This window comes from Myxocyprinus asiaticus, chromosome 48 (genome assembly GCF_019703515.2).
Source record: "Myxocyprinus asiaticus isolate MX2 ecotype Aquarium Trade chromosome 48, UBuf_Myxa_2, whole genome shotgun sequence".
NCBI classification, from domain to species: domain Eukaryota; kingdom Metazoa; phylum Chordata; class Actinopteri; order Cypriniformes; family Catostomidae; genus Myxocyprinus; species Myxocyprinus asiaticus.
In genome coordinates, this window is record NC_059391.1 from 19967617 (window position 1) to 20039705 (window position 72089).

Here is a 72089-nt window from a genome sequence, read left to right on the forward strand (position 1 = left end):
ATAAATCATAGAAAAATAAGGTTTATTTTTATACATGATACATATACATGCATGGCTTTATGTGTCACATGTCCTACAACCTCGGCATATGTGAACTCATGCAGACATGAATTATAGATGTACAGATTTCTATCCGGCTCCAGTCCTGCAGAATGTGTTTGACTATGGCTCTTATTTCCAACAGTTACCGGTATGTATTATCCAAGCTCTGAGCGTTCAGAATATGTTGTCTTGCAATTACTGGCTGGCAATAAATGGAAAGCACAACTTAATTAATGGTTAAATTCAAATTAATTGGAATATTTTAAAAATGAATTGAAATACATTCATATCAAAATGCTATCAATGTTTTAATATTATCAGTTTGTTTTATAGGAGTGGTTTTATTGATGATTTAAACTACTTTACAGCTCAAATAATACATGAGTTTTAGCAGAAGAATGAATGTAAGTGCTTTTATAAAATTATAAGCTGCACATTTCTGCCATTAAACCCTCCCAAGATTGGCCTCATTCACTTCTATTGTAATTGCCTCACTGTAACATTCTTTTTGTTTTATCTAAAGACAAGGAGGGATGCGTTGAAATATTTTTTTGAGAAAATCAACATTATGCCACAAATGCTGTCGGTTGAGCTTAACTTGAACCCGGAATACTCCTTTAAGAGTCTGCCTTTTGTTCTTTTTATAGAGCAGATACAATAAAATAAAATAAAATAAATTCTCACAAAATTCATTTTACACTTAAAATTATTTGTGCAACAATATGGAAGAATCTTTCAGAGGCATTCAAAAAGAATACATGTCACCAAATGCTAAAGTGCCACTGTAAGTGTGCAGGCCTGAACACAGTTTGATTGTTACATAATTGCTAAAAATAAAATAAATAAAAAATGATTATTTATGTTTTTAATCAAAATCAAAATAAAATGGATTAAATTTTAAAACTGACTACAGAACAATTAAAAATTATAGTCCCCTCTTTGAACAGAACACACATTTCAACATAAGTTTTCGCCTCTTGATTATGTCACTCATTGAGTCCATGCTGCTTATTCACTCCTCAGGGCACTGCAAAATCCTTAATCCAGTTTTGGCATGATTATATCCATCAGATCCATCAGTCATAAAAAATAACTCATCTTCTTAAAGCCAGCACAACACTGTGACAAGAAAAAAAAAAAATTCTGCTTTAACATATTCAGACTGGTTGCACATCAGTGTTCATCATGATCACTATGCATTGAGACACATGCACCCTTGTGACAGAAAGCAAATATTTTCTGACCTCCATACCAGGACTCTCCAGTTTGCAGACCCCAGCATTTGGAAGATTGCAAAAGGGCAACCAGATTTTGACCCAAGTTTCTCGATCTCAGATTGAAAATTCATGTTTTTTTCCCCCAGTTTTCCCTGAACCATCCACGTGCATTGGTATCCAATGTGAGCAAGTCCATAATCCAGGCATCTTTCTGTGCACCTTCCATGAACTCTGACAGGGATATTTGACCTGTGGAAGAGGAGGAAAGACAAACTTTAATTCATTCTTTCAGCCTCTCTTCCCACTGTCCCTGTCTCAGATGCTAATTACAGCAACAGTCTAAGCCAATGCATATTTAGGCTGCTTGCTCACAGTATTGTGATATTATATAATAAAAAACATTAAAAAGTTAAAGATCACTTGTTTGATAAACAGCAATTTGATTGGTTAGCTCATGTTCTGCTTTGTGTTGTCTAATACCTTTAGCTGTTTTATCATTAGATATTGTTTATTTTGGTCTTTGTATCATATATATTTATTTATTTAACCACACACACACACACACACACACACACACACTCTCTCTCTCTCTCTCTCTCTCTCTCTCTCTCTCACACACACACACACACGCGCACACACACATACAGTGCATCGGAAAGTATTTACAGCGCTTCACTTTTTCCACATTTTGTTATGTTACAGCCTTATTCCAAAATTGATTAAATTCATTCGAGACAGGATTGTATCGAGGCACAGATCTGGGGAAGGGTACAGAAAAATTTCTGCAGCATTGAAGGTCCCAATGAGCACAGTGACCTCCATCATCCGTAAATGGAGGAAGTTTGGAACCACCAGGACTCTTCCTAGAGCTGACCACCTGGCCAAACTGAGCGATCTGGGGAGAAGGGCCTTAGTCAGGGAGGTGACCAAGAACCTGATGGTCACTCTGACAGAGCTCCAGCATTTCTCTGTGGAGAGAGGAGAAACTTCCAGAAGAACAACCATCTCTGCAGCACTCCACCAATCAGGCCTGTATGGTAGAGTGGCCAGACGGAAGCCACTCCTCAGTAAGAGGCACATGACAGCCCGCCTGGAGTTTGCCAAAAGGCACCTGAAGGACTCTCAGACCATGAGAAACAAAGATTGAACTCTTTGGCCTGAATGGCAAGCATCATGTCTGAAGGAAACCAGGCACCGCTCATCACCTGGCCAATACCATCCCTACAGTGAAGCATGGTGGTGGCAGCATCATGCTGTGGGGATGTTTTTCAGCGGCAGGAACTGGGAGACTAGTCAGGATCGAGGGAAAGATGAATGCAGCAATGTACAGAGACATCCTTGATGAAAACCTGCTCCAGAGCACTCTGGACCTCAGACTGGGGCGACGGTTCATCTTCCAACAGGACAACGAACCTAAGCACACAGCCAAGATAACAAAGGAGTGGCTACGGGACAACTCCGTGAATGTCCTTGAGTGACCCAGCCAGAGCCCAGACTTGAACCCAATTGAACATCTCTGGAGAGATCTGAAAATGGCTGTGCACCGATGCTCCCCATCCAACCTGATGGAGCTTGAGAGTTCCTGCAAAGAAGAATGGGAGAAACTGCCCAAAAATAGGTGTGCCAAGCTTGTAGCATCATACTCAAAAAGAGGCTGTAATTGGTGCCAGTGGTGCTTCAACAAAGTATTGAGCAAAGGCTGTGAATACGTGTGTGTGTGTGTGTGTGTGTGTGTGTGTGTGTGTGTGTGTGTGTGTGTGTGTGTGTGTGTGTGTGTTTTTTTTTTTTTTTAATAAATTTGCAAAGATTTCAAACAGACTACTTTCACGTTGTCATTATGGGGTATTGTTTGTAGAATTGAGGAAAATAATGAATTTAATCCATTTTGGAATAAGGCTGTAACATAACAAAATGTGGAAAAAGTGAAGCGCTGTGAATATTTTCCGGATGTACTGTATACAGTATATATAAATGCCCAAATAAATTTCTCTGCTTAACTAATTTTAAGCACAAGCCTCTATATTAAAAGGTCTCATCTTGAGAAACATAGGCCACGTTCACACAGCAGCAGAATACGGTTGTCAGACTTGTTTTGAGTGCTTAATACGGTTACATTGACACAAAAGACGGTTATTTACGGGTGTGACAACCGCATTCTACAACTGAACTGACACCCGCAAATTTTCAGGTCTCACAACCGCATTGTTGGCAAACCTGTGTTGTGTGACCGGAACCGTACTGGACAACTAGTTGTTAGTTATGTACAGTGAGAGACACGCTGCACTGTGCACGTGTGTGTCTCGTGCAAGGGCGTAGCAGCCGGAGCCACGGGGGAACAAATATCACCCTTCAAAAAGGTGTCCCCCGCACTTTTCCAAGCTAAACCCATACCAAGTCCAAATGGTGGATTTGTATACAGTATTCTTTGTGTTTTGTTACTTTGGGATGATTGAGCGACCGTCTAGCCAATGAGTTTCATGAGCCAAAACAACTCTTAGGTAATAGGCCGTCAGTCAGACAGTCTAATCGACAGGGCTCCATTTCTACAAAGTTGCTTTCAACAATGCTCATTTATCCATGTTTTTTAATCGGTATCGATGTTGATCTAAATGAATAATCTAGAGATGAGGAACACACAAATGAGAGTTATTTATCAGCATATCATTCTTATTGGCAGCATTACGTGAAATACACTGCAGAAAAAACAAAGGACAATCCTTCTTTTAAGCACACACTATAAGTGGAGTTTATATCAGCGCATGAGTCTTCATTAAGTTATGCTTTTTACATTATATGTGTGAGGTAATTGTTTAATCAGATGTTTTTGCCAATTTAAGCAGGTTACTAGATCTGTGTTAAATATGTAAAGCTATTTTTAATATCAGCTCCTGTTTTTTACCTCTGTGTTGGTGTGCAGTCGACAAACTGTAGGAAAAAAGATAGATCTGCTGTGTTCTTTGAACACTTAGGCATTTTACTGAAGTGAATAGATATGTAGACACACTTTTTATAAATGAAATCCTATGGACGTTACCGAAACTCATAATTATTGTAAGATTACTATTGTTGTCCTTTGATAAAATCATGCTCAGCAGCTACAAACTGTAAGGAAATGATAGATTTTCTTTGTTCTTATAATGTTTAAAACCTTCACTAAAGTCTGTTTTAAAGGATTAAAATTTTCTTTTGATCATTGATTTAGTGACTAATTAATTTCACACAAGACACTCATTTGTCACCACCTTCTGGTATCACCAGAAATGGTCACTGAATCATTAATGGGTCTGAACTCCGAGGTCAAATTCAAAGCTGCTGTAGGTTAATTATTTATTTAATAATGTGGCGGCAAATGTGGAAGACACGGCGGTGTTATGGATGTCGCCATCTTTTAGTCACTGTCACTATGGTTACAGCTGTTAGAATACAGTTGTGACTTTGGTTGTTCGTTCATACAGACAGTATTCAAACTGTTACTGTAAGCTGTTGTATGAACATGATATTTCAAGACTCACACCTGTTAGTAAATACGGTTGTCAATCCCAAACACTGACTGTGTGAACCTAGCCATACATGTAAATTGATTCAAGGGTGTCAGAACTTTTGATTGGTAGTGTACATACACTGGGGGCCAAAAGTTTGGAATAATGTACAGATTTTGCTCTTATGGAAAGAAATTGGTACTTTTATTCACCAAAGTGGCATTCAGCTGAACACAGTGTACGGTCTGGACATTAATAACATGAAAAATGACTTTTACAATTTGAAAAAAAAAAAATATTTCAGAACTTCTTAAACTACTTCAAAGTGTTCTCATCAAAAAATCCTCCACGTGCAGCAATGACAGCTTTGCAGATCCTTGGCATTCTAGCTGTCAGTTTGTCCAGATACTCAGGTGACATTTCACCCCATGCTTCTTGTAGCACTTGCCATAGATGTGGCTGTCGCGTTGGGTACTTCTCACACATCTTACAGTCTAGCTGATTTCACAAAGAGAGACTCTGATGTACTTAATCTTCAGTTTTTTGCAGTGTATTGTCTTCATTCCTCAAAACAATGATTGACTGACGAGTTTCTAGAGAAAGCTGTTTCTTTTTTGCCATTTTTGACCAAATATTGACCTTAAGACATGTCAGTCTATTGCATACTGTGGCAAATCAAAAACAAAGACAATGTTAAGCTTCATTTAATGAGCCAAATAGCTTTCAACTGTGTTTGATATAATGGCAAGTGATTTTCTAGTACCAAATTAGCAATTTAGCATGATTACTCATGGATAAGGTGATGGAGTGATGGCTGCTGGAAATGGGGCCTGTCTAGATTTGATCAAAAAGTGACTTTTTTCAAATGGTGATGATGCTGTTTTTTTACATCAGTAATGTCCTGACTATACTTTGTGATCAGTTGAATGCCACTTTGGTGAATTAAAGTACCAATTTCCTTCCGAAACAGCAAAATCTGTACATTATTCCAAACTTTTGGCTCACGGTGTTCATTTTTTCTCTCCAGAAAATTAGACACATAAAACAGCATAATAAGCCACTTACCATCTTTATTTTCATCCACAAGTTCAAATATTCTGTCACAGATTTCATTGGGTGCCATGCCTATGTCTTTTTTCTTGAGTTTGCAAATTACCTGGAACCAAGAAGAAATATGTGAGGAGAGGCAATGCATAAATTAAAGAAGAACATGAGAGGTGAAATATTGTGAGAACTGGATATAAATCTTACCCTTATAATACGCTTGACCTCTTGCCGGTCCAACTTTCCATTTTCATCTCTGTCATAGACTTTAAAAGACCACTTCAATCTGTCCTCCAGTTTTCCTCTCAGAACCAGGTGGACGGCTGCTACAAATTCCATAAAGTCTATTACATTATCCTGCAAATGGACACGAATTATGCAGCTGATGAGCTGATAACATATGCAGATTATCACAGCTTATGCATATCAATTGCTGCTTCGCAATCAGTTTTCAATATTCTCTTGAGTAAATGAGAAATCCTTGCATGAAGAATAAAGGATCTTAAATAGCAGACCTTCAGTACACTAAAAAAAAGCATTTTCTAACCCAGTATTTTTGTCCATGTTTTTTTTTTACATTAAAAATATCTAAACACATTTAAAACAAGATACACAAAGCAAAAAGACATATATCAGGAGGTTTGCTTAAAATCAAACACTTTAAAAAAACACTTTATGCTAGAAGGTAATTACACAAGGTAAAAGGTATTACACAAAATTAAAAAGGAAAACAAGCTTATTTTTTCACCCTTTTGGCAAATATTTTCTTGTTTTAATCATAAAAAAAAAAATAAAAAAAACAATCTTCTGAACACAAGACTTTCTTATTGTGTCTTGTTTGAAGGATGTTTAGATATTTTTACTAGACAAAAATGATTAAGAAAATAATTTTTGGCACTGTATACTTGAACTTTTTTAGTTGCACTTACCCTGTTTGTATCAAAGGATTTGAATAATGTTTCCATGTACAACGCCTCATCTTCTGACGTGCTCTGAACTCCAAAGATCTTGCGGAATTCATGAAGATGTAGGGCTCCACTTGGGCACACATTCATAAACACTGTGTAAAGAGGCTGGATATCAGCAAGTGCCACTTCCTCTTCTTCTTCACTTTGATTTTGACCCATACTTTGTCCAATGTTTAACAATTCACATAATTTGTCATCTGAAAATGGTCACAACATCCGAGCCAAATATGCCGTGCTGCGTCCTCCTGGCATTCTTCTCACAAGCAAACTGACCTAATCCTCTTCACTTACAACTTGGAGTATTACCTTAGAACGAACGGACTGGTATTTTAAGAAGATCTAAATCTCATTTACTCTTTGATCCTTAGTGCAGAATCTTCTTCATTATAGTTCACGACCTAATATAACCCAGATTTACCTGTGAGAACCGAAAGCTGAGCCAGATAAAATAAGGCCTCAAACTTTTGACTAATTATGCCTCATTATAGTAAAGTGGTAAAAAAAAAAAGAAAACATATATATATATATATATATATATTTCTGAGTTGTTTTTGAAACCAGAGGTCCTGTCACAGCAGACTTTTGTTAAAAGTCAGTCAGATTTGAAATAAAAAAAGAATGATGATCTTTGCTATCAATACTTTATCTATACACAGAAAATATAGAAATTTGATCTTAAAGGAATAGTTTGTCATTATTTACTCACTCTTAAGTTGTTCCAAACCCAAATGCTGTTGTTTTCTCCATGGTAGAGAATTTTTAAAGAATCTTCACACAGCTTTTTTTTCCAGACAACAACCGTTCATAGCAACAGCAGTCTGTTCCTCACACAAAGCTATCGTATGGCTTTAGAAGACTTGAAAATAGTGCAAGTATTATATGGACTACTTTTATTGTGCATTCATGGTCTTCTTGTCCTTATTGGAGCTTGACAGGCATTGTTGTACCAGAAAGGAACTGTGTTGAGATTCTTCAAAAACACTCTAAATGATTTCAAAATAAATAGATAAATAAACAGTATATGGGTTTGGAATTGCATGAGAGTGAGTAAAAATTGACAGAATGTTCACTGTTTGTTGAACTAAACTTTTAAAATTATATTCTTTGAAACTTTTATGTACTGTAATTTTTTTAAGTTTATGTAGACGTAAAAAAAAGTCTGCTCTGAAGTCTCTAAATGATTTATTTATTCTCTTAAATGATTAATGAATCATGAAGTCATAGCTAATTAATGGGAGTGCCAATATACTGAATTACACAAGGGTCACTGTAAACGTCTTGCATTAGTCAAGTTAAACTCTGACCTCCTATCACTTTACTCTTACAAATTGCCTTATTGTATAACATATGGCTTCACTGGGCCATTTAAAGAGCCAAACCATTCATATCAGACTTACCTTTCTAACCCCCCTAGCAGATGTCCTGACAAGACCTTTCAGCTAGGGCGGTCTATAAATGCACCCTTTAACAGGTTAATCTCAGTATCCTGGTTTACAGCTGCGGTCAAATAGGATGAAAGATATGTTTGGATTTTTATATATCGGCAACAAAATGTCACTAAAAGTGTAAATCCGTTAAAGGGCATTTGATGTACTGGTGACCTTGTGAACAAATCATAAAGGAATACTTTAAAAGGACAGTTCACCCAAAAATAAAAACTCACCTTTCACTCACCCTCATATTGTTACAAACCTGTGACTTTATTCCTTCAGTGGAACACATAAAAGATGCTACATGAGGACGAATGTTAGCCTCAGTCATCATTTACTTTCATTGCATGCTTTTCCCTTCCAATGAAAGTGAATGGTGACTGAGGCTGTCAATTCTTTACATTCTGGCTAACATTTCCTTTTCTGCTCCAAGGAAGGAAGAAAGTCATGCAGGTTTGGAACAACATGGGGGTTGTATATGAAGACAAAATTTTAATTTGGGAGTGAACTATGCCTTTAATCCTTTAAATATTTAAGTATAAAGAAAAAAACAAAAAATCTGGTCTGCTAGATTTAGATTCATTTAACCAATGAAAAAAGTATTATATTGTCATGTCTCTACTCTAAATCAAACCAAGTATATGATATAAGCTCCATTATAGTTTAATATTCGTTAAGCGCGCCATGCCCATTCATGTCCGCTTTCCACAACATTGCTAAACATTGTTTTAATAGCCCATGAACTCCGACGTAGAGGCAGAATCACATCAATTTAACAGAACCACCCCAGTTTAACCTCTAGTCTTCTTTTGATGAGGTTATTCATTATTCAGCAGCATGTAAGAGATAGTTTGTCAGGACTGTCACTGGAGACATTAAAGATCCCTCACTCTTTCTCAGCTGTCCTCACTGGCACCGTATTGCAGATCAACACAGTCCCATAGATTCACAAAATGTATATATATATATATATATATATATATATATATATATATATATATATATATATATATATATATATGTGTATGTATGTATGTATTCAATGGTAATTAGAATACAGTTACATTCAAAAAGTATTTTGATTACTGAAGAGATTACTTTGCATTTTATTGTTATTTGTTTCATTTAATATTTAGTCCTTTCAGATGGAAAACATTTAAATGCATATACATACATATAAATGATGTGATCCAAAGTGCATTTGAACAGCGGTGAAACACTTTCTTATGATGTGTTACATTCATACGAGCAGACAGAGAAGTAAGTTTGGAGCAGAAGAAATATAAATAAACCTTGTGTAAATTGTCAGCTTTACGCTAAGCTAAAATGCTATTTCTAGCCATTTTACATGCACACGTTACCAGACACAATCAATTTTTTTTTTTATCAAAAAAACTCATGTTGGATCATAATTTCTTTTTTCTATTAAGACCTTTGATATTATGGCAAAAATTTTATTCTTGATCATTTTTGTATTGTTTTCCTGTAAAAATATCTAAAAATCCTTAAAACAAGATCAATCTAATTGATCTTGTTTTAGAAACAACACTGCATAAGATATTTAGGTTTTTCAGAGAATGTATTTTTAACATGTGTATTTTGTCTTACTGGAGTTTTTTTTATAGTCAAAACAAATGAAAAAATCTACCAGTGCTGAAGAAGTAATTCAAAGTATTTAGAATACGTTACTGACCTTGAGTAATCTAATGAAGTATGTTACAAATGACATTTTACAGCATGTATTCTGTAATCTGTAGTGGAATACATTTCAAAAGTAACCCTCCCAACCCTGTATATATATATATATATATATATATATATATATATATATATATATATATATATATATATATATATATATACTGTATATATACTGTATATATTTCAATTTTACTCAAATTTACATTGGTAACCATAGTGTCTGACAAAATAGTTACAGTTGTTGCTAAGGTGTGGTAATAGTTTACTGTTGTAAACTCTGGTAGTGTGCTATCAGCCACTGCTGTCATAAAACATAAATAAGAAATTAAAACAGGAGACAGATTTTTACATTGTTTAAAGAAGATGCCATATTAATTTATTATGATTATTTTTATTGCAGGAAAAAAAAACATTTTAAATGTCTTTTAAGTCTTAAAGGTATAGTTCACCCAAATAAGACATTTCTCTCATCATTTACGCACCATCATGCCATCCCAGTTGTGTATGACTTTTTTTCTTCTGCTGAACACAAACAAAGATTTTTAGAATATTTTTTTCAGCTCTGTAGGTCCATACAATGCTAGTGAATGGGTCCCAAAATTTTGAAGCTCCAAAGGCACATAAAGGCAGCATAAAACTAATCCATGCGACTCCAGTGGTTAAATCTATATATTCTGAAACTATATAAGTGTGGGTGAGAAATAGATCAACATTTTTATTTTATTTTATTTTTACTATCAATCTCCACTTTCACTTTCGCATTCTTTTTCTTTTGTTTTTTGCCGATTCACATTCTTCATACATATCGCCACCTAATGGGCAGGGAGGAGAATTTACAGTAAAAAAAGGACTTAAGTATTGATCTGTTTCTCACCCACAGCTTTCACATAGTTTCTGAAGATATGGATTTAACCACTGGGAGTCTGATGGACTACTTTTATGCTGCCTTTATGTGCATTTTGGAGCTTACAATTTTTGGTCACCATTCACTTGCACATGGCGAGTAATTGATGAAAGAATTGTTCATTTTTGGATTTAACTATCCCTTTAAGGTTGTTAACTGGTCACCCAGCTTAGGTCTGTTCTGATATATTTAGAGGGGTTTGGGGCACTTGTCAGCTGGTCCGGATGGGAAACCAGCAGGCCAACCATCTAAACCAGCTACACACCAGCTTAGCCAGTATGGGAGACCAGCTAAACCAGCTGATAACCAGCTTGGCAACCAACTAAACCATCTTAAACCAGCTAACACCAGTAAACTACCTATGCAGCAGGGTTTGAAATAACAACTATAGTGGCAATAATTATTAATGGTATTTTGAAACTGTGGGTTCCCATAGTACAACTTGTAAGGCTAGCTAGCCTAAAACAAATGTAGCTAAATGCAGCTAATCTGTGGCACTGTGTTGTTTTGTCTAGTTTATGGAGTTATAGGTTACTAAATATTGTGGGTCTCTTAAATTAAATTATGTAAAATATCACTGTGTAACATATTTGGCTATGTAGTATTCTTCATAAAAAGGCTCTGAAAATGTTGATTAGATAGATAATTGACACGCTGCTGCCTCCTGTCGGCCATCTTAATAACGTCTCTTCAGAATTCCGTAAACATCCCGACGTCACTTCCGCTTACATTCGCCTAAAAATCAGCAAACGCTGATTTTTATTATTTCGTAGAAAGCGCTTTTTCAATTTAACAGTACTGTCCGTGTTCTCCATCAATATTAAAGTGCAGAGACGCCCTGTGTAAAGCACGGCTGTATTAATAGCCTCAGTTATGAAGGTGAGTGGAGGATTTGTTGTTGTTTTGCGTGTCGGGACGGTGCAGTATTAAAACGAGCACAAACAGTTGAATATTTCAGTTCAACAGCAGTTTTGATTTGCATACGAGTCGCGTTTGATACTAGACACAATAATCGATTCATTCGGAAGATTGTTGTCATATCGTGCACTGATATTAATAGGCTATAATAATACATTCCGAAGCAGGGCAGCTGCTGTCATTGACTTGGGTCTTAAATATAATATTCCACCACCACCATCATCATCGTCATCATCATGATGCAAAATGCTTTATTGCACAGAAAATAGCATTATGCTTTTATGCATTATGCAGCCATAAGGTTTATTATTTTACCTAGGCTTTATCATAAGCTTGAAGAGTTGTATTTAGTTTTTCATTGATTGTTGTTGTACTTATTTTATGCATTGTAGCCTGTGTATTTATTTGGCTATTAATTGCATGTATAATAATGTCTTATTCAAGGGCCCCAGTGAGACGGAGGTGATAGAAGAGAATTCAACACCTGCTGACCCAAACAATGAAGAAGACCTTCCTCCTTACCTGCAAGAAGAACCACCTGAGGGTATGTTTAGTTAACATTCTCACAGCCTTTTTTAAGATTGATGTTGTGTACTTAAATATTTACTTGCTATATTCAAAAAATATTTGAGTACATGCTTGATTAAATGAGTCTAAAAACATGTTTAGAGAAAATTCTAGAATCATTACAAAGTTTGTTTCTACAATCTGAATCATTCATAATGAACATAATGATAATGTACTTAAGTTGCTATAAAAGCACAAACATGATGGTAATTTTATTCATTTTGCAATGGAATTCCTATCTAGAAATAGACTAATTTAGAAGTTTCTGTGGCAATTTATATGCATTTGTAATAAGGATATACTGTATATAAGTGAGTATCATGAATATGTATTTGCTTTTGTAGAACCATCATACACTCAAAAGTATTTTAGCACATTTTTAAGATTTATGCATCTTTAATTTTATAACAAAATTCCATCAAATCTGATTGTGGAATATTTAAAAACATTACATGAATAAAACTGAAAATATGTAGATTTTTTATTTTATTGCAGGTTAATCAATTCAGTCTAAAGGAATATTCCGGGTTCAATACAAGTGTAAGCTCACTCAACAGCATTTGTGGCATAATATGGATTACTACAAAAATAAATTTTCTAGATTTCTAGGTTTTTATTTATTTCAAAATGTGCTGCATTAATGAGATGTTAAGCATTAAAGAAGGTAATCATATTTGTTAGTTGTTAAACAAGTTGTTAAAGTTATTAATGGGAGTTAATTATCATAAAGTGTCATGTTGAAAAAGTCTTTGAGAAATATAGCCCTTGTTGTTTTGGTGGGCCCCAATGGGGGATCCTTGGGTCTGTTGATGTTGAAAACCCCTGGATCATAGATATAGATCATGAATCAATAGCTAGAATTGTCATAAATACACACTTCAATTTATTAACATAAGGAAAAAAAAAACTGCATACAAATGTTAAGGGAGTTATCTGAGTTTATTCATAATAAGAATACAAGGCAGTCTTGTTTTTTAATGCTGTAGTAAACCGAAGTGATCTGCAGAGGGCCACGCTGACTAACGGAAGACAAAGGAAGAGTTCGGTAGTTAAAAATCTGTATAATAATGAGATCGCCTCTGGAGTGCCAGATTATACACAGGTCTATGTTAATTCACAGATCGAAAAATCACAAATCCATTCATTTTACAAAGAACCCAGAGAACCTCACAAGTTCCCTCAAGTTTTCCCTCAGTTTGCTAATGTATATTTCGCATTACTTGTCTGTAGCCCATTTTAATGCCTTTCATTAAGAATTAAAGATTTTTCAGTAACTGAACATCTTTAGGTTAAACAGGGCTTTTGTAACCACACTATGATCAATGTCCTCCCTTTGTTCCCTCTGCTATGTAATCTTTATGTCCAGGGACCCTACAAAGACACAAAGCTCTCTTGTCTTGTCTCTTTATAAACAGTCTATTCGAAGTGAAGGCTCTGATGCATCTGCTTTGCCAGAAACAATCTCTTTAGTCTAAACGGCTGCATTAAATTGCTTTGGGATCCTCTGTGGCTGCTGCCCACCAGTGTATCACAGGTGGTTGCGTAATAGCTAATGCCTGCCCTCTGGCTTTTTTGGCTGCTGCGTCAATGCAGATCCTGAAATAGTTTATTGTGTCGCTTAGATTTTCTCATTTATTTTGCTGCTGGAAATGCACATACCTATAAAAGGATTGCAGGATCCATGCTGTGCGCATTAAATTGCATTGTTCTGATTTAGGGATTGTTTTTTCTGTGGACATAAAAAGCTATTTCAGTTGATTTTGATTGAAAATGGCATTCACGATGACTGGCGTGTTATTTGAAATTAGCTTTTGAGCTTAGGTACACAAGTGCATTGAGTCTGTCCACAGGGAGGAGAATTGTTTGGATCAAGCAAGAGGGATGGACAGATAAGCACAATGATTTTAGATCAGTATCTCAGCAACCTCACCTCTACTTTGGATTTCAAATTCTGAATGGCATGTTATCTCAAATTAATTTTTCAAAGACTAATCACAATGCGATAGTACGTTTTTGCCACACCTGCCAATGGTGGGCGAACTGAGTAAATTTACCAGTGGTAAATATTTGTATTGGCCAGGTAAAGGTATTTGTATGATTTTTATTGTACATTTAATACATTTTATTGAAGTACATTTTGTCTAGCCTGATCCCATGAAAAAAAAAAAACCTGGCTGTGGCGACATTTTTGCTAAATGATATTACGGCGCTGCAATTCTAAGCTGAAATGTCCACTGAGTGACGTTAAAAGAAGTTACATTTCCCCCCAAACAGATGAGGTTCATAAATCAACAACCTACCTCCCTACCCTAAACCTAAACTTAAACCGAACTGATAGTGTCATAAAAAAGCGCAACTGCTGATGGAACCAGGGATTAAAAACTAAATGTTTTTCATTTTGGTTCGTTCTGAGCAAAAACAGTATTTTTTTCATTCCGGTTCTGAAGTTCTGCAGCCTCTTTTCCAAATGGTAACCGGTTAGACCAAAATAAAAGAATGGTTAACAACGCTCTTTTTAAAATGTCAGTAGTCTGAGCTAAGGGGTGGATAAAATACCAAGTGCAGCGTTGCCAGATCTCGCAAGAGAAACAAGCAACCTGGTCTGGAAAAACAAGCCCAAAATAAGACACTTGCCTCATTAACATAAGTGAAAATAAGCAATTAAATTTTTTGGTGTGGTGGATTTATCAGAATATAAATCATAACAGTTATGCAGTTAATTAACAGTTAAGTCTAATTTTATTTACAGATGTGCTTCTCAGTCAAAACCCGGCAGCATCAAATCTGTATGAATACATAATATCTAAAAATAATTGAGTGAAGAATTGGAAACAACTGAGAAATATATATATATATATATATATATATATATTTTTTTTTTTTACCTCTATGTTTTCCTTGTATCTGGATTAGTTGTTGCATGTGCAGTATATGAAGTAAATATACTTAGGGTGGGTTGCACCAATAAGTATTAAATTAAGCAGAGATTAGAGCTAATCTAGGGTTTGCTGATCCAAGTTTTATTTTAATTTGAATTGCGTTGCACCACTTAATTGTAAATACTGTTTAACAAATCAGAGATAACATTTTTTACCTGTGATTACAACCTTCACCTGCAAATAATTTTGTCCAACATGATGAATTCTGAACCTAGCAGTAGATCGTTAGTGCACAGAGCTGATCAGGTAGGTTGAGAAAATGTATTGGCAGTGTGTACAGTGCCACAAGCTTTAAAATATGGCAGCAAGTAGCATAATTGTAGCACTGTTGTGGCCAGAAATGAAGAGCCCAGGCTGCCAACTGTATAGAGTGCATGAGAGAGAGAGAGAGAGAGAGAGGAGCAATAACGATCACCTGACGCTTATAACCGCTCGTGTTAAATGCCAAATTAATGCGCTCCTCTCACTTCTCTTTGAGAGACTGTCTGTCCTGTGTCCCCGCATGTACACGATGGAGAAGCGTTTAATCGCGCCACCACCGAGATGTGAGCCATTGTACTAGCACACCGGATTTGATTGGAGCAACAGAATTAAAAATATATCTAGATTTACTGTGAAATTTAAATCAGGATTAAAACGATGATTTAAATGTAACCCTGATTATTTTTAAACAAAGTTTAAAGGGTGGTGCAACAGAATTATCAGATAAACCTTGATTTAATCTAAATTTAAGAATAATCTCTTCATTTACAGAATGCCACATCACAATGGAAAATTAGGCAAAGAAATGTGTGATGCAGCAGTTTCCTTCAGGATCAAAGCACATGTTTTATTTTTTTCGGGTGTAGTTCCAAAAATTACTGTGATAAACCCTTTGGCCTTTAGTTTCATGAAAATAATCTTCTGAACGAAATTAACTTTTTATAACCGGTTACCAGCATTTAAAAATAAAGTTTTCACTCCAGATCATTTAAAAATCACATTGTTCCCATTTTCGGTTCCATTGTGCAAAAAATGTCATTCATTTTCGGTTTTCATTTTCATTCCTTGAACCGTTTTTAGTCCCTGAATGGAACCATGACACTTGTCAACTTGCGTGCTCCTCAGGATGCATATCCTGGTACTTTGCATCGCAAGTGCAATGCTCTGTCAGTTGAGCTATACCACGTAATATGATTGCATTTGAACAAGCTTGTAGATGTAGTTGATAATATAATGCAAGTACAAGTCATACGCTATAGGAAAAGTGTTTACATTTATGCATTTGGCAGACACTTTTATCCAAAGTGACTTACAGTGCACTTATTACAGGGACAATCCCCCCGGAACAACCTGGAGTTAAGTGCCTTGCTCAAGGACACAATGGTGGTGGCTGTGTGTATCGAACCGGCAACCTTCTGATTACCAGTTATGTGCTTTAGTCCACTCACCACCACCACACTTAGATGTCATAGATAATCTGCTGTTTTACTTTTGATTTATGTGAAAGGAAATAAAAGTCATAGTTGTTGCGCCTCTTGTGTTCATTGCACCAGGAAACTGTTGCGATACGAACGAGCCACGTCAAAATCATTTAGCAAAAATGTTGGTATAGTCACGAGACCAGGTAGGTTTTGCCCTTATTTAAAACAGTTTTTTTTTATGTAACAAGTTCAGACCAATTGTGATATGTCTAGTCAAGCTAGTGAGGTTTATTTCCTGTCCATTTCCCTATGTGTCCCTAATGTTTAGAGTATATGGCCATCTGAGGTCAGACATGCTCACAGAGAATTTTAAGCGGAACCAGACAGACTAGCCCACATGCTAACATTAATGTGGAGAAATACAGCCGAAATGGAGCTGTTCACCCCGAGGCGAGTACGCTACAGCAGACAGCACGTGGTTTAGACCGTTTCTTCTGTTGATGCAATATTTGCACCTGATTTTCTTTGCAAGCTCGCTTTGTTACCTCATCTCTAAATGTAAAATGTGAGGACACTTAGAACAGAATGAAAGGCAGGGTTGTAATTTCAGGCAAATTACGTGTGCTGCATGTAGATGTTTCACAGTTATGTTCTTTGTGTGTTTTAGTGCGAGAGAGTGATAGCAAAATTCAATCAGGGTTAGATTGTCAAGCCCTGTCAGAATGATTGCGCTTTATTTTCCAAGCAAGCAAAGAGGCTGGAACTGCCGTTAACCTGAGAAACACAAGGGTGTAGATTCTGTCTGTGCGCTAAGTTGTGCTTTTGTTATATAACTGAAGTTTTCACAGATATTTGATCGCTTGTGGTGTCTGTCCAAGCATTTTGAATTGTAGATTTTGTTGGGCCAAATACATAGCATGTCTGAAATAACTGACACTTTTGACTGGTGTAATGACAGTACTACCTGGAAGTATTCACTTTAAAAAAAAAAAAAAAGTAATTGGTTAAAATAGATTTCCATAGAATGTTTCTAGCGTATTGGTTGCGTTCATGTATTCACTGTTTGGGATTGACAGCCATATTTATAAAAGGAATAGTTCAACCAAAGTGAAAATGATGTCATCATTTACTTAATAGAGGTCGATCGATGTTGGATTTTGCTGGTACAGATAACTAAGGTGATGGAAAAAGCCGATAATCGATTAATCGGGAGATAGTTTTTAAAATCGATTAATTGAATGTGTTTTCTTTCTAAGAAAATGTTATTCGTCTTTCCTTACTGGAAAAAAAAAAACTATAGGTGAACTATTGGCTTTAATTTCTGCCGATAACCGATTCTAAGAGCAGCTATTGGCATGATTAATCGTCAAAGCCGATATATCGGTCAACCCCTTTTACTCACCCTCACGTTATTCAAAACCATTTGACTTTATTTCCTCTGTGGAGATTGTTAGGCAGTATGTTGGTCTTAGTCACCATCCACTGTCCTTGAATGGAGAAAAAGATGCATTAAAAGTGAATGATGACTGAGACAAACATACCAAAGATCTCCCTTGTGTTCCACCGAAGAAAGCAAGTCTTACAGGTTTGGAGCAACATGAGGGTGAGAAAATGATGACAGAATTTTCATTTTTGTTTTCCTTATAGAATGTGGTTGTCACTCTCTTTCATAACCAAACGGTCTGTACAGAACTATATTTAGACTGACAGCTGTATTCTGCTGCTATGTAAAAGTAATGTCTAACTTTTCAAATAAACTGTATCTTCACCTAAGAGCAAACCCGGCATCTTAGAAAACTGCCCTGTTCAATTACAACTCAAGGTAGGTAGCACTTGCCCATCAGAGCAGCCGAAGTTAAATCAATCTCACTATTAGGTTGAAAAGAAGGAATCAGGTTAATAACAGGTAAAAATGATGTTTTATTGAGTTTATGCGCTTCTGTCCTGTTTGCTCGGTGCCGCATGGGCAGTTCCATCATCTTGACAGATCCAGTGCACATGAGGGGCTCAATCTGATGTGCTATGAAAGCATGATGGATGGACCATCAGGTAGACATGACTCGTGGTGCAGTGTCCACCTGCGGTTCTGCCTCGCCGTTTTCATTAGGTCCCCGCAGCCAAAGACACAGATCAACATATGCGCTGATCAAAGAACCTGAGCAACATGATGGATAGGTGCAAGTGTGGGGAGAAGCTTGTAGTTTCGAGTTGGTTGCGTTTTTCGGCTTACAATTGTTTTGTTTTTTATCTTAAGTGATGTGTTTAATTAATGGTAGTCCTATGTAGATGGAAGACCTAAAAATTATCTGATGTTTGGTGCATGAGAAATTGTTTGTGTTGGACTGCAAAGGTATAGAGAAGCAACGGCAAATTGAATTCTGTATAATTTAGCTAAGGTTTTAGAATTTGTCTGGTTAAAAGTTGTGTGTAAGATATGAATTATAAGATAAGTGTGTAAAATTTCAATGTTAAAAATAATTAAACCCCCTTGGTTAACATGGGAAAACATGTTTGAAAACAGTCATTATTTTTGCAAGAGCGCAACAGTGCTAGCCCTCTTTTTTAGTCATCTTGGATACGGAAGTGTTTTTCCCGTTCATTTTTTTTTTCTCATAGAGATGTTTTCATAAAATTATTCTAAGCCATAAACCAAACCAACCAGCTTCGAGGTGAATTGCAAGATTGCAAGCTTTGATTTGAAGCAAAAAAACAAAAAAAACAAAAAATTTAAAATAGTACAAAGGTGCAAGGCTGTGTACTTAACGTCTTTAAAGAGGGAATGAAGTATAATGCCATGAAACGTGAATTACGTTATCAAATTAAAAATTATGGAAAAATAAAAGACTATTGAATTAAAGTTGTTTGTAATACAGTAAGTGTAGAGACAATAGATTTTAAGTGTACTGCAAATATTCAGACATATACAAACATATAAGTAGTATGGAGACTTGATTATGTACTTCACAGTGCATCCCAAGTAGGTATAGCTGCAGGCCGGAGACCTCCAAATGGGGGCTGGATCTCCAAAAGAAGGCGGGGTTACTCCAAAAGGGGGTTGCACCAAGTCACTTCCACTCATGGTTAGGGAAGAGTTAGGTAAGGGGTTCCCTATATCTTCAGTGGCGGTTTGGAGCGACTGCCCCTTTTTGGAGCAATGCCTGAAGCTATATCCTTCTCATGCATCATGGAAGTGGGTGGTTGCTGCTGGGCTTGTTTGCTGCGATTCTCTGATTGAGGGATCCTGTTCTGCTTGATCATGGGTAGTGTACTTCTTCACTAGGAATTCCGCTATTAAACACACTTATATATATATATATATATATATATATATATATATATATACACTTGTGGCCAAAAGTTTGGAATAATGTAAAGATTTTGCTCTTATGGAAAGAAATTGGTACTTTTATTCACCAAAGTGGCATTCAACTGATCACAATGTATAGTCAGGACATTAATAATGTGAAAAATTACTATTACAATTTGAATAAAATGTTCAGAACTTCTTAAACTAGTTCAAAGTATTCTCATCAAAAAATCCTCCACGTACAGCAATGACAGCTTTACAGATCCTTGGCATTCTAGCTGTCAGTTTGTCCAGATACTCGGGTGACATTTCACCCCACACTTCCTGTAGCACTTGCCATAGATGTGGCTGTCTTGTCGGGCACTTCTCACGCACCTTATAGTCTAGCTGATCCCACAAATGCTCAATGGGGTTAAGATCCATAACACTCTTTTCCAGTTATCTGTTGTCCAATGTCTGTGTTTCTTTGCCCACTCTAATGTTTTCTTTTTTGTTTTTTTGTTTCAAAAGTGGCTTTTTCTCTGCAATTCTTCCCATAAGGCCTGCACCCCTGAGTCTTCTCTTTACTGTTGTACATGAAACTGGTGTTGAGCGGGTAGAATTCAATGAAGCTGTCAGCTGAGGACATGCGAGGTGTCTATTTCTCAAACTAGAGTCTCTGATGTACTTCTCCTCTTGTTTAGTTGTACATCTGGCCTTCCACATCTCTTTCTGTCCTTGTTAGAGCAAGTTGTCCTTTGTCTTTGAAGACTGTAGTGTACACCTTTGTATGAAATCTTCAGTCTTTTTGGCAATTTCAAGCATCGTATAGTCTTCATTCCTCAAAACAATGACTGACTGATGAGTTTCTAGAGAAAGCTGTTTCTTTTTTGCCATTTTTGACCTAATATTGACCTTAAGACATGTCAGTTTATTGCATACTGTGGCAACTCAGAAACAAACACAAAGACAATGTTAAGCTTCATTTAACAAACCAAATAGCTTTCAACTGTGTTTGATATAATGGCAAGTGATTTTCTAGTACCAAATTAGCAATTTAGCATGATTACTCAAAGATAAGGTGTTGGAGTGATGGCTGCTGGAAATAGGGCCTGTCTAGATTTGATCAAAAATGACTTTTTTCAAATAGTGATGGTGCTGTTTTTTACATCAGTAATGTCCTGACTATACTTTGTATATAAATAATATATATATAAATGAATGAATGAATGAATGAATGAAGTTAAAATAACGTGGACTGATGGCTTCAGCAAAAGCATATATCATTGATTTAAAAACCTGGAGCTCATGGTAGGTCTGCTTTTCAAAGTTGATAAGTTATCATTAAAAACCAATTTTCCCTTTGGAAAAAATGAATTATATTTTTACTTCCCGCTTTTCTCCCCAATTTGGAATGCCCAATTCCCAATGCACTCTAAGTCCTCGTGGTGGCATAGTGACTCGCCTCAGTCCGGGTGGTGGAGGACAAATCTCAGTTGCCTCCGCATCTGAGACCGTCAATCCGTGCATCTTATCACGTGGCTTGTTGAGCGCATTACTGCGGAGACATAGCGCATGTGGAGGCTTCACGCATCCACGCACAACTCACCACACGCCCCACCGAGAGCGAGAACCACATTATAGCAACCACGAGGAGGTTAGCCCATTAGACTCTACCCTTCTTAGCAACTGGGCCAATTTGGTTGCTTAGGAGACCTGGCTGGAGTCACTCAGCACACCCTGGATTCGAACTCGCGACTCCAAGGGTGGTAGTCAGTGTCAATACTCACTGAGCTACCCAGGCACTTCACCTTTAATGTTGGATGGACCTGCATGATGGCACATTTATTCCATCGCCCACAAATGTAAGTGCACCTGCTAACCATATTCTTCATAGACGTGCATTAAGGAAATGCAGCCTTTTGTTGTTTTATTTAGCTGTTTTTTGTTGGCCAGGGTCACTCTTTAAGCTGATGCCCCCAAGCCTCTGACTTTAATGGTTATAGATGAATGGAACCTGTCCAGTGTAATGATCCACAAATGCATAACAACTAGGCACCCAGGTATGCACATGCAGACACACACAGATATTGTCAATTTACTTTGGACAGTAGCTGTAGGCACCATCTGTGGATGTCGGCTCTCCATGCTTGTCTGATTGCATGGAGACATTTGTCACTTGAATGCTTTGTCACAAATCAGAGGAAATGTGATGCTTTTGGGCCATTATATGCACAGTCATGCTGGGCCATCTCACACACTCAATATAGAGACTCGGAAACCATTAGGACTGATGCGCATCAGCTGTCACAACACAGCCAAAACTGGAACTTTCCTCAACTTTTTGATCAGTGTTTTCTGTCGCTTTTTGTTTATTTTTCAATGTGTGTGGCTGTGAAGTCTGGCTTTAAAACGGATACATGATGGATTTTCTTGCTCTTTTTAAAAACAGAGCATTTGATGTACTTTAGACATACAACTTTCATAACGCAAAGCTTCCTTCCCTGTCCATGCAGACCATTTATGGCAGCTAAGCCATGAAAATGAGTCATATAGAAATCATCATATTGATGTCACAGCCACCAGTACATTAACATCCACTACCAACATTTAAAAATCGGTGCCTACTGATTAAATATTTAGCAACTTCGCCCTGATGAACTAAAGTGTGATTACACTGATAAATTTAGATTAGCGGTAACACTTTACAATAAGGTTCTATTTGTTAACATGAGTTAACAACATTAGTTAACATGAACATCATTTATTAATCTTAGTTAATGTTGATTTCACCATGTAGGTGAGAGCAGGGCACAAACTAACACAGGGCTAGTTGTAACACGTGTGGTTTAAATGTTCCACACACGCCGGTAAGACAAAACTTTTCTTGTTAACTTATTGCCATATCAACACTGTGTAGAGAAAAAATTGTGGCAAAATAAAAAAAAAAAAACCTTGGAAGATATCACCAAAAGTTAATTCTTAAGTTTAATTTTGAAGTAGCAAAAGTAAAAATTTCACCAGAAAGCTAATATTCATCTCTGTTTTTAGTGTTTATTTAAAACAAGGCAAAATTGGTGTAATTTTGTGTCATCAATCCATGCATTATTTCGGCCAATGCTTTGGCTTTGTTGTGTAGTCATTGTCAAGTGTCAAACTTATTGCTATATTATATGTGTTAATAAATGGCTTTTATTGACATAATATTTTAGTTTATCTTCTTTTTATTTTAATTAGATCAGATACAGTTGTTAGTGGGGGATTTTAAGCTGTCATAACGGTCATGTTACAACGTGCCCCTCATGTATGTCACGTTGTAACATTTCACTTTCCTTTTTTCCAGGGAGATGGCGAAAAAAGTATATGCTGTCAGTGTTTCCCATTAATTACATACGCTGTGGCAGTGATGTCGCCTCTATATAATTTTTTCAGGAAATGTATTCACATTAGACCAGGTAAAGATTATAAAGTATTTTACTATCGTATTCTCTTAAAAATTTAGGATTCTTATCTTGCAGTAGTCCTTTTGAGCCTCAAATTGTGGGATGAAGGAATGGACCTTTTGTGAAAATGGTGCAAACAACATTTAGAGAATTAATATTTAGTGACAGAGAAAGAATGAGAAAAGGGAAAAGCGGATACAGTATGTATTACATTCAAACAATTTAGATTAAGAAAGGCAAAGGCTGTCTGTGACTGAATGTTGACCGTTCTTTTCACATCCAATTATTTCCTCTGCCACGACGAGCAGAAATATTTTTTTTAGAATGGGGAATGATACATAATGGTGGGTGCAATGATGGGTTGAGTGTATGCATCTCTCTCCACGGCTGTTTTCAAAGGCTTGACAGTTGTTCTTCACCGGCTCCTTGGCATAGAACAATGAAACGCAGCAAGGAGCCGACTTGCCATCTGTTGTACAACTGGTAAATTATGACACTTCATTACAGTTTCCTCTTCCTCTCTCTCTTTATCTCTCACTCTAGGTTTCTCGCCCCCTCTCTGTTCTTTTCCTCACTAACTACCTCTCAGTCTCTTAGGTTTTTACTAGGGGTGTAACGGTTCTCTGTAAAAAACAGAACCGTATGGTTCGCCACCCACGGTTTGGTAAGCATTTGCACCGTGGTTCATCTCAAGTTTAATGACGCATCTGGATGATACAGTTTGGCGAGGAAAATAAAGCGGCAAATAGACATGCGCAGTTATAACCTCCGCTAATGCACATGTATCGCTCTGTAGAAATGCTCAGCCTGTTTCACGTGGTCAACTTTCTACAGAGAGAAGCTGTCCTATTAACTGTAATTGTTAAATCAGTTGATGACATCACAGTTCTGCACGCGTTAGTGTGAAGTTGAAAATGGCAAGCTGAGAAAACTAGCCGCAAGATAGAGAAGCCCCTGCGTCATTCATGTCTCCTGTCTGGGAACTTTTTCTTTTTGCAGTCAATCACAACAGGTCATAAATCCTTTACAAAACAGGCACTGTTTGCAGACATTGCTCGACTTGAGTGCCGTTTTTGCCGTATACTGGTAATACATCAGTGTTTGATTATTTATTTATGCCGACATCCCCCGGGGATAGATAGTGCACGGTGCACACTGAGCTGCAGGTGAACCTGAAACTGCACACAGACACACTCCTTTCCATATTTAAGGAGCTCAGTGCTTGTTAGGATAGACATATAACAATAACTAAAGCGCTTGGAGTGTTCATCGCCAAAGTTATGTTGCCCTACTACTCCGCTGATGAAGATGTGGGATTTCCGCATATGATTAAAACACTTGTGCTGCGTTACGACATCCCTTCTAGTATCCATTTTAACAGCAAGGTTTTTCCTTGTACAGTGATGTACAGCTTCTGAATGTTCAATATATGTTGAGTTGAGTATGAAATGCTCTTTATGTTGACGCATGTAGCATAAATGCAGGTATTAAGTTAAATGTTGAGTTAGTAATTAGAGAATTATTATAATTTTTTTTTTTTTTTTTTTTTAAGGACACAAACATAAATTAACCATGGTTTTATTCAGTAATACTGTAGTAGCCATATAGTAACCATGGTTTTACTATAGTAATATTGTAGTAGCCATGCCTGAGCAATGACTGCTGTCACCATTGATTTTAGGGCTGCGCCCTGATAGTCAACCAAACGTTAGTTGATGAGAAGAGTCTTGGTATTCAGCAAATACCAATACACACTGGTATTACCGCTGGTTGGACGCTAGGTGGTACTATGGGGTAATTTTCGTTAAGCAGGGTTAGGGTTAAGCTTACACAATAAAGCAAGACACCTTGATTTCAAACTTAGAACTTGATTTTTTATTTATTTTAACTAAAAATTCAAATGAAACTGGAACAAAAATTAAGTGCAATTAAAGTGTTTTCGTTTATTTCACTTTTTGAAATATGGTTTTACAACAGTTGTGAAGGACAACATCTCTCTGGCAAAGAATCTATTTCATCTGTGCATTCTCTACCGGACGGGTTTTTCATTGTCCGGGAAAATGCATCTTGTGTGTGAATAAATTCGTTTTGTTCCCTCCTTCACGATATATATATATAATATATACACACTACCTTTCAAAAGTTTGGGGTCACTTGCCTGAAATGTTTCGCATGATCTTAAAAATCTTTTGATCTGAAGGCATATGCTTAAATGTTTGAAATTAGTTTTGTAGACAAAAATATAATTGTGCCAATATATTAATTTATTTAATTACAAAACTAAAATTTTATAAAAAAATAAAAAAAGTTTTTTGACTTAATAAGTGCCCAACATATAGATGGGAACTCCTTCAGTACTGTTTAAAAAGCATCCCATGGTGATACCTCAAAAAGATCTACAAAATCTAGGCAAAGTTTGGCCACTTTGAAGATGTTAAAATATAACATAGTTTTGATTTATTTTGGATTTTGTTAGTCACAACATAATTCCCATATTTTCTTTTCTATTATTCCATAGTTGTGATGACTTTACTATTATTCTAAAATGTGAAAATAAATAAATAAATAAATAATGAGTAAGTGACCCTAAACTTTTGAACGGGGTGTGTGTGTGTGTGTGTGTGTGTGTGTGTGTGTGTGTGTGTGTGTATATATATATCGCGCAATATCCAAGGGATTGGTGGGTTGAGGGATCGGTGAATATTCTTGCTTTAGTGATTTTGCATTGAAAATTAAATTAATTTATTTTAAAAATGAAAAATTTAATCAAATACATTTCTAAATTCAAATTGCACTCCAAAGGAAATGAAAAAGCAAATAAAATAATGAAGGGATAAAATATATATATATAAGTAACCACCTTTCCTTTTACTGTCAGGCAATTATCTGTCTAAACATGCAGGCGGAAAATTACTTACACAAATGAAGACCTAAAAACAATTATAAATGTAAAAATAATAATTATAATGATGATAATAATCACTGAAATATATATCATGGTTCGAGGTGAACGTGTTTTTGTATTTTATAATTTAATCACAGATGTAGGCTATAGGCTGTAGAGTTGTGTTCACAATGAACTGCTCTGTAGAAATAAAGTGAACTGAACTCAAAGCACCTCTTGAGCTGAGATGTCTGAGGTAATTTGCAGCACTCATAGATGATACTGTTCTTGCAAAACAATAACTAAATTCAGAAGACAGAAACAAAGAAAGGGTGAGAACTTTTTACATGTGCGTGTTCCACGAGACTGCACGCCTCCGAACAAACAGCGTGTCATACATGCGCATAGATGGCTTTTCTGTCATCTGTTCTGAATAATATAATAAAGTGTTTTTCTTCAAGTGCGTGTCTGTGTGCTGCGGGGCAAATTATTTGTAATATTAATTTGATAATAATAACAGCCTAATAATAATAATAATAATAATACTTTTTACATTCATGGGGAAACGAGCCAAATATCGTCTTGACATCGTCAAAGGCATCAGCTATTGGCGATCACTCTGACCATCGTCGATCCCCGAGATCACCATCTGTCTGCAAAACCCTAATGTGCATTTCTCTCTATAAATTAACAAAATGTTCAGACAGTCTCCTTGCTGGTTTTCCTGACACATTCAGAATCATTACTGCTTTTGCCGGTGTCGCTGCGGCTCGCTTCGTGCGTGTGCATGTAAAAATTTTATTTTAAAGGCTCATTATTATGGTTTAGTATTTCTCTGTAATGTAGAACAGTGTTAGCAATGTTACTTATAACATTCTTTCTCAGCCCTGGAACTCAAACCATTTTCTGATGCCCCCCAGTGTGTGTGTGTGTGTGTGTGTGTGTGTGTGTTTGTGTGTGTGTGTGTGTGTGTAATATATATATATATTTTTATGTAATTAAATTAATATCATAAACGTGCGACTAGTCGACTAATGGCTTAAATTAACGCCTACTAGTCGACTAGGAAAATCTTTGGTCGGGGGAAGCCCTAATTGATTTTTTTGGCAGAAATCGTAGTTTTGATACAATTAACCATTGTTTTACAACAGTAATACTGTAGTTTCCATAACCATGACAGTAACCATGTTAATTTTGTGGTTACTATGTTTTCCTAAAAATACCATGGTTAAACTATGGTTACTGTAGTAAAACCATGGTGATTTTGTAGTGAGGGCAAATCTCTTGAAGTGTTTGTTACCAAATAGAATATTTTTACTTTGGATTTGGCTATAATATTTGTTTTTTCTGAACATAACAAATACCGAACCGTACCGAAACCATGACCCTAAAACCATGATACAAACCAAACCGTGAGATACTTGAACCGTTACACCCCTAGTTTTTATTCATTCTCACTGTTGCTCTCTTGTGCGTTCTCTATCTCCCCCGACATCTATACTCAGCCATGTGCTGCTTGCTGTAAAAGAGTAAATCAGGACACCGCAGGGCTCGTGGGCTGATTCGATGGCAAGTAGTAAGGTCTTATTTTGGTTTCCTGCACAACTCAATTTTCTGTCCTGTACAGTATCATTGATGCATATTTCATACAGTTCAATGCCATTTTGTACAGCACAAAAAAGAGGAGCATAAAACAGCAGATTTTGGCTGGATAAACTTGTATAACCCAGAGTTGATAAATAAAATGGAGTTTAAAGAGTTTAAAGAAAGAGTGTTGCTATGCAGTTTCTAGGCATTCTGGGTGGTTGCTTACTTGCCTATTTTTTCATTTTGTTGTCCACTAGTAAAAACCGTGAGCCAAAATATTTAGAATAATAAGTGCACATCTCATGCATGATTTGAGGGATAATTAATTTCCATAGCACAAATGGTTTAGGAAGAGTTATGAAGTTCAATACATAAGGTTACGAGTTGAAATCCTCACATATGCACAGTAGTAATTTTCATGGCAAGAAACTTTGCAAGAAAAACAAAACTTGGAAAAACACTGGAACATAATTAGAATACTGTTCAGTTCGATTTCAAAGTATGCAGTGTTTTTTCACTGAATTATTACTTAGGTTGGTGTTGTGACGTAGATGCTTTTTCCTGCATTTCCATGCAGTCATTTTTGGTGAGTCAGTCATATCTGGTTTTGAGAGTCCTAACATAAGCCTGAGAGAAAACCACAGAGGAACATCTGTCCTCAAAAAATGAAAGAATAATAAAGTTATTTCTTGCACGTCTCGCCCCTGGTCAGCAACGTTGGCACGTTGTTGCACATTTGCTGTCATTGCAAATCCCTGCTCGGCAAAACCGACAGTAAACAAACAAACAAACAAAAAAACAAAAAAATGGAGAGGGGAGTGTTTGCTCGCACTGAATTATTTAAGATCTTACCTTGACGATTCTGCACACCATCTGCTTTGATGTATTATTCAAAGGACATGCTTAAGGTGGGAGGCCTTAAACGAAGCGCTCTACACTGAATAGCCATGGTGTGTTGTGGGTCCAAACATTATGTAGCCTAAGTCCTTTGATGTGTGTGAGATGAGAAATCTCCTCATAAGAGATCTCCACTTTTAAAAGCTTTTGATATATTTTTCAGAGCCTGTACCACAAATTCCAGTTACACTCGGGGTCTGTTCCAAAACCTAGTGAGCTGCCTTCTAAGGGGCCTTTCACAATGAAAACATTTTTGCATACATCTGTGCTGCTTTTCAATTGTTTTTTGTTTTGTTTTTTTGGTTAACGTGCACTAGATGGAAATCTTTAATTGTTGCACCGTTTTGTCAGCGTCTCGCACAGGAGTGCTATGTTTTTAAGACACCCTCTCAAGTAAGAATTTTTTTTTTTTTTTGTGCAAGAATGCTTTCAGTCTGAATGGCCTGTTTCCTAACAGTGATGAAACCTCATAAATGGCTGATTTGGAATGCTCTACACAGGCAGCAACTCTGTGCCACACGAAGACTTAAATCATGATTGATTCCGATAGAGTTCGGTGTTAGCATGTTGCTAAGCTACAAGTCTCTTTCTGGAAATGACATGATGCCCTAATAAGCAGAAAAATACGTAGCACGCACAAATATTGGGTAAAATAGTCTATTTTGTATTGTTTTTAACTATATTTTGTAAATAATTTTTGGTATTGAATGAATATGTTTATTTTTTATCAACATTTCTCTCGCTTCGTCCACCATCTTGGATTTATTTTTTCATAAAATATTCAAAAATACTATTTTTGTTTTTAATTTAAAGTATGATTTTAAAATACTCTTATTTTTGTAAAATAGTAAAAAATGTTAACTATTTTATCGCAAACTTTTGGTATTTAATTATTCGTATATTTGTAATCAATATTCCTCTCACTTCATTCACCAACTTGGATTTATTTTTTCATAAATCTATTTTATTTTTTTTAATAGTCTATGTTTAAAAGACAATTGTTTTATAATATAATCTATTTTTATTATATTTAACTGTTTTATTAATAATTTAAAAATAAAACAATGTGTCTTAAGGGCAGCATAATGAAGTTGCCTACTTTATAAAACAGCCTTTGTGTCGGCAGCGAGATGATGACGCCTTAAAATATTTACCTCACTTGGAACAGAGCCTTGGCATTTCATCTGTGAAAAGTAAGGTCCTCTACACTGTGGATTGACGTGTTTTTCTGAATTCCCACTGCACTGGGTCTGACATGAAAAGCAGGACAGGACAGGATCTGCAAACCCAGTTCTCCTCCAATAAGCCCAGCAGGAACAGGGAAGCTTTTTTACTCCCTTCATCTGTAGCTACTGAAGTGCAAGTGTGTGCCATGCACCTGCCAATCATACACTGTATAACAGAGAAATTTGTCAGGGGGAAAAAAAAAGAGACCCCTTGAATTATTAGTGTTGGAATGCCGAAGCCAAATCATTGTTCTTGCACAGTGACTTTAGTTCCTTATGACAAAGAGAATTTGGATTCATGATCAGTGTCGTTGCTTTAACCAAAAAATGCAGACCCTGGGTTTGGAATCAGACTCACTGTCTTGGGCTTTCGGTGACTGAAAGTTGAGCTTAAGAACTAGTTTTTGACATAACCGACACTGAACGGAAATCTCTGTGAAGGAGTAAGCTCCAGTTTTCTTTCAGCTTGCTGTTTTGGGATGCTGTGAACTGCTCTTTGAACCTAAAGTTAAGGCTGTTGTAAGACAGCAAGTTTTCAAAGCTTTCTTAGGGAATAAATTGACTATTTCAAGGCATTTGTCCCTTAAATAGGAAAGAATAAAATTTTCCTCCTTAATGTTAACTGGATTGGTGTATTAGCAAATAGATTACAACATTTTCTGAAGGAAATGTAAGTGGTGTGTTTCCATGCTCTAACAAACAGCTATGCTGATAGCGGCACAGAGCCACAGTGTGTTTACTTTTCAGGGAATGAAAAGTACCTATGAATTTATAGTTGACTCTGCAAATTAAGCTGGAATTGGAGAAGGTATTGTAATATTAAAAAAAGAATCCTTGCATTGGTGCTTACGTTTTATTTTTTTTAACATTTGCTTGTCTCGTTGATGTATTCCTACTTGCTTAATTCAATTGGTATCAGTTGTGGTTGATTTGATGTCTCCCTATGTTGAAGTTTTATGGTAACTGTAAAAAACTAAAAATCAAAAAGTCTATTTCCCTGAACTCCCCATAGAAATGCTTAAAGCTCTCACTCCATTAGGAAATCTTTTCTCCCAAAAGTCGTAGTCATGATTGACTTTGATGGAGAGTGTTTACATGACAGTCTGTCTTCCTTCGCTGAGTTGATGACTCACATCCACAGAGATACAGACTTTTTTGGACCACATCCACCGCATCAAAATAGACGTCTTACGGAGCAGCTTTACCGAGTATCGATTCCTCTCGGTTAGGGCTGCAACTAACGATTATTTTGATAATCGATTAATCTAACGATTATTTGACTATTCAGCGATTATTGCAATGATTAATCATTAGCTCTTAACCGATTATTCAGCTTGTGCCCTGACTTAAAAGGTTGTATTAAACGTGCTTACAATAGAGGACAAAATCATCTTTTAAAAATACCTCTAAATGATATTTTCTGAATTAAAGGGGAAAAAATACTTTTTATTAAAGATGCAATATGTAATATATTTACTGTACTGAAGCATAAAATTATCACAATATGTTATCAGAGATTTAGGGAACATGTTAAGTTGAAATACTGGCTTCTCCGAAAACAATGCTACAGCCAGTATATTCTACTTTGAAATGTCCGTTCCAGGCCAGAATTTCTGTTTGTGTTTGGCCTGTGTGATCCCGCCCACTGCCCATTTCCCAGTAGTATTTCCACACCCCGGTTTGCCAGATTTGAAACATGTTAATGGGCAAACACAGTGCGCTGCAGCCATGGAAGGCAGCAAATCATCTAGCTAACTTTGACAGAGTTATAAAAAATCCACATGAGCTGGTTTATAATTTGCAAACAGTAAAAACATTGCAAACGTATACATTTAGCTGATCAACTTACAGTGTGAGGCTCGTTGCTTGCCATTGTCAGTTTGCTCATTCCTGTTGCGTGTCCTCAACCTGGCAACCCGCGTGAGCTTCGAGCCTGAGGAGGAGGGGGCAGGGGAGACAACTCTCTCCAATATTTTTAAATGGGTACTGCAGTCCAAATTAAAAATATTGGAGAGACAAAAACACTTGATAACAATAGGATTTTTTGCAGTGAATTTCTTTACTGAATTAAACTTAAAGGAGCAATATGTAACATTGACATATTGCTCCTTTTAAGTTTAATTCAGTAAAGAAATTCACTGCAAAAAATCCTATTGTTATCAAGTGTTTTTGTCTAGTTTTCCATTTAAAATTTTCTAAAAATCCTTAACTTAATTGAGAAGCAACATATAAGATATTTAGACTTGCTTGAAAAATGTGTATATAAGTGTATTTTTTCACTTGGTTATACTTCTGCGAGTGCAGTAAAGACAAAATATACTTATATTCAAGATCTATTCTCTAAAAGTCTAAATATCTTATAGGCTGCTTCTCAGGTGAATGTATCTTTTTTTTTAAAGGATTTTTAGATATTTTAAAATATTTGTATTTTTAATATTATATTCAACATTCTCGGATAAAAATGTTTCTTCTGCAGTATAGCTGCTAAAGAAAATGTATGTTGTTTTTAAGAAGTTTTAGATATTTATATTGGAAAGCAAGCCAAAACAAAAACAAATCAAAAACGTATTTTGTTGCAGTGTATAACGGGGGGAAGACTACCCCTCTCACCATTCTGTTTACTTCAATCCATCTTTACTCACCAAAAAAACAAACTCTCTCTTATTAATAAAGCTGCGTATTGACAATTTTCTTCACGATAAGAAATGCAAAGTGACACATATTATGATTCAATAAGTCACGAGCCATCACATTATAATCTAGCTGCATTAAGTGTGCGCGCTCGAGGGATGAGTGTCCCCGCGACTGTGCCTCAGCTGGGTGCAGTTTCAATCTCTCCCCCTTTGATCGGGACATTCGCACATCTCATAGAAGAGGCGCTGACCGCACAGAGAGATGCCAGTTTCAGAGTTTGTAGTTATTTACATGACCTGCTTCCTTATTATTTGAACTTGAATGAAGCTATAATGCATTAAAGATGTAATGCCGGGGTGATTTCTTTAAAGACGCTCGACACGCAAGTTTTGCTTCAGCGGAGCGGCAGCTCCAGCTTTACTTATTCAACAATGATGGTGCTTCTGTATTTACTTATTTTCTATTTTTGAATTATAATTCCCTCATACTTTGCGATCTACATCACCTAAGCTGTGAAAGTTTAGAATGCATCTGGACTGTGAGCTGTGTAATTCTTCCTCTCCTCAGTCAGGCATGAACTGCAGTGCTGCTCTCGCACGTCATCATTAGAGTTTAATATGATCTCATGTTACACTAAATGAGATCAAATGACTATTCGACAATGACATTTTTTGTCAACGATTTTTTATTTTAAAAATTTTTTATAATCGTTTCAGCCCTACTCTCAATGGAATAATTTCTGATGACGATATTAGGTCTGTTCTAAACCCTACTGGGCTTCCTCGCTGCCTACATGGGCTGCTGCCTTCTAAGGCAATATCATAACAGTAATAGAACCTCATGTGACTGATTTGGAACTTTCTAGATAGGAAGCAGCTCTGTGTGGCACACAAATGGTGCTCGGAACGAGAGACACGATTCACAATTGATTCCAACAGTTTGTTGTTAGCATGTTTCTAAGCGAACTGGCAGCGTAATATGCACAAAGCAGCACAACTTTCTGGAATCGGTGCAGTGCCCTGATAAGAATAAAAATACATAGCATACAAACAGAGCTAATGTGTCCAGTGAGCTATAACCCATGAACTTTGTAGGGTGTATCGAAGACACAAATTCATTAAACTCCTAGTTTTTTTTTTCCGAAAAGGGCATGCTTGTGAATTTTAAAAGCATTGTTGGGATTTTCAAGATGACACCCATGGATTTCTGTCGCAGGCTTGTGAAGCGAATTTGTTGGCATTTAAAATCACAATAGATCTTGCAATCAATATAAACATCGAAGGGGAACGGCACTAGTGACTCATTTGCACACATTATCAGATCCTGGCTCCGCGGTTTGGTGGGAAAAGGTCCTTTTCTTGTTACTGAAGTCAGCGAACCTACATTGGGAGGACTGGGATGAGTAAGCACAAAGGTTTGAGTGTCATGTGTGTCTCTACCGATAGGTCAGATGCAAGCAAGCTTGCGCACCCGGTGGAAACATTGACCTTTTTTATAAGTGGTTCACCGGTAGTTATTTATTTATTAATGCAGCTGGATCAGGCCAACGGGGAAAAGGCCATATTCAAACTCCATTTCAGCCTCTTGTCAGTCCCATAATTGCCAAAGCACAACATTGAACAGAGCTTCTAATCATAGCAGTGTTGACATCCCCACAAGTGTGGGCTCTGTAAAGCCAGCTGCCATTCAGTTTTCGAAGACTCCTCCAGGCTTTTTCTTGTCATTTTTCAATGCGTACTAGCATATTAAACACACATCATGCACATGTGTCCATTGATCTACTGGGATGCTGGAAATGCACTGATATGGAATTTTTGCATCCATAATGATTTTGAATAATCAACAGCTTCTTTTGGCTGTTACTAATAATTCAGAATTTTGAACATTTTGATAATCATTTATGTCTAGACCATTTTTCTCTCTAGAAATGTCATTTTGAACAATGAAAGTTTAGATGAAAATGAATAAGGAAAAAAAAATTGCCAAAATCGCAATAAAAATAACAATCGCAATATCTATCAAAAAATCGCAATATGCCCTACTGGTGCACTGGACTTTACAATGCATTTTGATGATCTAACCAACTCAACAACTGCTTCTTAATTTGCTGATTTCGATTTTGAAGAGTTTCGTTTCAAAGTTTATTATGTATGATCATAATAATCATGCAAGTAATCGATAAAAACAAATTACAGATTGGATAGTTAACAGTGTTATAAATTGCAGGACAAAACTAGTAGACTACAACAAGCAATTTTTATTAACTACCAAAACAAACTATAAAGAGGATTTGTATGTGAAAACCCTCAGCCGTGGATAGTTGTCGCATTTTCGTTATTGCGTCATGAAACAGATCACTGAGAAAATGGAACACAGAATATGGAAAATGGCAGATTGTTAATAACAGCAGATGATTCCATTTGAAAATGAGCACAAGCACAATGCAACACAGTACGCGGATCATAAAATAATCCTAACAGAGCGACATGACATGCTAATTTGCTGAAACTCGGGTCACTAGTGGCTTTACACGGTTTACGTGCACATTACAGAAAATAAAACAATGGCACAAATGTCATGAAACACATTATTGGTTAAAATTCATGGCTGTAATTCAGCTATTTGTATTGATTAAGCATAATTACATATTCCCAGTTATCATCAAATAATATATCGGGCATGAAATATTGTGCTTCTGTAATTTTAGTTTATTGAAACCATGTCAAATTTTTGTATCTTTTCCTGTTTGTTAGCAAATTTTTTGCATCTTATTCTGACTCCTTAACACCTTTTGAACTAACAGCATGTTTGACAAGGTCCAACAGTAATTTGGTACATTCCCTTCCAGTCCGTTCTCATTTTAACTTGACCCTTCATTGTGTTTTGCCCAAGGCAACTCGGGCACAGGGATTAAAAATAGAGACCTCAACAGGGACGGGGCTGACACGGCTCTTGTTGTTTAGAGCAGTGGAGCGGCGGAGAACTGAATCCCGCTGGGGGTTTTTATCACTGGGGAAGGTCCGATTACCTCCTCCCTTCTCTTACTCTTTCTTATTTCCCCCTTTCTCTCTCTTGCTCTCTCGCTCGCTGTAAATCTTGGGGCCAATTGAGGGGAACAATATTTTCACCATTATTTTTCTGCACTACAGAGAGATGATGTGAGTATTGATATGGACTCATAAATTTACAGAGGCGACAAATTTACGCCGGAGGCTGGCATCCCACCTCTCGTTCGAGAGCATGTTCGGCTTTGACTGGTTGGGAATGGATTCGTGGCTATCCAATTCAGCTTAGGTCAGGCAGGTCTAAATCAAGATGACTATATCACTGGTTTTTATAGAGACGGCAGTTTGGTACATACAGTAAGCTCAATACTACAGTAATTTGTCTCCCCATCAGGGACATGTGACCTGCTGCATAACACTTGCTAAAATAAATTACAGATTCTCTTTTTAAACCAGCACTTTATTATTGCTCAGGGTTAGGGGTTGTTCTAAACCCCTACCCAAAGTATCAACCCATAGTGGCGACAAGTTTTGCACGGGTAAGCACTGTGCACTTTTTCTTCATTTGTAAAAATCTAGTTTTAATAAAAAATATAATATATAATTTGTATAATTCTATATAAATTATTATTTATATTTGTTACAAAACTTTTCTGTGACTGTGTTGAAATTCTTTGAATTAAAATTAAAATGGGGCATAGCCAATTCTGTTCAAATTTCAGCTTATGAATTGGAAGGAAGTCTATTCTGAATTTTACCCAACCCTGATGGATGGTAGAATTTCTTGTAGTGGCAAACTAGAAGAGACATGTTTGGCTTGCCAGTCGGTAAACGGTAACTCTCTACTAGACTACTTTATTCAGTTCAGCTTAGACCTAAGCAGAAATCTACAGTTCTTTAAAAGCTTTTAGCACTTAGAAAAACATGTGAAATACTCCATCCAGTCTTTTTGTGAATTGTTTATTTAACTGTCAAAGTGAACACTGTAACATTTGTATTAGGTTTGTTGAGTGGGTTTTTAGCTACTGATGCTCACCCTTCACAGAGCTCAGGCCATTTCTCGAAACAGTAACACACCATAGAATATCTTAGCCTTTTCATCTAAGCCTTCAAATGTCACTGTTCTCTTTACTGCATCTGAAGACAAATTCAAATGTTCTCTCTGCCATAGAATTGGATTGATCTTGAAGGTTCCTGTCAAAAAGAATAAATTCGTCATTCCTACAAGGAACGGAAGTGGTTGGTGTTTTTTTTGTGATGAGACTAGGGATGGGCGGATCGATACTAAAGTATCGATACTTCCGATTCTGATGTGTTATCAAGAATATCGATTCAATTTATTTATTTTAAGTGATCTTATTATTTAGATTACATGAATATTAATGCATCTCATAAACTTCAAAGTGGAAAAAAAGAATTATATGAGCAAATTGATGCATGGCACCGGAACAATTTTTGCTTCTGCTCATCTTGACTCACCAGAAATGCTAAAATACACTAGCAGTCACAGACAGCGCTCACCCTTTCAGTCATAGTGCTCGTTCAGAGAGGGAGCAGTGCTTTCCTGAGGTAATGACAGAAAAACTGCATCTGGAGTTACACTAAGTAATGACAAACCTAGACGTGACATGTATTCTAATGGGCTTGTGTGACCATTTTTTACAGGATTATTTAAATTCAGAGTTGTTAAAACATTGATAATGATCTTTAATCCTCGTTAATAAATGATACCCTTATGAAAACTACCCATGAATTTACTGTAGTAATATTGTATTTACCATAGTAACCACAACTGTAGTAACCATGTTTTTCTTTTTGGCAGTAACCAAAGTTTTGATACAGGTAACCATGGTTTTACTACAGCATTACTGTAGTATCCATATAGTAACTTGGTTTTAGTAATAGTAACCATAAAATAATATTTATGGTTAATTTTTGAGGTTTTATATGTGGCTTATACTTACTAATTTTTAAAGGGTAAACAAAGCAGCCTAATAATTTTCTGTATAGGCCCATAAATATATATAAAAATGAAAAGTAATAATAAAGTTACTAATTTTATCCAAAGAATTTGTACAAATTAAATTTAATAGAGGTATCGGTATTAGTATCGATATTGGCGTTACTGGCCTAAAAGTACTTGGTATTGGATCGAAAAGAATATAAGTGGGTATCGCCCATCCCTAGATTAGACATTTGACGGTATTCGTTTATACAGTATATCACGGTAAATAACATGCACAATATTGTTATTGTGGGCACTTCAATATACCATAAATATTTCTAGATAACCTTTTGGCCAATTTAGTTTTTATTTTTCTGATCGTACTGTAGTTTGCGAATCAAGAAGATTCACAACACTGCGTATACGCGGCACAAATGACACATGCGCCTTCTGATGTTAACAAACCAGCATGGAAGAGAAACGTGGCTTAAAGGAGGAACGCTGCTGACCCTTTATCCGCATTCTAATAGGGTTAAGTCGGTAGAGTGGAAGTATTTTAGGTTCCATAAAAATGCAGAGGTTGGATTGTGCCTTGTTGTGTAAAACATATGGGAGAAAAGTGGCAGCGAAACCGCTGTGGACAACATGTCCGCTCCTCCGCGGGACAATCATTGCTTTCAATTCAGCAAGATAAAGGTAAGTTGTGACAGTTCTGCTCATTTTTCCAAACTGTTTTTGAAAAGTGAGCGACATCACTCTAAGAGATAACTAGCTAAGTAACAACTAAGATGACAAACAAAGTGAACTGTTGCCATTTGCAGATAATGTGTAGCTTGCTTTCTAGTGGCCAGAGAGTAGTTGGCTAAAACTCTGCTAGCTACACAGTAACGTTTGCGTCTCGTAGTAACAACTAAAATACAGTTGTAATCAGATAATACTAAGTCCTGTAATTAATAACGGCAATGTGGCACAATGATGATTTCAATATTAATTTCAAGTTGGAACTCCATGCAATCGTACGTTGCCATACAGTGAAAGTGAACTTGCAGTTTCTAAAGTTGTAGCTAGCGCCTAGCTATATATTAGCTACTGGCTTGCTATCCAGAAAAACAAAAACATGCATCCTATTGTTGTAGCCTAGTAGCTGGCTCGATAAAATTAATCTAGCCTTTCTTTAACAATTGTCTCAAGGCAAGTCTGTGGCAGAATGACCAAAGTTCTTTGTTATCTGCTATTTTAAAGGCCAGTTTGGTATTGAAAATATAATTAAACTTTTATTACGCAGTGTAGTACTGATTTTTTTTGCATTAGCTTGCATTTCCAGTCTCCCGTGTTTGGATGCATTTGAATGGGAGTAAATGGAGTACAAAGTGGACCAGGTTTGAAGTTCATCTCTATTGACAGTATCTCCGACATGTCACCATATCATATTTAAATCCATCTCACAGAATTCCGCAGATTACCCCTCACAATTGCCGCAATGATAAGTGCAAGAACACCAAAGGGACATGATGTAACTTTCTGCGAAGAACTGTTTACATGGAGCACATTCAATCCATTGGAACTGCATTGATTTTGCATAGCAGTTCATTCGCCAGCCTCGTAGTTGTGACATCTCTTAAAAGGATGATTTAGACAAATTTACAGCTCAATCATTCACACAGTTTTTACAGAGAAAGTGCTTAAATAAAAATAAAAATTTAGGCCTATATAAACATTTATTTCACTTACACAGTTTTCCTTGTCCTGTAGACTCATTACCAAAAAAAAAAGAAAGAATAGGAAATTATATTTTGAATGAAGAAAATTAAGCCTAGGACTGTAAAGATTTTTGTTTGTTTGTTTTTGCATTATTTGAATGAAAATGATGCACCCCGTTAAGCACCACCTCTGCTAAACATAACATATTAGTTTAAAAAAATGTATAAAAAAAGTATACACATCATGGTAGTATTTGATGTTGTACTGAATTTAATTTATGCTGATTTTATTTAAAGACCATTGTTTCTAAAGGATGATTGATATTACTGCATCACAGTAAAAGAGATATCTTTCAGATTAAGCCAAAACATGTGCTTAATTGTAATAATAGGCTTCATTATTCTTTGTTGTCTTTATGCAAAATATAATGTTTTTTTTTTTTTCTGTTTTTTTACATTAATTAGTTATTTTGTTTTTGGAGGTGATGTATGACCTGGACATTAAACTGAGGGACGAGTCAAAATGATAAATTTGCTTGTAGTAATTGACAGCATGTGACAGTAGAGCTAAACTTAGTAGTACCACACTAATTTGTTGGCCATATGTTTAGTCATTTGAACAGTTGAAATGACTCCTCCTAATGCTCTGTGCATACCACAACCCAAATACAAACTTTTTCTCTCTCTCCAATGAGATACTACCAGCAGAATTTTTCTGTTCTTCCTGGCCAGTAATTGGTTAAAACAGATTTGGGAAGAGCAAAATTCAGAATAGACTTCCTTCCTGTGCACAACATAAATCATAAATTATTTTAAAGATGTACACATGCATTTGTCGTTGTGTGTTTGTGATTAATATTAGCCATATTAATGTTACACAATAAAAAACAGAGGGCTTTTACATGCTGTTTGCAGGTTATTTGCATGTTGTGAGTGATTAATAGTTGCGCTATTATTTGGCTATAAGGTGTGGTGATGGCTTATGCCATATCCTATTCTAAACAACCATTTGTGTGCTAGATAGACATTGCCAGAATTTTCAGATATTTATACATCATGTTGCTATTGATAACAATGCTGATTGCCTTAGTTTGCCTTAGTTATTTGCATGTGGCCTCCAAATTATAGACTAATAATTGTTTTTCATTTGTTACCCAAATACCCTTGAACAAATAAGAAGTTCCATATTTACATCCTGTTGTTCAGTGGAACTTTCTGTTTGTTGAATTAACAGTAATTTTGACTTGGTGGTTATCGCTGACTTTGTCATTATGCTTGCATTGAATGACACCCATCATTCACCAAATTCTACATGTCTCCAATCCTTGTGTGTTCGTTTTAAATATTTTTGAGCTAGTTTCATAATGCCTTTAGCTACCTTTAAGAGCCTAGTACTTTCAAAGTTTAACATGTTTTGCATTTAAAGGAATGTTCCAGGTTCAATACAAGGAAAGCTCAATCAACGGCATTTGTGGCATTATGTTGTGTTGTGAGTGGTGGCGGCGTAGTGGGCTAAAGCACATAACTGGTAATTGGAAGGTTGCTGGTTCGATCCCCACAGCCACCACCATTGTGTCCTTGAGCAAGGTACTTAACTCCAGGTTGCTCCAGGGGGATTGTCCCTGTAATAAGTACACTGTAAGTCGCTTTGGATAAAAGCGTCTGCCAAATGCATAAATGTTACCACAAAAATGAATTTCGACTCAAGAAAAATCGAGGTTACAATGAGGCACTTACAATGGAAGTGAATGGGACAATTTTTTTAAAGGGTTTAAAAGCAGAAATGTGAAGCATACATAATTTTACAAAAGCCCTTGCATTTATTCTTCTGTTAAAACTTGTGTATTATTTGAGCTGCAGAGTTGTTTAAATCATTTTTGTGGAATTACAGGATTTTCAGTGATACATCATCATGGCAACAAAGTTGTAAAATTGGATATAAATTTACACAGAAAAGGTTTGTAATTGATTTTAATCACACTAAAATAATGTTAATGGTGCTGTAAGGTTTAATACAAGTTTTATAAAAATAAAAAAAATGAATGACACTGTTACATGTCAGATATCACTGAAATAGGTGCTATGAAATATAGAGCTGGGTATTGATAGATTTCCCGATTCAATTCGATCCCGATTCACAAGCTCTCGATTGGATTTCGATTTGATTCAATAGGATATCGATTCATATGGGTGTACACCGATCAGCCACAACATTAAAACCACCTGCTTAATATTGTGTTGGTCCCCCTTCTGCCACCAAAACAGCACAAACCTGCATCTCAGAATAGCATTCTGAGATACTATTCTTCTCACCACAATTGTACAGAGTGGTTATCTAAGTTACCATAGACTTTGTCAGTTCGAACTAGTCTGGCCATTCTCTGTTGACCTCTCTCATCTACAAGGCGTTTCCATCCACAGAACTGATGCTCACTGGATGTTTTTTGTTTTTGACTGTTGTGCGTGAAAATCCCAGGAGATCAGCAGTTACAGAAATACTCAAACCTGCCCATCTGGAACCAACAATCATGCCACACTCCAAATTACTGAGATCACATTTTTACCCCATTCTGATGGTTGATGTGAACATTAACTGAAGCTCATGACCCATATCTGCATGATTTTATGCACTGCACTGCTGCCACATGATAGGCTGATTAGATAATCGCATGGATGATTGTTGGTGCCAGATGGGCTGGTTTGAGTATTTCTATAACTGCTGATCTCCTGGGATTTTCACGCACAACAGTCTCTAGAATTTACTCTGAATGGTGCCAAAAACAGAACATCCAGTGAGCATCGGTTCTGTGGATGGAAATGCCTTGTAGATGAGAGAGGTCAACAGAGAATGACCAGACTGGTTTGAACTGACAAAGTCTACGGTAACTCAGATAATCGCTCTGTACAATTGTGGTGAGAAAAATAGCATCTCAGAATGCTATTCTGAGATACGGGTTGGCGCTGTTGTGGCGGCACGAGGGGGACCTACACAATATTAGGCAGGTGGTTTTAATGTTGTGGCTGATCGGTTTATTTCAGTTACAATGTCCATTTTGCTGTCATATTAAAGAAATTCTCTCTCAACTAATGCTGTTAATTATACAGGGGACCTTCTAACATCGTACATTATGAAATTATTAATTTTGTAGACTTCATCATTAGTTTTTCACCATTTTGGTAACATTTCATCGTTTTAAAAATGCACAAATACCACACCTTGAGTCGCAAGTTTGAATACAGGGCGTGCTGAGTGACTCCAGTCAGGCTTCCTAAGCAACCAATTGGCCCGGTTGCTAGGGTGGGTAGAGTCACGTTGGGTTAACCTCCTCGCGGTCGCTATAATGTGGTTCTTGCTATCGGTGGGGTGCGTGGTGAGTTGTGCGTGGATGCCGCGGAGAATAGTGTGAGCCTCCACACGCGCTTGGTCTCCCAAATTGGGGAGAAGAGGGGCGAAAATCACAAATTCCATGTATTCCATCAATAAATATGATTTCTTAATATACAGTAATATATGATAAATTGTAGATATTGTTACATGTTTATTGGTTACATGCATAGTTTATACTATTTACATAATTTTAGCGTCTGGAACATTTTGAATTCAACACTGAAATTTTTACATTAATTTTTACTTTGTGACTAAATTTAATTAACACCATATTTATGTAATTGGCCAGTTATTATATTCTGACTGTACCCATGAGTGGAGCACTTTACTGAGTTGGGACTGAGTCTGCTAGTAAAAAGGTTTGTTTTCCACTCCATAAGAGATATAATTTTTCTTCCATCAGGCCCCTAATGATTTAGGTGTAGTAATCAATACTGTGGTAAGATCAATGTAAATTGATTGTTTTTTGTAAATGTATAATAATTTATTTAAAACTATCATACCTGTCAAAATACCACAGTGTGACAAATTTTGATAAATGTAAGCAAAGGTGATGATGTGTAATTTAAAAAAAAACTTTATTTTGGCACTTGCAGAGTGTTAGTACTGAAGAGAATATCGGGGCTGTCCAGCTGTTTGAAAGGTTTGACTTCCTCGATAGCACTTTAAACTAGACATTTTCAGAATGCAAATGGGTCTTAAGTTTTGAAATCTGCACCACGATATCAAGGTAAGCCTTGTGATCATCAAGGGAAGCCGCAGTGATATCAAGTGATCAGCTCTGCACTATCCCATCTCTGGAGCGCTGATAGCGAGGAAAGCCCGGTTGAAGCGCACGCTCCAAAATTACAATAGAATAGAGCAGAGTGCATCACTTGCGCAAGCTTCTGTGATGTCTCGTGCCACACTCATGTGAAAACCAGGGTTCAACTGCACTGCGCAAATGTATTTAGAGCACATCAAGTGGCGGACGCCAGCTTTGGCAGCTCGAAAGTGCAAAATTTAGTCACATGTGCATGTTCTTTACTTGAATCGATCTGAGAATTTAATAATTTATATCGCGATCGTTCAGATCAGGATTGTGATGCATCGGAAGATTCATATTTTTACCCACCCCTAATGACATATGTAAAAGCATCTTTAACAGCCCTAGGCTCTGTAAACTTTAAAAGTAAAAGATGTCTGTGGGCAGATTGTTTGTTTAGCCAATAAGAAGACTTTCTGCCTGCCAATCATTGTGTGCGTTCACAGGGCAGCCCATATACAGTATGCTCATATAAGTGCCGATGCACCTGCTCCCGCGAAATGCTCAGGGTCGACAGGTGAAATGCTCAGGAAGACCCTCCCCCCTCCATCTGCTCCAACACAGCAGTCTCTAGTATGTTTGTCTCTGTGCGCACACATGTCTTTGGAGTGTGGGGATATGAAAAGAGGGGGCGTGGCTTTAGCAGTGGCTAGTCTGGTGGAATGTCCAGAGCAGCTAAAATCACTAACAGCACATTTAACACGCATATTATTTACCTCTTGTGGCGATACTTTTGAAATGGCGAGTATTTTAATGTTTATCGATTGGCCCCGTTCACTTTAATTGTGTGTGCCTTACTGTATCCCAGATTTGTTTTTGTTTTTTTGTTTTTTTAAGAAAAGCAGGGCTGAGTCTTAATACATTTTTCTGGTAATAAACATTATGCCACAAATGCAGTCTACTGAGCTTAACTTGTATTGAACCTGGAATATTCATTAAACTTAAATCTATTCTGCAGATTTTCTCTCACAGTCCGCACAGTAAGAGTCTCATTCATGAAATGCGAGCAGAACAAATTACTGTGTGAATCGTATGTAAAACTATTCTTGTGAACAGTTGCCTTTTATATGCAACATATTACGTAAGAATTAATTTGCAAACAATTTATGCTGAAATTGCTATGATATGAATGTGACAGTTTATGTAAGAATAGATTTGCATACGGTTTATACAGAAATTGCTTGTCATGAATGTGACAATTTACATAAGAATGAATTTGCTAAAAATGTATACCATATCACAGCATAAAGTGATGTGATATGAATGAAATGTAAGAATGGAATTATGTAAGATTTACACAGAAATTGCTTGTCATGAATGTGAAAATGTACATAAGAATAGATTTACGAACAATTCACACAGAAATGTGTTCTATAAATAAGGCCTAAAGTGTGCTCGGGGACAAAAAAACTAAATGTTTTTCATTTTGGTTTGTTCTGAGCAAAAACAGTATTTTTTCGTTCTGGTTCAAAAGTTTCACAGCCTCCTTTCCAAATGGTAACCGGCTAGACCAAAATAAAAGAACGGTTAATAATGTTCTATTTAAAATGTCAGTACTCTGAGCTAAGGGGTGGGTGAAATACCAGTTGCAGTTTTGCCAGACCTCGCAAGAGAAATGAGCAGCCTGGTCTGGAAAAACAAGCCCAAAATAAGCCACTTGCCTCATTTAAAATAAGTGAAAATAAGCACATTTTTATCCCTTTGTGCTGGATTTATCAGCATAGAAATCATAAGAATTCAGTTAATTAACAGTTATGTAACATTTTAATTACAGATCTGCTTCTCAGTCAAAACCCGGTAGCATCAAATCTGTATTAATGCATCATATCTAACAATAATTAGTGAAGACTAATTTTTACCTCTAATAATGTTTTCCTTGTACTGTATCTGTATTAGCTGTGCATGTATATGTAGTAATTATACATAGTTGTTAAAAAGGTCTTCATTCACAGAATGCTACATCCACAATGGCCATTAGGCAAAGAAATGTGTGGTGCAACGGTTTCCTTCAGGATAAAAGCACGTTTCATTTTTTTCGTGCCACATGAAGTGGTGTGGTTCCAAAGATTTACTGTGTTATAAACCCTTTGGCTTTTGGTTTCATGAAAAAATTATCAGAATGAAATTAACCGGTTATAACCGATTACCAGCATTTAAAAATAACGTTTTCACTTCGCAACAATTGTAAATCACTTTATTCCTGTTTTCGGTTATTTTCTTCAGAAAATTTCATTCATTTTCAATTTCTGTTCCTTGAACCGTTTTAGTCCCTGATACTTGTCTTAAAAAACGTTTTTTTTTTTTTTTTAAATGCCATTGTCCTTGATGTAGTGTCTATCCTCCTCATTCTTTTTTTTTTTTTTTTTTGGATTTTTCCCTTTTTTCTCCCAATTTGGAATGCCCAATTCCCAATGTGCTTTTAAGTCCTCGTGGTCGCGTAGTGATTCGCCTCAGTCCGGGTGGCGGAGGATGAATCCCAGTTGCCCCCGCATCTGAGACCATCAACCCGTGCATCTTATCATGTGGCTTGTTGAGCGCGTTGTCACGGAGACATAGTGCGTGTGGAGGCTTCACGCCATCCACCACGGCAACAACGCTCAACTCACCATGCGCCCCACCGAGAACAAACCACATTATAGCGACCACGAGGAGCTTACCACATGTGACTCTACCCTCCCTAGCAACCGGGCCTATTTGGTTGCTTAGGAGACCTGGCTGGAGTCACTCAGCACGCCCTGGGATTCGAACTAGCGAGCTAGTGAACTCCAGGGGTGGAAGCCAGCGTATTTTACCACTGAGCTATCCAGGCCCCCATCTCCTCTTATTCTTTTAGCATAAATCATTGGAAACAATGCAAAAAAAATTTTTTTTGCTCACTCAAGCTTAATGTACAAATGGATGATTTCTGAAAGTACTGTGCTTTGAGGCTTGATGCCGTGGAAAGTGTAATTACCTCTCCCCAGGCCCAGACGCTGGTAGCTAGTTCTTAATTGCATGTGTGGATGGGAATCTGTGGAGGTGTAAGTTTCCCACCCACCAACACAATCAGCGATGGTTGTTTTACCACAATTGTCATTGACCACCTCTGCTGCTGAAGTTCTTCTGTCCTATCATGATTGTTATATACTGCTGTGCATTGACTAGAGGGCATGATCTGTGTCATGATTTGAAGTTGTCCAGATATATGACTTCATTTCTTCTGAGAGACACAAAAAAGAGAATTTTTAAGAATATCTTGGCTGATAGTTTTCCCATATTATGAAAGTAAAAGGGGACTTGGGCTGTTAAACTCCAAAATTATAGAAAAAGCTCCAGCAAAGTAACCTACAAGCAGTCTGTACGACTTATGCACTATGATCCAAGTCTTCTGAAGCCATACAATAGCTTTGTGTGAGGAATAGAACAAAATTATTATTCAATAAAATATTCCACTCTGCTGTTGGTCTAATCCAGTATGGCCCCATTGACGTTAATGACGTTTGGTCACGAGACACACAAGAACCAATGGCGTAGACGTCCCATTTTTGTTGTTCATACAGCTTTTGTAGTCTGTTTTAAAGCTTTTGTGGATGGGTAGAATATCAGTAAATAATGACTTAAAGGGGCCATGATATTCTACAGCAAAGTAATATTCATAGAAGTTTCAAACAACATGAGGGTTAGTAAATTATGATAAAATTAAAACATTTTGGATTAATATTATCTAATTATGTAGTTAATATTTTGTCCAAAAGCAATAATTAAATAATAATAAAAAATTGTTTTTCCATGTCAGTTATCAGACATTTAAACATAAAACAAATGGTCAGTTTCAAGGCTATGCTGACTAAGCAGCTCACAGTATAGGTGCAGTGTTGGTAGCTTTGTATGTACGTATTTTACATATTGATACATTTAGATATTTGCGAGAGTCCGTGAGGAAAGGAAAAGCAGGTTTTAGTTAAATCTGATCATCTCCTCTCTGGTCGCATCCCACAAATGTTTCACATCAAGGTCGCTTCTGTTTATCTCAGCATGTGACTGTTGTTGTTTATGCGTGCGCACATCCGCTCGCACGCATGAACAACGTGTCGTCTCGCGGGACTCATCTGAAGATGCTGCTTGTCATTCACGCGGCTTCTCTGTGGCTCATCGATTCATGGACGAGCTCATCGCGCAACCCGACCGTGTGGTCCTTGATAGTATTGAATGAATGTAAAAGATATAATTTGTGTTTGCAGTCTGCAGAGTGTTGCAGGTGTGTAAATGCTAGTTGTCTGGCGGAAGGAAAAGAGAGTGTCTTGTTTTCTGCCAGTGGAACAACAAAGCGGAAAAATGATGCCATTTGCAGTGTGTGTTTGTGTTTCAGAACACATCTGCTCTGTGTATTACTCAGTGTGTCAGGACTGTAGATGTGAGCTGATTTCAAAATGTTCCTTGAAGTTTTCAGTCTCACTAAACGCCACAGAGAAATACTTACAGGGCCTGTACTTGGATGCAGTCTTTGGTGGGGCACTTGTACGTTACGGTGGGCAACATTGATTGTTTCAGCCTTATTCTAGGAGGCAGAGAGGGGGGGGATGCAAATCTAGAGAAGCAGTCCCATCCATGCCTACCTACATACTGTAAATACTATTATTTTTGTCTGTGAGTGTCCTGTAACACACAATTTCAAAATTATGGCCTTAGAAATTAATTGCTCTTAAATGGAAAATTGCACTGTTGAGAAAGTTAATAGTGAATGGTGGAGATCATAATTCTATTTGCCTTGGATTGATCCCTGAATATGTTTTGTGGCTAAAGAAAAATCCAGGAACAGTATCATGGCTCCGATTGTGTGTTTAGATCTATTTGATTTGTGTGTGTGTGTGTGTGTGTGTGTGTGTGTGTGTGTGTGTGAAATACTCTGCTTTGAATTCTCTGTGAAAAATTAAACATTCTTAGAATCTCTTGATCTTTAGGCAGGGTCCAACATTAACTTTTTGCCACACATGCCAATGGTGCAGGCTTCCAATGGTCATTGAACACCTAGAAATATCAAGAAAAAAAAATAAAAAAAGAAGAAGAAATAAATAAATTAATGGAAATTTCTATAGTTTATAACTACATTTCCTACTAATGCACTGCTGTAAAAAAGAAGAAAAAAAAATGAATCTGCTAGATATTGCATAGTGATGTCCAGTTTGTGTGTCTTTTTGTTTTTGTTTTTCACAAAAGTAATCTAATTCAGCAAGCTGGATTGTTACATAACCACGCTTTACACAGCTTGTCTGTGTAAAGCGTGGTTATCTAGGCATTGCTTTGTGGTTGTTAAATGGTTGCATACTGGCCCAAGACAAAAGAGCCTAATACCCTTTTCAATGTAAGACCAAAAACTAACTTGATTCAAGAATGCATACGCAGATGTGAGTTCTTGACCAGTGTATTGCCATTATGTGGTTGAGTTGAACATGCATTTTTACATTACTGTGGCAGTAACAAACCTCAGTGCTCAAGGGGGTGATAGTTACCTTCAAAAGTCTGTACCTTTAATTTGAATGTGTTATTTATTCAGGTAAGTTGCTGTAAATCTATTGCCTTGAAACTGTTGCTCTGCCATGACAGTAGTTGATTTGGAAGAGAGAACTCACCATGAAGCAACAGTTCACAGTAATGACCGCTAAAGCGTTGAAGACTTAAAATGTATGTCATTTTCCCCATTGTGAAATCACAGAGCCAAACACCAGTTACTTTGCCTAGAAATAGTACATTTATTAGTTTTAGCTATCAGACATAGAAGTGACATTTTTATTATAATGGTGTTATGTGATAGTCTTCTGCTTTCGCATCTTTCTCTTTCTCATCTTTCTCTGAAGAGCAGTCTTTCTCTGAAGAGCATACTCAAATAGGGTGTATTTAAGTCCATCCATAGGAAAAAAACAACATGGGCTTCCTTTGTCTAAAGCAGACCCCACTCTGTGTCAATTTGATCTACATGTGTCTATGAAAAATTCCAGGTTTACCATGAAGTAATGTAAAGAACTTATGTAAGACTTACAGTACATAATAACTTATAGAATAACTTATATATAAATTTAACTTTCACATGGGTGTAAGAATGCATATAAGACACATGATGTAAAAGGATAAGTAGAATAATGTAATGCAAATGATCAATAATGTTACAAAATTATTACAAATACTGATGATAATCAATATTATTCTCCCCTTCTGGTTGTAGATGAAGAAGAATCAGGACCAACTTTGTCTGTTGTGACTATTTCATCAGTCTCAGTCTCATCACGATCATGAGCTGGTGTACATCTTCGCATTTCTCTGTTTGGTTGGACAGATTTGGATTTTGTGATTATTGGAGCTGCTTGTGAGGAGGCAACATAAAGGTTATCAACTGTGGCTCCATTTGGACCCAATACGTGAGGCTCTGTAAAGGGCATTGTGGAACTATTTTCTCTCAGCTTAGGCAGTTGTGAGTATATCAGTTCGTAAGGTTGTGGCATTAATTTCGTCGCCGAGTCGACAGGTGCTTGTAGATATTTTCGTTCAGCTTCTATTATGTTTGTAATATCTGGATCAAATTAGTCCTTGCTGTTTGTCTTTTCTTCTTCTGGACATTTATTTGACATGATTTTATTCAACTTGTGATGAGTTTTCATTTGAGGATTCGTTGTTTCAGCAAGTGGAACTGGACAACTATCAATGCGGCATCAAATTACTCATTTCAAAATCCAGTAAGCTTTGAATATAGGATATGCTTGTAGCTTGATGGAGTCATTTTGTCTTTCAAAACAATCGATCTGTCATCAATGGATAGTTTAATTTTCAAGCCTTTCTTCAACAGCTCAGCTTGAGTCTTCTCATTCTTTTGTGATCGTCTGACTTTCAGCCATTGTGTAACTGGGATGTGTATATGTATGTATGTAAGTATTCTTATATCTTAATTTATCTCTGTATAAGATAGGGGGGAACATTTGTGTAACAGCAGGGGGATATGTGTGTATGGATATGGGTAATAGAAAGGAATATGTGTCCAGTCAGTGTGTGTGTGTGTGTATGTGTAAGGAGTGAGGGAGAAATAAAGTCTAAACTTTTCTCTCTGCGTGCGTGCGTGTGTGCGTGTGTGTGTGTACAAAGGAAGGGGTCTGTGTCTCCCCTAACCCAGGTAGCAGGAGTGGGGAAAGTTGTCTCACTCTCTCTAACTATGCTGTTCTATTGAGATGTTTTTTAACAGAACATCCGTTTTACATTACAACGAGACAGAACTGCTAGATATAAAAAAAAAGTCTTAGAGTGAGGGGGGACTCTCAGGAGGCTTCTCCCTCTCTTACGGCTCTCTTTTCTGCTCAGATAACTTAACAAAACAGGGATTTTACACACTCCTTAACTTTCTCATCAAGTTTGTTCCTTTTATGAATACTTAAATTAGAAGATTTTTTTTTTTTTTTATCTCTTTCTTTATTCTTCTCCTTTCCTCTTGTTTCTCTAAACAGTGAATGCTACATACATTAAAACCAACTGAATTGCTATAATCAAGAAATCCTAGTATCCTTTTGACTAGCTAACCATTTCTTGTCTCCCGGTCATGACACCTGACCTTCTTAACCTTGTAGCTTAAAATCGCCTCTTTTCCGAGGTCAATTTCACAGTTAAGATAAAATATTTTGGAGTTTTACTGATCAAATCAATTCAACCAGCCAGATCAACCTAAATTAGCCAAATCAACTCAAATTAGCCAAAATAAATTGATCTTAAATTTAGGAAATTAAATTCAGCTATGTCTGACATTTACTAAATCTTGGCGACACCACTGGTATTGATTGATAACACTGTTCTTTACAGTAGTTCTCAGACAATACATCTCATCACTGACTATTATCAAGCAGACTTATTCAAAATTATCAAAAAAGTCTTACCTGATTGTTCTGAGACAGATGCCTGATGCCACTGATAGTGATCGTAATGCCAAACACCAGTTACTTTGCCAAGAAATAGTACATTTATTAGTTTGGTTAGTTATCAGACATTGGAGAGAAAGTAAAATTTTAATTATAATGGTGTTATGCGATGGTCTTCTCTGCCTTTCCCATCTTTCTCATCTTTCTCTGAAGAGCGGTTTTCTCTGAAGAGCATAATCAAATTGGGCGTATTTAAGTCAATCCATAATTTTTTTTTTTTTTTTTTTAAAACATAGGCTTCCTTTGTCTAAAGCAGAACCCACTCTCCCCCCTTAATTTGATCTACATGTGCCTATGGAAAGTTCCAAGTTTACCATGAGGTAATGTAAAGAACTTATGTAAGACTTGCAGTACATAATAACTTTGCATTGTTACAGCCACATGTAAGTTAAATTTACAAGACACATGATGTAAAAGGATGAGTAGAATAATGTAATGCAAATTCAGTGATGTTACAAAATCATTACAAATACTGATGATAATCAATAATACTGATAAACATGAAAAGTCTTCAAGCACCCCTTGTGACAACATTGAGGATGATGCAACATTTTAGAACGCAACATTCCACGAAATCGAGCTTGCGTAGCTAGAAGCATTCACGTTAGCATACTTGTGGTCTGACATTTCGGAATGCAACAAGGCACAAAATCGAGCTTACATAGCTAAAAGCATCTGCTTTTGTGTGCTTACAGTCTGATACATTTCAGAACGCACGAAAGAGAGCTTGCGTAGCTAGAAGCATCTGCGTTAGCATACTTGCGGTCTGACATATTTCGGAATGCACCAACACACGAAATAGAGATTGTGTAGCTAGAAGCGTCTGCTTTCGTGAACTTGTAGTCTTAACACGTTTCGGAGCGCAACAACGCACAAAATCAAGCTTAACGTAGCTAGAAGTGTCTGCGTTAGCATACTTGCTGTCTGACACATTTCAAAACGCAACAGAACACAAAATAGAGGTTTCGTAGCTAGAAGCATCTGCGTTCACGAACTTGTAATCTAACACATTTCGGAACACAATGAACAAAATCAAGCTTAGCATAACTAGTAGCATCTGCATTCATGTACTTGCACTCTGATTCATTTCAAAAGGCACAAAAGAGAGCTTGCATTGCTAGACACGTCTGGATTAGCATACTTACGGTCTGACACATTTCGGAACGCAACAACACACAAAATAAAGCTTGCATTCAGGAAAAATGTGGATACAAAGATGCGACTTATGTGTATGTGTTTTTTTTTTTCTCTCTCAACAACGTGATTTTGAACCGGTGCGACTTTATTTCCGTAAAATAGGTAAATAAATACATAAATAAAAAATGCAATATTTATTTACTGTGGCATTGCAAGAATTAATTTACAAGAACAAATCTAAAAATTGAAAAAGACGCAAAAAAAATGTCATTACCCAATTAGCGCTCTTGTCTGTGAATTCATTATACAGCGTACCTATGTTGCTTGCGTTTTTTGCATAGCCGAATTTCAAACATTACGACTAAACATTACTAAGTTCTTGAAAAGGAAAATTTTCGAAGATGGTTATGTGGGATAGTGGTGTGCCATGTGTTTTTTGTTTTTTTTTAGTCGTACAAAGTGTGCCGTGGCAGAAAAAAGGTTGGGAAACACTGGCGTAAAGGATGTTTCTTTCTTAAGAAAAGATTTAGTCAGCCTGGCGAAAATATTAGGATGGTTAAAAAAGTAATCATCATTCATGCCCATTGGACAAATGGCGTGGGACAAGTTGTACAGTTTAATACTTTGTCTTTTCAGATTATTAGCAGACATATCAACGAGTTGGAATATTGACTATATATCACTTTGAAAAACTCTACAGCATTGTTCACACTCTTTACACTTCTGTTAAGTCAAATGTCATCTTTTTCCAGACTTGGAGAAGGACCATCCCAAGAATGAAGCTGGCGTTCTCTGGAGAATGACTGGTGGGCTGTTCAACTTCACCAAAGGAGCAGTGGGTGCCACCCTCGGAGGCGTGGCCTGGGTAGGCAGCAAGAGCTTTGAGCTGACCAAGACGGCTGTGACAAGTGTTCCCGCAGCTGGAGTGGGATTGGTCAAAGGCGGTGTCTCCGTGGTAACGGGAGGGGTCGGGGCAGTGGGGTCTGCCGTGGCCGGTAAAGTTACACCAAAGAAAAAGGACAAGTCAGATTAGAATGGCTGCTCGCTCCCACCCTTTGTTTGATTCAGTGCTTGTCTGGGTGGTGTGTTCTCACTTTCAGTGGTTTTGGAGAGGTGGCAGGTTCATTTAAACCATGTGGAAAAAAAAAACAGTAACTGGTTTACATTGATATCTGACAATAAAGGGGATAGTTAATCCAAAAATAAAATTCTTACCAATATTCACCCTCCCTCATGTTGTTTCAAACCTGAATGAATGAATATCTTTCTAAAATGGAACACAAAAGTCCCTAACATTCTGTCCAACGTCTCCTTTTGTGTTCAACGGAAGAAAGAACATCATACAAATTTGGCACATGAGGGTTCAGTAAATGTTGACAGAATTTTCATTTTTGTTTGAACAATCCCTTTTAATGTAAAGAACTGCAAAACTGGTCTCACATCAGTATAACTTTGACCAACATTAAAAAGCTACTACTACGTTACATGTGACGATTGGGATATTATTCCTTTTGTTTGCTAATTAGTTTGTATGTGTGTTGTGTATTTTGATTGTTTGTGCGTCGGCGGAATTGTTTATCTGTATTATCGGTGCAGGGGAAAAGTTTTAGGACAAAGATAGTTGACCTGATATCAAACATGTTGTTTAACAATTCTCATGAAACTAAAATAATTTCCACTTCCAGTGTACATTTCACCTCCATAACCATGAAATAAATAGTAAAATGTATATAGATTCAGAGTCAGACAAATTCTCTCTGACCTGAAACAGACTTAATACTTGGTTACATTTAAATTTCTGCAATATCAATTTAAAATGGCATATGATGTACACACAAAATAATTAAAAATGAGATTTCTGTATAAAAAGTGTCAATTCAAGCAAACTTAACAGGTTCCTGCAAAATGTGAGTTTGATCTTTTTTCAAGCCCAACAAAAAAGTTTATTTTTTTCTTTAATTTAAATAATGTGATACTAGATAACGTGAAGTAATCATGTGGGATTTACTCAAATATTCTTTGATTTGGGGTTGGCGCAATGCAAAATAAACTGTGTATGAGTGACCATAGAGTTACTTTGAAAGAGATTTCAGTGCACCACAAAATGTGTTCATTGATTAGTCAACTTAGCTATGTTATGTTCCTAGCAGAGGATTGCATGTTATCATTTAAATCACAGTTACGGTAAGCGTACTGAAGTCTCTAAGTGGTCTAAGTTCACACGTTCCATTTCCTTGGCATAGATTACATTTTCTCCATTAGCACCATTAATGGTGAATTTCCAGTGTAAACACTCCATTTTCTAAGACAATGGTTTAAAACATTAAAATTCAATCTGTTTCTAGGAAACGGGAGCCTGGAGTTTAATTATGAAAAGAAATTATTTGAATCTAAAAGGATGCTTGAGAGATCCAGGGACAAGCCTGACTACAGAAACAGTTTTCTTCAGTACATCTAAAACAGCTTTTTAGGAAGTTTGTATTGCTCTATCTCTATAAAGCATCATTTGTAGCTCATTTGAGATGTTGTTTTGTTGGCCGTATATGTGCCTGAATGTCCTAGGAGTTGTAAGAGCTCGCGGTGGGGCGTTTAGTGTTTCATAACAGTACAAAATAATCACAGATGTATTTTCCGCCCCCATTTTACTGCTGTTTACATCATAAAACTATCACAGTTGGAAATGTGCAAATCAAGTATTTGTTCCATTTGTTTCTGTTTCTCTTTTTTCATTGCTTAAATGTTTGACTAATTTTATTTATGCAGAAACCTCATATGGCATATTATACTGTTGCAATGCATGCTTTGAAGCTCTAGTTTTGCTCTGTTCATCATGCTGTTCACCTTAAATGTGACAATGTATTTCATATTTATGCTTTTTCCTGTTTATGTGTCCTGTTTTTGCTATCTACACACTTTCTGGTAGGTACCCATGTCTTGAAGACGCTGTTACTATAAACTGGACTTTTAAGACCAAGTTGATTTTGTCTATAATAGAACTATTTTTGCTAAATTGATGCTGTATTCTACAAATAAATGCATTCTGTATTTTAGAAACGTTTGCGTTTTTTTGCATTCTGTATTTGATGCATTATTTGATTCTTTCATGTGCAACAATGTGAATGGAAAAAAAATAGAAGAGATTATCTCAATCTGGCTCTGGCGTATAGGTGTGTGGAGATATTTCTATACCATTGATCTATTATTAATTTCAGCTTCAATAATTGATGTAAAATTTAAATGCACTAGCAGACCAGATCTGGATTACATAAGCAGTTTATAAAAAGTAAGTGACCCACATAATTCAGATCACATGGTAAAAGCATCATTTTATTAATGCTCCAACACTCATTGGCAAAAGGTAAAGTATTAGACTGCATCCACATCTACATATACATCAGGTGATAAACAGGTTTTTCATCATAAAATAGGTGAGAAGGTTTTCTTTCTATGAGATGGAGAGAGAGAGAGATCTTCTTATGCCCCAGTCGATTTGCACACTGCATTACACTCCAAGTCCATCTTTGCCATTTAGATTTCTCAGTGCAGCACCGTACCCCTGGCTTAATTTGTTACCCTGTCCGTTGTCATTGTCCAATATGGGCAGACTGAGGTGCTCATAAACCTGTGTCTTTTTTCATGGCATACTGAATCAGCACAAAAATGTATTGGACCAGTCAGGTGTTTTATTTTAAAAAACAATTGCATGGCTCGGCAACATCATTGTTCCAGAATGTTAACCAAGATATTAGTGATTTTAGTATCAAGTAGTAAAAGCACCATTAAAAGGTTGTTTTGTGGTCTTTAACCTTACATTTTATAATACAAGGTGACATACAAGTACTGTCACTTTTATGAAACTACCTGCCTACAATCAACTGTCAAGAGCCACAAACCCAAAGGCATCTCTCTTAAACTGAGTAATAGTAACAGGGCAAATGTCATGACAAAATGTCCTGATCACATTTCACCCCAAAATCGAAAGAAATAAGAAAATATATTTTAAGGAAAGATAACGAAGACTAACTTTAGGACCAATACAATTTTTGCATTCAGACATTATTTTAATGATGGCCACATTTCCCCTAAATTCTCGTTTGTAATAATGACCAAAAGTCATCTTAAAAAATTGCATAAAGCAAGTACATCATGTCACATAAGATTCTAAATCATCTGATTATTCTCTACTTCTGATATCAAAAAGTGAACCATTCATAAGCCGGTAAGAATGCTGGTAGAGGTGTTTACATGCAATGCAAAATCAAGGTAATAGGCAACAATCTTTGTGTGTCAATTGGTTTATATTTAAACTGTTTATGACCTTACCTTGATAAAGGAAAGCTGTTTAAGACAGTCACATGACCTTACACGTTGTTGGTTTATGAAACATATTTGGTTTGAGATTGTGCGTGTAAATGTGGTCATTGAGAATGTTGACACCAGTATGCTGATAACTACCAAAAATAAGTTTATTCCAAAAAATTACAAAGAATGTGAACTGTAAGAACGCTGATAAATGTGTTTACATACAACGCGAAATCGGGGTAATGGGCAAAAATCTACGTGTCGTTCGGTTAATGCTTAAAACGTTTATGGCCTTACCCCGATAAAGGAACACTGTTTACATGACCTTACACAGTGTCGGCTTATTAAGCATAATTGTTGTATGTCCATATTACCCTCAGCCATGTGATACATACAACAGCTAGAACAAAATGTTCCAAATATAGTTGTATCCTGGAGTCACTTAATCACTATAAGTGGTCTCAGTGAACAACATCTCTTTTTAAAATATCTGAAGCGTGCAAATGGGCAGCGAGTTGTTTGAAAAACTTTCCTCATGAGCACTGGAAATCTTGACTTTATTTCTCCAAAAAAAGAGGTTAAGCATATGTTGGTCTAATTTTGTTTTCCATACAATGAAAGAGAATGTTGACTGACTTTGGAACAGAATTACATCATTCTCATTTTTAGGTGAATTATCCCTTTAAGTGGGTAATTTCCTCAGAGTATTAAATTTTACATCCCATTATACATTGCCATGCGACGTGCTAAAAATGACAGTAAAGCTGACTTTGACTTTGATTTTTTTAACAACCTTGTTTTAAAACTTCCCAGCCAGTGTATTTTATTGCTGATTGTACCATAGTCTGGTGTGATTTAAATCAGGTTCAGCCAAATTATTTGTACCCTTTCTGGCAAAGTGTTATGCGAGATGACTCAAAGACCCAATTACTTATGCACTCCTCTGGGTTAATGGAAGAAAAAGTTAAAGTTCTCCAAACAAATGCCTTCAGTAGGAGAAATATTGGTGATACATCCAGACATTGGGTAAAAGAAAAAGCCACCTTCCAAGAAAATGTATGTGTACAGCAACTTTCAAAATTAAAAAGGCCTTCAACCACTTGTTTTACTGAATTACAAATCCAACATTGAAACTGGTCTGTGATATTCTTTGTTCCCAAGCACTGAAACTCCAAATGAATTTTAATGTGACATTTTATTATTTTATTTTTGGCCTTCTTCCACTTTAATTGACTGGAATAGTCAACAGATGCCAAGAAATGGTGAGGGGGGAAAAGCCAGTTTTGGACTCAAATTGCACGCATGCGCATCAAGGCTCAAAGTCTCATAGCCCCGTGCTCTAACTACTAGGCCATGACTTTGACTTAATGTGACATTTTTCTTTTAAAAGAAATTCAATTGTCACTTATTTTTATGTAATTGAAGTTCTATCAGGAAGACTCGCAGATTGAGTGAAATTTAAGATTACATTTATTTGATGAATATAAAACAGAAATGTAATGTCTCTCTTTGGGGTAAGCCCCAAAGTCCGAAGAAGTTGTACTCGGAACCGTCATATCCTGCCGGAAATGGGAGGCAGGGGTGAAGAGCCTACCCCCGTGCAGGACGGGACTCAACTGGTGGTGGTGGGGTGGTGGAGGTTGCCGTGTTAGCACACTGAAACAGCAATGTGGTAGATTGTGAGCAGACTTGTAAAGCTATGGCTTACATGTGATTGGCTAGGAGTTATCTAGCTAATGGAGCGATGATGTATAGCTGCTAGTCTTCCTGCTAGAACTATGCTGCACATACATTTCTTTTTGCAGCAATCGGAGTTCCAAGTTATTTTAACATGCTTATTACCTGAGATTTATTACTTCATTCTGCCCTCATTTTGTACTCTCTCACTCACACTTGTGCAAGCCACATATACATGAGATTCTGGTCTAGCTGAAGCACTGAGGACACAAAAATGTCGGATTTCATCGGAAATGTGGCCCCTTTCTGTTTACATGCCTTTAAATTTTCAGAATAGTTTTGAGAGATTTACTCTTCAGAGACTTTACTCTCAGCAGTCATATTTCAAAGTCTGTTTTGAATATTTCATATGGATTATTACATTTCCTGTCACACTCCATCAACATAATATTGCAATAGTCCTTGAAACAGCCACACTGTAAACCCTAATGTTGTCATTACTGGAAAAATGAAGTTGTCTTAACTAAACATCACTTGAAATGTCAGGTTTTGGGCTCATAACTCAAATATCTCTGTTCCTTGAACTTTTTTCTTACAATTGAAAGACTTAAGATTTTAAGTGTTAAAACGCAAACTACTGAGTACAAAATCAAGGCTATGGGGAATACCCAAAATGCCTTGTGCTTGAATTATTCAATTATGTTTTCTTGGTCAGGGGGAACATGTGAGGACATTTAAATAGTTGTTATTAGGAATTTATAGTGGTTTTAGGTCTTTTTTAGTCTTATTTATGTTGATTTGTTGCTAATAGTTGTTTTGTGTGATGTCACCATGGGTCCTCCTTTGGTCAAGTTGGATCCTGTTAACACTATCTCAGATCTCTTTGTGCATGTGCAACTAAAGTACAAGCATATATGCATTTTTATGGAGAATTAAGTTTATTTCATGATTTACCTATAATTTTATAGGTATTCTTGAATTATTAAGCTGTTATTGTATGACCTAAATTTGAGTCTGTTCAGTTCAAATTAAGTTGAAACATCAACATTTTAATAGCAAACCTGAGTTAAGTCTACGTGCTTCTAGTAGTTAAGTAAATAGTTAAGTTCATCTATATGAACACCAAGTTTTAGGTGAACCTTCTTGCACAAGTTTTGTAGATGCCATTACTGAATTCAATTGAGGGAAAGAGTTTACTGAATCAATTGAGTCAACTTATTAGGGTTTACAGTGCAGAATATGTCAACACATTAACTACATTTTGCCTTGTAATCTATGCATACTTATTATAACCCTGAACTCGTATACTAACAAATCCAGAACTGTCTTCCCACATGTACAGTTGAAGTCAGAAGTTTACATACACTTCGGTTGAAGTCATTAAAACAAATTTTTTAACCACTCCACAGATTTCATATTAGCAAACTATAGTTTGGCAAGTCGTCGGACATCTACTTTGTGTATGACACAAGTAATTTTTCCAACAATTGTTTACAGAAAGATTGTTTCACTTTTAATTGACTATATCACAATTCCAGTGGGTCAGAAGTTTACATACACTAAGTTAACCTTTAAGCAGCTTGGAAAATTCCAGACAATGATGTCAAGTTTTAGACAATTAGCCAGTTAGCTTCTGATAGGAGGTGTACTGAATTGGAGGTGTACCTGTGGATGTATTTTAATGCCTACCTTCAAACTCAGTGCCTCTTTGCTTGACATCATGGGAAAATCAAAAGAAATCAGCCAAGACCACAGAAAAAAAATTGTGGACCTCCACAAATCTGGTTCATCCTTGGGAGCAATTTCCAAATGCCTGAAGGTACCACGTTCATCTGTACAAATAATGGTACACAAGTATAAACACCATGGGACCACACAGCCATCATATTGCTCAGGAAGGAGACGCATTCTGTTTCCTAGAGATGAATGTAGCTTGGTGCGAAATGTGCAAATCAATTCCAGAACAACAGCAAAGGTCCTTGTGAAGATGCTGCAGGAAATATGTAGACAAGTATCTATATCCACAGTAAAACGAGTCCTATATCAACATAACCTGAAAGGTTGCTCAGCAAGGAAGAAGCCACTGCTCTAAAACCGCCATAAAAAAGTCAGACTTTAGTTTGCAAGTGCATATGGAGACAAAGTTTTTGGAGAAATGTCCTCTTGTCTAATGAAAAAAAATTGAACTGTTTGGCCATAATGACCATCGTTATGTTTGGAGGAAAAAGGGTGAGGCTTGCAAGCCGAAGAACACCATCCCAACCGTGAAGCATGGGGGTGGCAGCATCATGTTGTAGGGGTGCTTTGGTGCAGGAGGGACTGGTGCATTTCACAAAATAGATGACATCATCAGGAAGGAAATGTATGTGGATATATTGAAGTAACATCTCAAGACATCAGCCAGGAAGTTAAAGCTCGGTCAAAAATGGGTCTTCCAAAAAGACAATGACACCAAGCATACCTCCAAAGTTGTAGCAAAATGGCTTAAGGACAACAAAGTCAAAGTATTGGAGTGGCCATCACAAAGCCCTGACCTCAATCCGATAGAAAATGTGTGGGCAGAACTGATAAAGCGTGTGCGAGCAAAAAGGCTTACAAACCTGACTCAATTACACCAGTTCTGTCTGGAGGAATGGGCCAAAAATCCAGCAACTTATTGTGATAAGGTTGTGGAAGGCTACCCAAAAGGTCTGACCCAAGTTAAACAATTTAAAGGCAATGCTACAAAATAATAACAAAGTGTAAACTTCTGACCCACTGGGAGTGTGTTGAAAGAAATAAAAGTTGAAATAAATCATTCTCTCTACTATTATTCTGACATTTCACATTCTTAAAATAAAGTAGTGATCCTAACTGACCTAAGACAGGGAATATTTTCTACGATTAAATGTCAGGAATTGTGAAAAACTGAGTTTAAATGTATTTGGTTAAGGTATATGTAAACTTCTGACTTCAACTGTATATTCCTATATATTCTTAGAATTACAGATGTGTATTTGATAGCCCTGTGGAGAAGTTTTGGACTTACATAAGCTCAACACATTAATAAGTCAAAATCAGTTGGTTGAAAATCACATAGGCCTATCACATTTAGTCAAAGACCTGCACCTGTACTGGCTTTATTACTGGTATTATTAGGTATTACTGGCTGGTGTAATTGGTAGTGGGCATGAATTATCAAAATTAAGTTGGCACACAGGCATAAAGATGCTTGCCAAGACAGTACTGGAGGCAATTCTCATTATTTACTCATTATTCATTCCATGAAATTACATGCAGCGTGCACAATTGATAATCGCACCACTGTTAGTAAGAACAGCTATCTTAAACTGCTTTGTAAACATGGAAATGCCATCATTTCGAGGTAAAACTTATACATGTTCTCCGTCACAGCACCACTTAAAGAAATACAATCAGTAAAATAAAAATAAAAGCAGAGTCACTATACAAGTTTATGTCTGAACTTGGTGTCTGAAAGTTTTGTTACTACTAAAAGATCCTCAGCTGTTTAAATCAGAGACTTTCCACTCCAATTCAGCCCAACAATCAAAAGTGGACATTATTAGCTGTTCTTCAAACCACAAGGGGGTGTATTTCTCCTAGATGTCCTGAAAGGTCAAAACAAAACAGACAATGGCACCTTGTAGGAGGTTATGATGGCGATGTCTCTGACACATAACTGTGGAATACTCAAAATGCCAAAATGACAAGTCAATGAGGATGCATCTTAAGCAATGAAAAATAATCTATACTTGCAGTTTTTTCATAGCCACATTTTAAGAAGTAGTTCGATCTGCTCAAGTTGATCTAAAACTGAAAATGGGAACTTAAAAGAATATTGTGGGTTCATTAAAAGTTAAACTCAATCAACAGCATTTGTGGCATAATAATTATGCATGTCCCAAGTTCATTTAAAAGAAAAGGTGAATATCGTGATTACAGTGAGGCACTTACAATGGAAGTGAATGGGGCCAATTTTTGGAGGGTTTGAAGAAATGTGAATATTATAATTGTATAAAAACACTAACATTAATTCTTCTGTTATAACTTGAGTATTATTTGAGCTGTAAAGTTGTTTAAATTGCCATTTTTGCTGGATAACAGGGTGTTACGTCATCATGGCAGCAAAGTTTTTAAATTGGATATAACTTTACATAGAAAAGGTTAGTTGACGTTAGTTGATTACACTGAAATCATGGTAACAAGCATGTTGTTTACATTTTGTGCCAATATTTTTAAAACTGTGTGTATTTTAAGGTTTAAAGATCGGCCCCATTCACTTCCATTGTAAGTGCCTCACTGTAACCCATATTTTTGCTCTTTTTTTAAAGAAGAGGAGGGACAAGTTAAAATTAATTTTTGTGATAACATGCCATAAATGCTGTCGATTGAGCTTAACTTTTTTTGAACCCAGTATATTTAACTTTAAATCCCTCCATTTAAAACAAACGAGGGTAAGGAATTGAGACAATGATAGGATCAAAAACAAAATTTGGTCACTGGTTTACTTACCTAAATGTAAATCCAGATTATCTAGATTATGTAAAATCAAAGAAGGATTAAAGCAAATTAAGGTCAATGTGACAATGCCAAAGTCACATACACAAATTATAGCAGGCACAATGTAAGAAATAGTCTGTCTTCAGTTATCTACACTAGATAAAAAGTGTACCATGTTTTGCAAGTGATAGCATCTCATTTCTGTTTCTAGATTTATTAAGAATTCAAAAATAGCAAAAATCTCTTTTACATACACTGAGCCAAATATTTTTCCCATGGACACTAAATATCTGTATGCACTGAATCAATGAAAGACACAAATTAGTGATATGATGATAAGGGAGATCCACTAAAGAATGAATAATACCATGCATTTCATATGGAAATTTCTAAATTATATTATATAAAATTATATATTATATTATATAAATTATATAACTATTATTTTTCCATGCTATAAACTGTATAGCATTGTGTTTCGCTGTAGTGGAATTATGACATCTAGCAAGATATAACAACCTTCTTATTATTGTGTTGTAACAGTAGTAACTGATTCTTACAATTTATTTGTAAAACATAACCAACCAAAACAAAACAAGCAGATATAAGAGCACAAGTTTACTTTCAGTTACCCTATTTGAAAAAAATTCATTATGCATTCTAAAAGCAAAGCAAACCATATACAATCCTGAAGGGATGTTCAATACAAGTTAAGCTCAATCAGCAGCATTTGTGGTATAAAGTTGATTACCACAAAAATAATTTTGACTAATGATAACTTTGAAGTTCCCTCCTTTTCTTGAAAAAAAATAAATAAATAAATAAAATTACATTTTTTTTTTCCTTACCATGGAAGATTTTTTTTTTTTTTTTAATTGTTTATTTAAGGGGTTTAATGGCAGAAATTTGATGCTTATAATTTAATAAAAGCACTTTAAAAACTTGTGTATTATTTAAGCTGTAAAATTGTCTAAATCATCATTTTTACAGGAGCCTTTTTTGAGTTTATTGTTGTAAAACTGGATGTAACTTTGCACAGAAAATCATGTTTACATGCATATTGTTTACATCTTGTGACTATACTTTTGAAACAGTGAGTGTTTTAACATTTACGGATTGGCCCAATTCACTTTCGTTGTACTGTAATTGCCTCACTGTAACCAGACTTTTGCTTTTTTTAAAGAAAAGGAAGGACAAGTCAAAATACATTTTTGTGGTAATGAATTTTGTGCCACAAATGCTGTTGACTGAGTTTAACTTAAAACTTGAAACTGAAATATTCCTTTAAACTTCATTCCAAATTGTGGTAGTCAATAATTTACACTGAGAAACAACCTGAGAAATAGTCTGGACTGTAACATTCACAATTTTATTGCACGGCTGTTATTATACATGACAGCATTTCAGTCCACATTAGGTCTGCTTTTCTTGAAAATTGTTTTTGGGTCCTTCACATTCACTTTTGTCGAAGCAATGACCAGCATACAGAAATTTTTGTCAATAGTGTGGTGCTCTGTTCCAGTATATAAATAATGAGCATTAAAGTTCAAGTTCCGATCTCTTTACAGCTAAGTGTTTTGGTTCTTGTGCTGTTCAGAAAATCATAGGGTGACTGCAAGGGGGGTCTCCAAAGTACAAAAACAGTTCATAGTGCAAATGTCAATCACATTAAGGCAAAAATATAAATGTAAAAAAATAGCCGGGCGTGCACACCGTTACCTTTGTTACAAAAAAGGAATGAAGGTTTTGTCCTCAATGAGCGAGAGCGACAAGTTTTTCAGCTCCTCGGGGGAGTTGACAGCTTTGTAGCCAAGTTCGTCTAAAATGTGCTGACAAACATTTTGTGTGTAATCAACTATGTCATGAGACAGTTTCAACCTCCAGCTTTCCGCATTGGCCGCTGAGTCCCTCAATGTGCCATACTTATGCTTTGCTGACAAATCATTATTGCCTCTAGTGTTATTGTGTATCCAGTCCACCACGCTCTTTTCCATGGAAAGACCCAGGAATTCGTAAACCTCCTTGGTTTTTTGGAGTGGGTTCCTTGCCAGGTCCTCGTATCTCACCAGCATGTACCTTCCCCGAAGCCACGGTGGCCGGCTTAAGCCTGTGGACACTGAGTTCAGGAAGTCGTCGCACACTGTTGTGAGCTGGCTCAAATCCAAGTTGTAGGGTTTACGCCCTGTGGCTCTCCAGATTCGCCACAGGCGGTACGTGTCCCTAAAGGTTTCAATCCGTGAAGATAATATCCCACGCGGGTCCCTCACCAGCTGGATCACTTTCAGGTTAAGTCGAGGGTCTTCGATTAGCGCCTTGAGGTCACTGACCTCCGGTATGCGCACTGTTTTAATGGCCACATGGCGTCTTTCTCGACACGATTCGGTAGCTAGGGTCAAGCTGAGGGAGGCACACTTTCGAACGCAATCCCCCTCGTCTATATTGCCATCGCTGGGGCTGTAGGCATCACAGACCGGCATGGAGCAAAGGGCTTTGCTGGCTCCTCGTCGAAAGAGTTTGTCCGTGGTGTGGTTTGCAGGCTGCGGTTTGATGTAACTCTCCAAGAAATACAAGTCGCAATTGTACAAGCTTCTCAGAAGGTCACGACTGGCTCCCAGCATCACCCTGCGCTCGACAGCATATCTGCTGGGAGAAAGGTGAGGGATTAAGGTAGTTTGAATGTGATAGATTGGTTCAAAAAGATAGAACACATCTGAGTGCTGGTTGAACAGCTGTCCAACGAAAGACGAGCCGCTTCGGGTGGTCGCCAAGATGAGGATGTGAATCTTCCTGGAGGAATTGTAATTGAAATACGGGTACTCGTCACACGTCCGATCGAAGGGCTCCACATCCAGTCCCAAGCCGCAGTTCAAAGGGTTAGCAACCGGGCACATATGAAAAGGCTTGGCTGTGAAAGTCCTGATTGCTGTGTATTGGATCGCTATTGACACCAATGCAAGCAGAATCAAAGCCTTCCAGGAACATTGCATGGCTGGGTAACTTCATTTAGATGATGCAGTCTGATTTAATCCTACCAACAAAGGCACAGCTGGGAAATAAAATAGATCTCAGATTGAGTCTAATGAAAATAAAAATAAAAAAACAGACCATAATGTAAGACATGGGGAGCTTTTGAAAAATATAAAAAGTATAACAATGAATTACAGTTTTGAAAAATCCATTTACATTCAAAAGGTCTAAAGTAAAGGAAATTAACTTTTTGTAAACTAAATCAGTTATTGTAGTTTCCAAGTCTATATTTAAACTGTAGAGACAAGTCAAACGTTAATTTCTAGCACTGAAATACTGTAAAAAGAGAAACTATGCTACATTAAGGAATAATTTCTTACTTTTCATGCAATCTAGTGAGGTTGACTCAGTCATAAGAAATAGTCATATTTGACTTGAATAAAACCAGTTAATTTAGATGTTCCCACATGAAGCACATTATTAGTTTATCTGACACAACACAAAGTACATGTCCCTTCAAAATATAGCTATTGTCTTAAATCCTCCAAGCACTTTGCCTCAGAATTCGATAAAGTTGCCACTCTTTATTTTAATGCAGCTGAACTCTAGAAACTAAACTAGCTCCTACAGGCTTTTATAAGCCTAGGGTATTTTGTTTTTCCCTTGGGAAAAAGGTGCATGCAAACCAACATCTAGAATGTAGACTGGCTCCTAAATCTTAGCAGAAACTGGCACCAGTTCAGGCACCTGTAGAGAGCTGCATTAATTGAAGTCTCTCACAAAACATCATGCCTAGATTTGAAAGGCAGCCGCCGACGACAGCGCGTCGATTTACCGCAGTGCAACACAACTCATTATTCAGTAGGAAATAACAAAAAAATAGTAGGCTACCATATCTGACTGTCGGCTATCTAAAACGGCGACCAACTTGGTTTCGTTTATTCCAGCGCGAAAATGTAAGGCATCCAATGGACTTGAAAATAGCGTAAAATAAATAGTTCAGCTAGATATACTTGCCTCATATTAAGCTGTATGAGAACATGCCGAAAATTTAAACAAAAGGAAAAAAATCTCCATAAACCGCGATGGCTTTGCGTAGCAGTCCCGTAACGCCCTTCATAGACACTTAACGCTTTTTGTTCATGTGTTTAAATATCGATGGGCTCCTTATTGCCTTAAAAACCGCCGGCGGCGGCGATGAAAAGGGTCGTAAATCCTCAAGCAGCCCCATTCATGCTTAGGGTAAAACATTCAAAGACGGGCTCCGTGGGAGAGAAAAGAGAAGAATAAGGTATTGACGCGCATCCTCCGACATCTCTCTGTGACTAAAAGCGTAACGCCGGACGAATATTTCTTTCGTCGTGAGGTAAAGAGTGAAGAGAGGCGTGCCAGACGGTCCCAGATTAAGTAGAAGGTAGGCAGCCCTACGAAACCCTCTACGAATATTCATCCCCTTCCCTCAAAACCACAGTTGACAAAGGAGGAGAAAAAAAAAAAAAAAACAGCACGGGGGGAGGCAGATTAGGTTCACTACTCGTCCTCCCTGAGAACATGTCTGTGCTCGATGATGATGATGAAGCCTTTGAAAGCGGAGTTAGTTTTGGATGAGGTGAAGTCGCGGGGTCTGGAAATTTCAGCGCATTTTTGGTCTTCGATACATTTTTTGACGACAGTTTGATATAGAGAATATAATTCATGGAATATATGCGAGTAAAAATGAGCCAGACATGGCCGGCTGGTGGATTCTGGTGCTGAATGACTGAAAGGCTGAAAAATAATTATGTAATGGTACAGTGTGTCTAGAAAAAACAGCGTTGTGGTTTAATCTTAGTCTGTTTACCCGTTTTGGCATATTTAGTTTGGTTTTAGCTGGAGAGAAGAGTATACTTTTTTATTTTATTTTTTTTAATCTAATTTTCTCCCAATTTGGAATGCCCAATTCCCACTACTTAGTAGGTCCTGGTGGTGGCCCGGTTACTCACCTCAGTCCGGGTGGAGGAGGACAAGTCTCAGTTGCCTTCGCTTCTGAGACCGACAATCCGTGCATCTTATCACGTGGCTCATTGTGCATGACACCGCAGAGACTCCCAGCATGTGGAGGCTCATGCTGCTTTCCGCGGTCCACACACAACTTACCACGTGCCCCATTGAGAGCAAGAACCAATAATCGCGACCACGAGGAGGTTACCCCATGTGACTCTACCCTCCCTACCAACCGGGCCAATTTGGTTGCTTAGGACACCTGGCTGGAGTCACTCAGTACACCCTGGATTTGAACCTGCAACTCCAGGGGTGGTAGTCAGTACTCGCTGAGCTACCCAGGCCCCCAGACAGAAGAGTATACTGTAACTTGTGTACTATATTCAAAGTCTTCCGAAGCCATTCTACAGCTTTGTCTAAAGAACAGACCATAATTTAAATCGTTGTTTGCTAAAATTATTCTTGGAATTTGACAATAATCATACAAAAGTAAGAAAATTAAACAGTCATTAGGGTGAGTAATGCTGACAGAATTTTCATTTTTGGTTGAACTAACCCTTTTAAAGATTTCTACTTTTCTTTTCAAGTCTGTATGTTAAGCGAACCAAGTAGATTAATGTCTATTGGCATAGCAACCAATCTAACGTGGCAGAAATTGGGAGTTCATTTGACCCTTTGAATCAACACAGAAAAGCTCTATTCAATCTTATACCAAATAGTCTCTTCCATTTCTCTCTTTATCTGCTGTGTTTTTCCTCTCTGTCCTTTTACCTGAAGCCACATACTGGCATTTGAAATGGGGTTTTCACCCCAGTTCAATGTCTTGCAATCTTAGGAGCTGCCAAATGCGAGATTATGGTTGGCTTTTGCTAAATCAGTTTTATCGTTTGTGTGCTCAACGCAACCACAGTTTCAGTCAGCATGTGTGATCAAGCATTCGAAAATGTCGGCTTGTATATTGGCAAGGCACAAAGTGTGCAGTACTGGGGTGAAGATGGGTGTGTGTTCTCTTTATCCTCACTGGTGAGAGCTGGAAATAAGCTTTCAAACACAAATGATCTTCCCAATTCTGTCCACTGAATTGCACAATGCTTTGGCGGTTATTTTCTAGGGCTCTGAATATGTGGATCATTCATGACAACCGTGTCCAGAGAAATGAGAAAACCCAAAGCATGAAACATGATTTCAATGTGTGATTGTACTGTGTGCGAGAGGCAGATGAAGCAAAACCATAATAGACTTACGAGAAACTCTGAAAGCCCTCGCATACAGTACACTGGCCTGGTTTAATAAACTAGCTGAAGAGCCCACAATTAAATGTTCTGTTCAAAAAGTGTACCACAACATTATGCTTTCTGCGCAGCCAACATGTCATATTATCAACCAGTAAAAGTTTGTCAGGCATGCAGCCAAATTTCCCCAACTCAATAACCCAAACTTCACCTAAACAGGCTTAATGAATATAAGAACGGTCTGAGCATTGTCTCTCTTGATGGTTCAAATGCAAGCCAGGAACATTTGGGTCTCCTCTGGTCAAGGTTTTTCCTCTTCTGGCAGCTTTGGATCAGTGCCTCTAGAGGAGACAGCTGACTTTATTTAGTATAATTGAAAAGAGTTTGTCTGAGAGAGAAAGAATAGGAAAACGGTGGGCCGTCAAGTCTGACTCTAATTAAGACAGGAGCTGCCATGGTGTTTTCATTAGACCAGATAGCTCCTAGAATTGGAGAACAAATGCCACATACTGTATATGAGATTAGCTGACTTAAGAACAAGATGTATTGTAAATAATAAGTGCTTTTTATTTATGTTTACTTTTTAATTTTGTTTTCTCAAACTGAGTAGTCTGATTTTATTGGGCAGAGGCTGAAGTGTCTAAGACAGTTGTTGAAAAGATGTTGAAACAGTGTGGATAGTGTTGCATGTAATTGTGTTGTTTTTCAGCAAGATTTGCCACACAGAGCTCCGTGCCTGGTGGATCCTTTCTTAAGTCAGAGTCAGAGGTGTTGTGCACACTGGAAAAACGTAATTGTTTTCTCCTGGATTGTAGCACGTCTTTTTCCACCCACTGATGGTACAGGTCTTAAGGTGGGCCTTCATTATTGGCAGAAATGGAGGGTCAAGGGCCTGTGTAGGCATCGATCCAGATGGCAGTCTGTTGCTTAGGGCACAGAGCATGTCAAGACCAAGCTTCCTAGAAGATATGTTCAGGTCTCAGGACAGTAATATCATCCTGTTCCTACTCGAAGATTGTTGGACCTGTCCTTGGTGAGCAGGAGAAAAGCCAGACATGTTTAATGGGCTCTTGTAATACATTCTGCCTTCCTTCTTGCACAGTGTGTAGTGGTTTTTAGGGTGCACAGAGAGCATTTTAAGTAGGCAAAAGCCCTTGACGAGGGAGTAATTGGCCAAATCGCGTATTGATATGTAATGTGTGGAGTTCTTTGGCTATAGTAAATGACTGCACAATTTTTGTAATAGGTCAGTGGGAAAAGTACAGGGCCAAGAGCATGATAATGAATAATTCAGAGTGTCCTCTTCGAGATGAGGCTTGCAATTGTGATTCCTCCATGAATAACAATAATTCCCATCAAAAATCCAAAAATGACTGTTTTACAACATTGTTGCCATGACGGTGACAAATAACTAGAAGTACATCCGTCTAAAACAGTATGCCGCAAAACATTTTTTATGTCTTATAATTAATGTAAGTACTTTTATAAAATTTAAAAAAGTTTCACATTTCTGCCTTAAAATCCTCCAAAATTGGCTCCATTCACTTCCATTGTAAGTGCCTCACTGTAACCTCGATTTTTGCTTTAAAAAAAAAAAAAAAGGAGGAACAAAATTCATTTGTGGTAAACAACATTATGCCACAGATGCTGGCCGTTGAGCTTAACTTGTATTGAACTAGGACTATTCCTTTAATGTTAAAGGTAAAAGATCTACTGTATATGCTTACACAAATAACAAAATAAGACTTGTCATATGCATTTCTGCTACACAACAGAAAATGTCACCCATATTTTAAAATGAAGAAGACTTTTTTGTAATATTGTAGATGAATTTGTCTGGTATGTCTGGTATTTAAGGTCACTTCATAAGCCGCTCAGGTCTAAGAGCATTATTAATTGTGACTTAAGTTTGGTGGCATTATGATGTGGAATCACTGAAAATGAGATCGAAGGAAGAGGAGATTAAATGGAGATTGCGTAGTCATTTGCACTTAAACGAGAGGCTTAATTACACATTCTAAATGACTGTAGTTGTAGGCTCATCCCTGTTGCTAATTAACCTCACAGAACCATGATGACTCTCAGATCACATAAATTACAGCCATCGGAAATATTATTTTTTGCTCAAATGTGACCGTGATTTCAATGTGTATGACTTTTATGGACCACTAATAATGATGTATGCCAACCAAATCGCTTTTAAGTGAGAGCAATGGCTTTTTCAGCCCACTGCTCTTGTGCTTTGTCTAATTGAAAGAGAGTCATAACAAAAGCCATATCATCCCTAATGCTACACGAACAAGAACCATAATGACTTCACAGCAAAATATAAGGTCTCAGGGTGTTTAGTAACACTTGGTCCATGGATAGTTTAACCATTAATGGAGATTTTGTTTGTGCTATAGAATGACTGGAAGTGCTCTGGTTTTAGGTCATAAAAGAAAGAATCATAAAAGATTCCCAACAATTGCCACCGGTGTAATAAAAGATTTCCTTTTATTGTTTATTTATACTGAAAGTGACAATTAAACGGTAACAAAAGGAAAAGGCCCTTCACTCATATGCCATTCGTTTTTTATTCATGGCAACTGAAATTAGTCAACAATCTGAATACATTTTTAAAGTTCCTGTTGAAATTTGCAACCCAGTCTCATGAAAATTCGTACATATTTTACGAGTTGGCTATTTCGTATGATTTCGTACGAGTTCGTTTGTATAAATTTGTACGATTTCATCACGTGCAAATGCCCGGATATCTAAGCTTGAGTTTCGCACACGAGGCATTAAGGACATGCTTATTAATATTATACTCAAACCCCTTATCTAAACCTAATTGATCAGTAGAGTGTGTAAACATGATAGGAAGCGTTGTGTGTGACAGAAGCAAGTAATTGTCGTGTATTAGATGGAAACGATGTCCAGCGACGTCATTGGCTGTAGTGAAAGTCGTA

The 72089-nt window shown here is 36.9% G+C and overlaps 3 protein-coding genes across 4 annotated transcripts; 1 reads left to right on the top strand and 2 right to left on the bottom strand.

Moving 5' to 3' along the window:
* Positions 1-486: 486 nt before the first annotated feature.
* On the bottom strand, positions 487-6958 carry LOC127437798 (guanylyl cyclase-activating protein 2-like). The gene is made up of 4 exons (XM_051692986.1): positions 6712-6958; positions 5990-6139; positions 5804-5894; positions 487-1508 (listed from the first exon to the last, which is right to left on the bottom strand). The coding sequence occupies exons 1-4, from the start codon at positions 6907-6909 to the stop codon at positions 1387-1389; spliced, it is 561 nt and encodes a 186-aa protein (XP_051548946.1). The 5' UTR covers positions 6910-6958; the 3' UTR covers positions 487-1386.
* A 4532-nt stretch (positions 6959-11490) lies between these two features.
* LOC127437799 (transmembrane protein 263-B-like) lies at positions 11491-55528 on the top strand. Its single transcript, XM_051692987.1, has 3 exons — positions 11491-11664; positions 12148-12247; positions 53233-55528. Exons 1-3 carry the CDS (start codon positions 11659-11661, stop codon positions 53511-53513), a joined length of 387 nt encoding a protein of 128 aa, XP_051548947.1. The 5' UTR covers positions 11491-11658; the 3' UTR covers positions 53514-55528.
* A 7467-nt stretch (positions 55529-62995) lies between these two features.
* Positions 62996-67472, bottom strand: LOC127437789 (carbohydrate sulfotransferase 1-like). 2 transcript variants are annotated; one of them, XM_051692969.1, is made up of 2 exons: positions 66944-67471; positions 62996-65599 (listed from the first exon to the last, which is right to left on the bottom strand). In XM_051692969.1, the coding sequence occupies exons 1-2, from the start codon at positions 66946-66948 to the stop codon at positions 64684-64686; spliced, it is 921 nt and encodes a 306-aa protein (XP_051548929.1). In that variant the 5' UTR covers positions 66949-67471; the 3' UTR covers positions 62996-64683. The 2 variants fall into 2 exon arrangements, with proteins under 2 accessions (XP_051548929.1, XP_051548928.1); XM_051692968.1 differs by having other exon boundaries at positions 62997-66005; positions 66944-67472.
* Positions 67473-72089: the final 4617 nt, after the last annotated feature.

What these genes read in the sequence shown, in the direction of transcription:
- LOC127437789 (XM_051692968.1), bottom strand. Translation starts at nt 65,946, where the DNA reads ATGCAATGTTCCTGGAAGGCTTTGATTCTGCTTGCATTGGTGTCAATA.
- LOC127437799 (XM_051692987.1), top strand. An exon ending in GCAAGAAGAACCACCTGAGG is followed by an intron (nt 12,248 to 53,232) that starts GTATGTTTAGTT and finishes ATCTTTTTCCAG; the next exon opens with ACTTGGAGAAGGACCATCCC.
- LOC127437798 (XM_051692986.1), bottom strand. Translation starts at nt 6,909, where the DNA reads ATGGGTCAAAATCAAAGTGAAGAAGAAGAGGAAGTGGCACTTGCTGAT. An exon ending in AATCCTTTGATACAAACAGG is followed by an intron (nt 6,140 to 6,711) that starts GTAAGTGCAACT and finishes GTCCATTTGCAG; the next exon opens with GATAATGTAATAGACTTTAT. An exon ending in AGGTCAAGCGTATTATAAGG is followed by an intron (nt 5,895 to 5,989) that starts GTAAGATTTATA and finishes TCTTGGTTCCAG; the next exon opens with GTAATTTGCAAACTCAAGAA.